Below are 72,089 nucleotides of genomic sequence, written 5' to 3' on the forward strand. Positions count from 1 at the left end.
GATAGTGCTTTTCTCAAGTCACACTGTCAGTCAGGGTCAAAGGTCATTTGGTCTCAGTTTCATTGGCCATGTGTCGTGCTCTGCAGACACTTTAATATTCTACTAGCTGGAGTTGTACTAGTGACATCATTGTGTTGATGTCAACCAATGCAACAAAGTTTTTCTCGTGTTCGCAGCACCATTTTCTTCAGATGTTCAACAAACAAATGATCAATACACTTTATTAATATACCGCCCCTAGGAAACACAATAACAAATGTTCTGACAAATGTTCATGCACGGCATTCTTAAGTGAACCTGCAGAAAACGGCCTTTTGAATTAATATTCCAAATTAATCAATAATAATAATAATAATCCATTTTATCAATTTGTTTACCCTTAGAAGTGAACATACCTCATAATGTTACATCAGGATGTTAAACTAAGCTTTAGCCAAATCGATCATTATTACTGTTTCAGATCTAACTGGAGGTTGAACACACAAAACCTTTTTTTTGTTTACATCATGCAAACCACTAACATATTTTCCAATTTCAGCATCAGCCTTGTTACTCTCAAATTACATCCTAAATAGGAATATTAGGAATGAAACAAATATTTAATCTTCAGAAATGTTCTTAACAAATAGAGAGTAATGCCATCTTTCTATCTAGTGAATACCCAACATATTTAAAAAATGTCAGATATACAAAAATAAGCCTAAATACTCTTTTACTATCAAAGTCTAAAGCTAGACCTAAGCTGAACAGTTTTGGTAATGGACAATTTAATCTAGAAACAAAACAAAACTGGACTTGTGTTCTTATGTGTTCTTCAAAATACATTAGTAAATACCTTGTGAAGTATTCACAATATAACTAATCCTCTCTAGGATATGAAATCCATTCATCTTTAACCAGATACTATTTCCCTATTTATTTTTAGTTCATGATAATAATGGTATAACGTCCACACGTTTACCCATAGCTAGTCACTATGTCAAGATCTATCATGTGTGACATAATAATCAGATGTCTTGTTTGCCAAACAAGGATATTAAACCTTAACCCTTTCAGCATTCCAGACCATCATTAAACAATCAGCCTCCCTTCCTAAACACTAAGCATATCGTTCTACACCACCTTCTGATAAACTCTTGCACAGTTATGCTGTAAAATCATTGCATGATTTCTTCAGAGTCTGAACAGACTGAGACCAGCCTGTCTCAAGATCTTGTCATATTGAGAACAGTCAATTATTCATTGTCCTCTTCAGCTGTAGTCAGTGGCAGGGCCCCCAAAAAGCTAGAACCGGCCCTGGTCAGCGGGCTCCAAGGAAACTCTCTCTGGCATTGGGATGTCCTGAGGGGGAAGGGACCTCTGGATCAATGTGATACAATCAGCAGACACACGTTGTCCTCTGTACCGCAGAAATCCCCAAAAACTGCAGTACCTCTTCACACCACGGTTGCCTTGACAACGAGGCACAAGCAAACTGTCAAAACCTCATTTGAGATGTGTTCTTTGCACAGTTCTTCTGTTTGCAATGAGCAACTTTTCACCAACACACTGATTCAGAGTACAACCCAAAGGTGGCGCACAACTATCCAATGCTGCTGTAATCACAGCAAATCAGCTACTAGAGAAAAACTCAATGTAAATCTCTCCCCCAGCGGGTTACAAAATAAAACAGCTGAGTGTCTATATGCTCAGGAATGCTGAAACATGTGAATGTTAAACCCATTAATGGTAACAGTCTTCCTATTCTTCATTACTTCAGTTCTAAGTTAATAGGCAAAACAAAAAACTTTTCTTCACCACTATAGATTCATCTTTAATCTTCTTGCTTATTCTATTCTTTTCAAATTGTTTATCTAAGTTGTGTGTTACAAGCATGGTTAGATTTGTAACAGAATACAAAACTAACTGTATCCAGCACTATATATTTAAAACAAGTAATCTGACTACAGTTAATGAATATATTTTGGAACACTTAAAGGAATTATTACAAAATGTAATCTTCATTATTACTAAAGCTGAAACCTAAATAAATCATCACGGAACATTTTTCTGTCCTTATTACTTAATTGTTTCAATAAAAACTAAAAGCATTGTGAAAACTCCCATTTTTGAGAATATCTCTCAACACTTTTATTCCATCTAAGCATGAATGTTTTTGACAAACTCGTCCTATTCATCCCAAACGGTCTTTAATGGTATCTATTGTGAACTTTTCTTAATATTAATTATAAATGCAACGTATGTTCTCTTTAGAACAAAGACAGGATAGTTGCAGCTGAAACTGTTTAATAGCAATGTTCTGTTAACCTAGATAAGCCTGGTGTTCTTATATCTAGTAAATATATTCTTATTTCATGTTACTCACAAAACAATATGACCTTTTCCCGAATATTAGTAACTCTATATAACCTGTACTCTCTCTATACTTCTTCAAACCATCTGACTTTTCTCTCTCTCTTGGCAGCTGCCGGCCCAAGCTTCTCTCATCAAAACCTCTTTTGTTCTCCAACTGTGTGAGATGGCTTTTAGCCTCGTGCAGCACCTCTGTCATGCTTAAACATTAACAGATTCCCTTTGACAAACTTACAAAAACCTTCTTTTTACTTTCTACTCCTTCTTCATAAACTAAAAAACACCATTGTGTTGGATCGTTTACGTTTTCAGTTTCCTATCTACTTTAAACAACCATCAACTGAGAGTAACTGTATATGATAAAAACAACTCCTAAATAACATTACAATATATATTTCTTCCAATGAGTTCGTTATTTCATGTCTAACAAATTCTCCTCTTTCCATGTCGTATTCTAGATGGAAAAATCCACCTATTATATGTAATTTGAATAAAACCTTAACTTTAATGTACTTCATATACTCAGTAAACCTCTTTTTACTTTCCCCTAAGGTTACTGTATGTAATATAATTTTCCTTGAAGTATAATTAAGTACAATCCTTACTACAATCCTTATGAAATTCACAACGCAATGCAACGGTATCAATCAGTTCTCAAAGACTATGTTTAAATAGCAGCAAATCATTGTTTCTTATTTATTTCAATATATCTACCACTTCAAATCACACATTGATCTGTTAATTTTCAATGTATTTCACTCCAACTTCAGGCATTAGAGAAAAAAGCAAGCAGAGACACCTTCCAGGCTGCTGCTGCTGCTCTCGAGAGGAAAAAAGGTGGGGGGAACTCTCACAGACAAATACTGACACCCCCTTCTCTCTCCCCCGCTGTAGCTCTCAGCCTCTATAGGAAAAGGGGGGCTTCTTTCAACAATTAGCACTTCTGCTATCCTTTTATTCAATTGTTCTGCTTGAACCCACTGTTCTCGTAAGCTCTTAACTCACGCTCCTCTCGTTAAAATTCTCCCTTCATTATGACTTCGTATCTATTCATCTGACTTAGGCTGTTTCTGTTACCAGTAAATATTCACAGACTTCATATCTATTGATCTGACTTACTGTCCTTGTTACCAGTAAATATTCACAGAAAAAATTCCCCGTACAGTCTATTCAGCTTTTATTGTCCGATGTTTATTCCAACAAGTTTAGCAAGCCTCTCAGCGCGCTTCAACACCGTCTTTCAACGATGTGACGCTGACATGGAGCCGAAACTCAGGCCCACAGAACTCTTTATCGTGACGTTTGGCTTTATAGATTCAACCCCACAGAACAAAGGATTAATGAGATCCGGTCACTTCAAAATTGCTTTTTGAAGGTTGCGTTTCTCTCCTTTGGATGTACTTATAACTCAACTTCGATTCCTATGAACCTAAGAATTGTTATTCTGATTCGTCCCCGGATGCCGTCTGAAAACGGTCACTGGACGTCCCCCAACGAGTCTTCAGCCGTCTCCTTTCTGAAAAAAGTACGGGGCCTTTCACCTTCGTCTTACATACCTCGTTGATTCACTTTTATGTTATATAACTTTCCTACCTATCTAAAATATGTATCTGTACTGTTACTATAAAAACACTGTAAACTTCGTCTGACAACCCTAAAATTTGGAATATGGTCAAATCACAGGTTTCGAATTAAATCGTGTCTGCTCACCTGGTAGCCTATTGTACCGAGCTCTGTTTTTAGTTGTCAGAAGAGGCCGAGATGTTTAGCCCTGGACTATTCCGTCCGCTTGCTGCTGCTGGTCACTTCCCCGAAAACACCCCACTCAGACACGTCGGGTCACCATTTGGTGGATGTTTAAAACCAACCTCGTCTCCGCGTGTCGTTTGATAAGCTGGGTAAATTCGTAAAAAGGAAGGGATTAAGAAACACCAGAATGCAAGTTAAACAATAATGTTGTTTTAATGATAAAAAGTAACAATACAAATACAAATACAAATACAAATACAAACACAAAGGAAGTACTTCCTGCTCTTCCTCCAATCTCACGGATCTGGTCAGTTTGAAGAAAAGAAGAGCCTGGTCTAAAGAAAACATAGGCTTATATCCAAAACCCCAGGAGGAGCTATGCGGCTGCCCCCCCCCCCCCCCCCCCCCCCCGAGGGGTCCTCCACTTAGAAAAGACAGCCAATCAGCGCGAGCCAGAGGCGACCTTTACATTCGAGATAACAAACCCCTCCTTGCAAGTTTCACATACTTTTGGCATTTTATAAAGATAGTTTTAAGATATAGTTTTTTATAGTTGGATTATACAAATAACACATGTGAGTTACCTTAACCTCAAACAATAATAACAAGAGGAAAACATCAGCTCTGATCTCAAGCAGTAAAAAGTACCGCACACTCATTTAGCCTGCAGCTCTTCCAGACACTTGAGCTATTGTTCTTTAAGAATATTCCCTGCAGAATCTTTATTTAAAATAAAAGGTTTCACATTGCATATTTCCAGCTTCCTTTACACATACTGTTATTATTAATACAAAGTAATCAACCACACACATATATTTAAAACAAGTAGATTTCCCTGATCATTCGACATGCTGCTTCCATTTCCCATAGAGTAATAAAACATGTTTAAGCTAATTTCTCCACACTGTTTGTAGCCCTCCAGTACCCACATATGAAAGAATAAAAGCAGAGGAATCAAATAAAACACCAATACAGGAATAGTTGATAAATGATTATACAGGACATCTGATCACAGTAAGAAATACACACACATATTCTCTAGGAAGTGACCCTTGTTATAGGTCCGAATGTCCTGTCCCCTGAAAGTCATGAGTTTTGGTTGATTAACAGAAGTTTAATTGTTCTTGTGGCTTAATGGCTTCCCTGAACTTCCCTTCACCCCAAAGTCAGCTTACTAGGAATGAATACATTTTATTGATAAGCTCAAAAGGACGTTTATCTTGGTTACTGCTGGGTGACCCAAGTCTCCAGGCCTGCAGGATGTGTAGGAGATAAACATTAATTCTACAAGACTTTAACTACATTATCTGAAAATGTATCTGGGACTTCCCCTGTTAATTGCAAGGACTATTGATAATTAACAGAGAGACCCTAGGGGCCTCTTCTTGGTATCTGCTAGGCAGAAGTCACTCAATGCAGAAATCACAAGTTTAACACATATTCTATATAAGGTGACATTAAAATGAATATACCAGATTGAACTTTCCTGCCATAACACGTTACTTTAATACTTCAAATAACTCAAATAATACTTCAGTCCCTGGAGGCACACAACTTTTTTACAAGTGACTTTGTTGGAGTTGTGCTCCATCATAAACTACCTTCATCAGATACCTACCTGTTCCGATGTGATGTAAAGCCATCCTGGAGGGTGACAGAGAAGACGTGGGTAGCAGTTAAGGGAGAGGGTACCATCGTCGCTGCCCACTGCAACTGCATGGCGGGGTACGTTTGTGAAAGCGTTCATTTGTTTGTTTGTGTGTGCGTGCGATGGTGCCATAAATACGTCCAAATATATCAAAATGTTCCAAAATAAATGTCACCAGACAGGGCAGTATTATGTAAAATCTTAGGCCCAATATCTTTAGTGATTAGACGCTAATGGATATTTTTTTCCTTCCTTTTCATTCTTGGTGAAAGTTGTTCCCATGTGGCTGCTATTCTTTTTAAATTAGAGGCTTGTGTCCGTGTTGCACTCAAGGACTCAAGCGGACATCACTTGTCTTTTCTCACTCGTGGCAACTTTATTAAGAACCAAAAACTCAGTCACAGTTCCCTCAACCACCGAGGAAAAAAACGCTCTTCCTCACCTTCTCGCCCTCAGGCGGAGCCTTGTGGCGAAAACAGGCAACTACATGCACCAACCAACCCTGCTTTAACCGTAAACATAACATGCAAACATTCATACATAGTTGGCACAAAGACACTAGACAAATAAACATAACACATCGTGAACTATATCGTCACACTCTCCCCCACTTACAAAATGTCTTCTCGACATTTTCCTTTACACCTACTAATCTTAAACAACTACATGGGTAGTAAGACAAGGGAATGGGCCATTTTGAATAAAACACTTCTTAATGAGACACACAAGCTGCTGTTCACTGCAGTCGTGAATACTACTGATTTGATCAGTTCTTCTTTTTTTAAAACCCAAACATTTGCATCTTTAATACATATTACAAAACCATGAGTCCATACTGTTGAAAGGGTCATCATTTTCCTTTCTAAATCAATTCTGGAACCCAATCCGCACAACACAAATTTCGGCCAACAATCACATTAATACAAGGCACTTTAGGTATACTTGTAAAGAGGCAAGGAGTGTAATTTACTTTTTTTTTTAAATGTATTTCCAAGTCCATTACCAGGGCCGCCAGTAGCCATTTAAAGCTATCTCTTTGGTGGAAATGGTTCTCTCTGCGAAACTAGGCTGGCCAAGTTTGTCGTAAGTCAGAGTCTGTGGTTGCTTTCTTTGTCGTCTTGGATACATTGTCCTCTGCTCCGAGTCTTCCACTGTTTCCTCCTCTGAGCTCTCTGTAGCTGTTGTCACAACATCCTCCTCACCTTCGTCAGATGTCACTGTGTGGACCTGCTCCTCTTGTTCCTCCTCCCTGCTTTGCAGTGGCTCCCTCGTTCCCAAGATCATCTTTCCCTCTTGAGGATGGAACTTCTGAGCAGAGGGGTTAGGCGCAGGCATCCTTTGGTGTTCCGCTGAAGGCCAGGTGAATGTTACATCATTAAAGTCATCATCTGATTCCTCATCAACATTTGTTTGTTGTGTGTACTTGGTCACAGATGTGTGTCTGTTTGTGTAATTGTTTCTTTTCTTTGTTTGAGTTGGGATGGTAGCCTGATATCTGTCATCTGTGGCTGGGAGGAAATCACATGGTAAAAGTAGATTCCTGTGGAGGATCCTTGTCCTGCCTCCACCACTTTCAGGCACTACCTCAAACACTGGACTGATGTCACCTTTCTGACTTTTGACAAGATAAATGTTGTCTTCCCAGTAGGAGCGGATTTTACCTGGTCCTCCTCTCTCACCCACATTTCTCACCAGGACACGACTGCCAACCTGCAGTGTGGGGCCATACACTTTCTTGTCATACTGTTTTTTTCCCCTATCAGCTGACTTGGAAGCATTTCTGGAGGCGATGTCATAAGCCTCAGTCATCCTCTTTCGCCACTTCTCCACATAGTCCTGGTAGGAGCCTGTGCAGTCCTGATTTTCAATTCCAAACAGCAGGTCAACAGGCAGTCGGGGTGGCCTACCAAACAGGAGAAAGAATGGAGAATAGCCGGTGGCTTCATTAGCTGTGCAGTTGTAGGCATGTACAACTGTAGTGAGGTGATTTTTCCAGTCATGTTTCTGTTCTTCAGTAAGAGTTCACAGCATTGACAGCAACGTCCTGTTAAATCTCTCTGTCTGTCCATTTCCTTGGGGATGATAAGGAATAGTGTGAGACCCCCGAATGCCTGACAGTGTTTTCAGGTGGTGAAGCAGCTTGTTCTCAAATTCCCTCCCCAAATCATGATGCAGTCTTTCTGGGAAACCAAACTTGAGACAGAAATCATTAAACAGTTTGTCTGCAACAGTCTTGGCTGATTTGTTGGTAGTTGCATATGCTTGTGCGAACCGAGTGTAATGGTCCATTATGATAAGTACATATTCATAACCCCCCCTACATTCTTCCAAATGTAGAAAATCAACAGAGACCAGCTGGAATGGGTGAGTGGTTTTGATACTCATCATAGGTGCGAGTGGGTGTCTGTTAGGTTTTCTCTTCTTTAGACACTCACACACGTTTGTCACAAAATGTTCTATGTCTCTTTGCATTTTGGGCTAAAAGAAACGTTCTCTTATCAAGTTTACTGTCCTTTCTGTTCCCAATTGTCCTATTTCGTTGTGGAGCTCCTTCAGAACAAGTGGACGATATACATCTGGTAGCAAAAGCTGACTTTTTGTGTGAGTTTTGCGGTGCATAGTTCCATCTTCTCTGATCTCAAGCCTACTCCACTCTCTGACTAGAGCTTTAAATTCTGGGCCCTCGTGTTTCAGTTGTTGTACAGTGGGTCGCTTGGTGGGATGCTTTTCAGTCCATGTAACTGGTGATGATGAGGTCAACTGCCCGTGTTTTGTTTTCTTTACTTTTCCCTTTTTAGCCACATTGTGGTTTTGTGGTGAAGCAGGAACAGGGGATTGGGCTGCCAACAGTTCATACAGGGGCTTTGCTATGACAGAAAAGTTTTGTATGTATGTCCTGTAGCAGGACAGGAAGCCTAAAATCTGTCTCACTTCTCCCACTGTGTTACGGCGTCTTTCCTTCAGGGCCTGCACTGGAGCCAGCTCTGCCGGGTCCATGCTATGCCCCTCTTTTGACACTATCCTGCCCAAGATCCTAACTTTGGATTTAAAAAGTTCACATTTTTTTGGTGTGAGCTTCACTCCATGTTGCTGATATCGGCGAAGGACTGTTCTTACATGCTCAACGTGGTCAATGAAGGACTTGCTGTCGACTAAATTGTCATCAAGGTAAGGCAAGCAAATATCATCACGCAAACCCCACAAACACTCCTCCATACTTCTTTGAAATTCAGCTGGAGCTGAACTCAGGCCAAAGGGGATCCGCACCCACTGATACAGGCCCCATGGTGTGATGAAGGCAGTGAGAGGCTGACTTTCTTCATCTACAAAGCCTTGGTGGTACGCCTTGCCTTGGTCAAGTACAGAAAACCATGAACTCCCAGTAAGACTGTCCAACATATCTTGTATGCGAGGAATAGGATGTCTATCTGGCACTGACTTCCTATTTAGCTCACGGTAGTCTACACACAGTCTCAGTTCCCCTGATTTTTTTCTTACACACACTATAGGTGACGAATAGGGTGACCTTGATTTAGTGATCCAGCCCTTATTAATCAAGTCCTGTAAATATTCCTTTACCTCCTGATGTAATGGCTTGGGAACACAGATATAAGTCTTCTGGACAGGTGTCTGGTCATTTAAGGTGATGTGCATACGCAGAGAGGGTATGGAGCCTACATAATTTTCATCCCTAGCAAATGCTTTACACTCCTCCCTTAACACTTCTCTTGCTAAGGTTTGCTGGTCACTAGTCAAATGATCTAAAGTCACTGGGGGATCCCAGGTTTCATCACAGTCAGTAGTGGGGCAGCTTGTACCTGAGCAGTCTGTGTTTTGCTGTGCATTTCTGTCGGGACCTGGTTGTGTCTGTCCTTGTGCCGTTGGTTCTGTAGCTGCTGGGTACACAGCCTTCACACTCTCAATGTGTCCGAGGCTAACTCGGGGGCCTAATGTGACACTGTGTGCTGTAGTGTTAATAACTGAAACAGGGACAGTGGCAGAGTTACCTCTTCTCATAGTGAACAGCACTTCTTGGATGTGCAATCCCTCAGATAAGCTGGTGTTCATAATTGGGCTGAACAACATGACAGTGTCCTTTTCAGTCTGCAGGCGTGTGCGACATTTCACTGTGGTAACTTCACCTGGGAGTAACACAACTTTATCCTTGCCTGTTTTTACTATGGCCTCCTCAGAAGTAGCTTGATGAGTGTTTATTAGCTGGATAAAAGTGTGTGCAGCATAAGAGTCAATTTCAAAAGCACCGCTCACAACTGCTGTAGTGCTGTCACTTCCTGCTGTGCCCTTCTGTTGATTTAATTGTTCATTGATCACTTCCTCTATTACATTAAAGCCAACTATAGGGTCTTCTGCCACATTTTGATCACTGGAAACTAGAACTGGCACTAGCAGACTTGCACTAGAAGTCTCTAACCCGCTCAGTTGGAACTCTACTGGTATCCATCCCATAAATGGGATTTCTGTTCTATTTGCAGCAAGTCCATTTAGTGGTTCTGGCCCTAAGAGTTCAGCTATAGGTCTGATAGTGCTGTGTGGAAGGTGTTCAGCTCGCCATTGTTCATTTATTACTGTTGCCTGAGCACCCGTATCCCACAATTCTGTCACCGGTACGTTATCAAAAGTACATTTTACCATTTTCCATTTGCCAATAAGTTTAATAAGTCTTTTATCTTCTTTAGCTGAGAGGTAATTAACTTTGCATGTGTCTGGAAAGTTGTTCTTATGTCTCTTGGTTTCTGCTAAGTGTTCTGCAACTAAACTTACTGCTTTACACAGAGGTTTGTGTTCTGGCCAATGATGCTTCTGACAGGACCTGGAGCAATAAACTGGACTTGAACAACCTGCACATGTCACAAGTCTCCTGGTCAAGGGCGCCGGAAGCGGGGGGGCCAAGGGGCCCCCTACTTTTCAGCCGTGCCCCACATTTTCGCAGCAGCAGATGCCGCGTACAAATCCCTTTTCAATAATTCCCCTCTACTCTAAAGTCGCATCTAAAAAGCGATCTGATCTAGCTGTGTATATTTTGTTATTTTTGATTGTTATATTCACTCTCACTAGCTACAGGCATGTTTGAAGCTTGTAAAGGGAAGATGACAGCTCTCGCTCGCCACTCTGCTGTTCCTCAGTGCCGCTCCCCCTCCCTCCCGCTGAAATTATGAATGTAAGGTACAGTAATCATAGATAACACGGCAGGATCCGTTACAGTTTGTTTTTATCTGATTTCAAATAGGCCTAAGCAAATTCTTGGCTTTCAGAATATTAAACTTGTTTCGGCCAATTCAGATGATGAATAGGCCTACACATTTGAAGCTTGTAACGGCATAATTACAAGCGGAGAACGGAGTAATTTAACGTGACTGCAGGCATAACAACAGCCGGTGTTTCTCGTGAGTGTTTTCCCCGGGAAACAAACACAATACACACAAACGCAAAAATACACAAACACACACGTGTCGCGGCGCGGAACACTGTACAAATCCCGTTTCAATAATTCCCCTCTACTCTAAAGTCGCATCTAAAACGCGATCAGATCTAGCTGTGTATATTTTGTTATTTGTTATTGTTATATATATTCAATCTCAGTGGCTACACGCATTTTTTAAGCTTGTAAAGGGAAGACCACAGCTCGCCTCTCACTGGCCACTCTGATCTTCCACAGCGCCACTCCCCCTCCCTCCCGCTGAAATTATGAATGTAAGGCATAGTAATCATAGATAACACGGCAGGGTCCGTTACAGTTTGTTTTCATCTGATTTCAAATAAACAAAGTCTTTGCTTTCAGAATATTAAACTTGTTTCAGCAAATTCAGATGATAAATACAGGTGTGATGGGCCGTGGGAAGTAGGGGTGCTGAGGGTGCTGCAGCACCCCCTGGTGGAGGACAGGGGATCTGCACTTCCACAAGATATAATACAAATATAATACAAAAAAAAAAAGAATTTTCAGCATTGATGTAACAACATTCATAATTAAGTAAAGATAACACCCTTTTCACCCCGGTTACATTTTCCATTTGCCCTGTACGATGGGCGCTGTAAGTGATGAAAGTGGGAGATGTTGGCTTATCAGGCGCCCGCAGCTCACAGCCAGCGTGTGAGAGAGAGAGAGAGATAGATAGATAGAGAGAGGGGTGCACCGGTACCGGTGGGGATTGTTGTTAGCTTCTGCTGCGCTAACGGATATAAGAAGCTGTTTCTACAATAATGTGGAGGGAGAGCTCTCCTCTCAGACTGAGAGGCTCAGTGAGGTAAAGGACTCTGAGTGTTTAGATAGTTCACTTTAGTCTAAGTTGTCTCAGTGGGTCTCAAACGTTTTGATCACAATTTATGTAAACACATATTTCCAAGGCACACCTTTATAATTATTAGGATAAATAAAAACAGGTTTGAATTTTGAAATCATTCCAATGTATAGGCTACTGTACAGTAAACCAGACATATTGTTTACAACTGGAGAGATTTAAAAATATGCATAAATAAATAAATGTTAAGTGGTAAAATAAGATAGAAATGAACCACAAAAATAAAACAAGTTAGCCTACATTTATTTGTTATTGGCTATGGTAGGTTATTGGTTATGTTCACATACTTATTTGATTATTAAAATGCAAACCGATCTTTTTCATATGGGTGTTTTAGAGTTGTATCCCCTAGATCAGTCTCTAGTAATTGTGTGCTCAAAGTGCACCAGATTGAAGCACTTTACTTTAAAATGTCGAAAAACATCTTCTCGGGGGAGCATACCCCCGGACTCCCCAAGAGGATGTGAAGTCCACCCCCCAATTAAAACATGTTCATGCAATACTGAATACATTTGAAGCCTTTTTATATAAGCTGTCCACCATGTCAATACGTTTCTCTGTTTGTAGTGTATTGGTCTTTTGTAGAGGTTTTTCATTGCCAACTAAAATCTTGCCTAGGGCAGCAAATTGGTCAAAACCGGCCCTGGTGTCATCCCCACAGCACCCCCCATTTGAAACATGTTCCCACGGCTATTGGTGTGAAGCTTGTAACGGCATAACAAGTGGAGAACGGAGTAAGTTAATGTCACAACAGGAACAAGAGCCGGTGTTTCCCGTGAGTGCAGTAATCCAAACGAAAATATCTTCCCTCCGTAATCAATCAGGCCTTTTTCTCAAAATGATGACTCTGCAATAGTCATTATATAATGTGACATATTTTGCTTAATATTTGGAGTAGCCTACAAAAAAAAATCCCGATATCATTAGAAAGCTAGGAATCCAAATCTGTCTTCGGGTCAATGCGAGTGATTTCGATGGAGCAGGTCACTTTGCATTAGCAGAGCTCTCAAGTCTCACGCATTTGGCGTGAGACACACGCATTTCACTCCATTCACACGCTGACACGCCACACCTTGTATTTCTCATGCAGAGATTTCTTTCCAGGGTACCGGCCACCAAACTAGGGTTGTGTGAGACGCGTGCACCCCACTAGCCCCCCCCCCCCGTAGACATTCGCGATACAGAGGGCTTCATACTCCACTAGCACCCCCCCCCCCCCGTTGACATTCGCGCGATACAGAGGGCTTCATACTCCACTAGCACCGGGGCCCCCCCCCCGTTGACCTTCACGGTACAGAGGGCTTCATGGGAACTTTGAGGGGAGCCAGAAGTTGGAGTACCAAACACCGCTGCCAAAATCTCACTCTGAACTGTGTTCAAAACTTGAGAGCCCTGCATTAGGTAAAATAAAGCAGGCAGACATAACAGGAAGAATATGTACATTTTAACCCAATCAAATAGGACATTGTCACACCATTCAAATGTATCCATGTAAATTACAACCAATAAAAAAGCTTAGATTTGTTTATTTGTTTTTACTTTATTTGTTACGTTGTTCTGTGTGTCAGCCGTTAACCTAGATAGAAAGAATATATAGACTACACTTGCAAACATGTCAGAAGAACCAGCGCAGAAGAAAACTAAATACAGTCAATCTAAACTTAAATTTAACAACTGGAAGGTCACATCCCTGACATCCACATCTCCGGAGCCTGGACCTTCTTCAAACAGCGAAGCCAGATGAACCCAAAAGCAGTAGCTCTGCGGCCGCAGAAACTGTCAAAACCGACGCCGCCGCCCCCACCGCCGACTGCGGTCAACTCAGCCGTCTCTCGCGTTTGCTTGGTCAAATGAGCAGTTCTTCATCTTTGAGTGCGCGATTTATAGCGCCTTTACGGTAATTGACGAGAAGTGGCACTAACGCAAGAGAATGCAGGTTTTTTTCTGCTACCAACAATAAAATTGGTACTTTTGGACTCAGTACTTTTTAGACTACTACCACAAATACAATCAAGTACTTTTACTGTGTACCTTTTGAGTAATCCCCTGTCAAACTCCCATGCAGAGTACAATAATGCATGTTTTCTGCCATCTTTGATGAGAGATAAAATCATTTTTTGCCATAAGTTCTCAGTGAGAGATGTACTGTTGGACAGAGTGCTACTACGACTACTACCACAATTACAATCAAATACTTTGATCTTGTACTTTTTGAGTAATCCCCTGTCAAACTCCCCTGCAGAGTACAATAATGCATGTTTTCTGCCATCTTTGATGAGAGATAAAATCATTTTTTGCCATAAGTTTTCAGTGAAAGATGGACTGTTGGACTCAGTACTATTTGAACTACCACCACAAGTACAATCAAGTACTTTTATCGTGTACTTTTTGAGTAATACCCTGTCAAACTCCCATGCAGAGTACAATAATGCATGTTTTCTGCCATCTTTGATGAGAGATAAAATTATTGTTTGCCATAAGTTCTCAGTGAAAGTGTTACTGCTGGATAGAGTGCTACTAGGACTACTACCACAAGTACAATCAAATACTTTTATCGTGTACTTTTTGAGTAATACCCTGTCAAACTCCCCTGCAGAGTACAATAATGCATGTTTTCTGCCATCTTTGATGAGAGATAAAATCATTTTTTGCCATAAGTTCTCAGTGAAAGATGTACTGTTGGACTCAGTACTATTTGAACTACAACCACAAGTACAATCAAGTACTTTTATCTTGTACTGTTTGAGTAATACCCTGTCAAACTCCCCTCCAGAGTACAATAATGCATGTTTTCTGCCATCTTTGATGAGAGATAAAATCATTTTTTGCCATAAGTTCTCAGTGAAAGATGTACTGTTGGACTCAGTATTATTTGAACTACCACCACCAGTACAATCAAGTACTTTTATCGTGTACTTTTGGAGTAATACCCTGTCAAACTCCCCTCCAAAGTACAATAATGCATGTTTTCTGCCATCTTTGATGAGAGATACAATTATTGTTTGCCATAAGTTCTCAGTGAAAGTGGTACTGCTGGAAAGAGTGCTACTAGGACTACTACCACAAGTACAATCAAATACTTTTATCGTGTACTTTTTGAGTAATACCCTGTCAAACTCCCCTCCAGAGTACAATAATGCATGTTTTCTGCCATCTTTGATGAGAGATAAAATCATTTTTTGCCATAAGTTCTCAGTGAAAGATGGACTGTTGGACTCAGTATTATTTGAACTACCACCACAAGTACAATCAAGTACTTTTATCGTGTACTTTTTGAGTAATCCCCTGTCAAACTCCCCTCCAAAGTACAATAATGCATGTTTTCTGCCATTTTTGATGAGAGATAAAATCATTTTTTGCCATAAGTTCTCAGTGACAGTGGTACTGCTGGAAAGAGTGCTACTAGGAGGACTACCACCACAAGTACAATCAAGTACTGTTATCGTGTGCTTTTTGAGTAATCCCCTGTTAAACTCCCCTGCAGAGTACAATAATGCATGTTTTCTCCCATCTTTGATCAGAGATACAATCATTTTTTGCCATAAGTTCTCAGTGAGAGATGTACTGTTGGACAGAGTGCTACTAGGACTACTACCACAAGTACAATCAAATACTTTTATCGTGTACTTTTTGAGTAATCCCCCGTCAAAATCCCCTGCAGAGTACAATAATGCATGTTTTCTGCCATCTTTGATGAGAGATAAAATCATTTTTTGCCATAAGTTCTCAGTGAAAGTGGTACTGCTGGATAGAGTGCTACTAGGACTACTACCACAAGTATAATCAAGTACTTTTATCGTGTACTTTTTGAGTAATCCCCTGTCAAACTCCCCTGCAGAGTACAATAATGCATGTTTTCTGCCATCTTTGATGAGAGATCAAATCATTTTTTGCCATAAGTTCTCAGTGAAAGATGTACTGTTGGACTCAGTACTATTTGAACTACCATCACAAGTCTAATCAAGTACTTTTATGGTGTACTTTTTGAGTAATACCCTGTCAAACTCCCATGCAGAGTACATTACAATAGATTACAAGTATTAGGGTCATGCAGAGTGAGATGAGATCGCTGTCCCTTTAAGAGAGAGATAAAGTCATTGTGTGGCTTGTGCATGTGTGTTTCTGGATGGTAGAGCGACAGTGAGGGAACGTGTGTATATTTCTGGAAGTGAAACGAGGAAGCAGAAAAACAGAGGTCTGTGATTTATTTTGTGAAACAGAAGAACAGCTAAATAAATGCAACGGCCTCCCAAGAAGAGCTCGCCTCTCTCCAGTCATTTAAGCTAAAGTGGGTTATTGAACCTGAAGCTTGTTGCTTCTGCCCTCCTCGACTACGGTCTGGGAGCCGACAGGAAAGTTCAACACACAGATGGCCAGTCCGCCCCTTTGTAGCATATTATTTCGATGAGAGATGAGCAGATCGCCACTGGGCTTTCAACTAAAGACACAGCCACGCAAAAACTGCGGCATTTTTACGGCTCCTTATGGGTAGGCCTACTGCAATTTGTGAAGTGCTTTCCTCCGTGGTGAAACGATCAGCACTGCACCACGGAGGAAAGCGGCAGAAAGTCACCTGGGCGCCTCATAACAAACAAAATTCCCAAAGTTGTCCTGAAATTACTTATTAAATAAACAAAACGAAAAATATAGCCTACTTATGCAAACAACAAGGAAATCGTTTTTATTTTTTTATTATAATTACTTACTGTGAAATATATTATGTTTTTGTCATTATTACAACAAATGCACACTTGCAACTGACAATACTGGCAATGATTTTATATTTATTAGACTATTGAAAAAAAGATCATGCTCCAAATAAGTGGGGGTACGGCGTACCCCCGCGTCCAACGCCCACTACACCACTGCAAACGACATATCAAATCACATCTACAGATCAATACGAAGCGAATGAAAGTGTGTGTGTGTGTGTGTGTGTGTGTGTGTATTTTAGCGTTTTTTTCCCGGGGAAACACCAGCTGTTGATATGCCTGCTGTGACGTTACGTTACTCCGTTTTCCGCTTGTAATTATGCCGCTACAAGCTTCAAAGTTGTATTTATCATCTGAATTTGCCGAAACAAGTATAATATTCTGAAAGCCAAGACTTTGTTTATTTGGAATCAGATGAAAACAAACTGTAACGGACCCTGCCGTGTTATCTAGGATAATTACTATACGCTTACATTCATATTTCAGCGGAGGGAGGGGGAGTGGCGCTGCGGAAGAGCAGATTGGCGAGTGAGAGCTGTCATCTTCCCTTTACAAGCTTCACAAATGTATTTATCGTGGGACTTTGGAAATAAAAGTTAGCCGTTGCGACTTCCGACTGATTTCGATAGAGCGGATCACATATAAATAAATAAATAATAATAATAATAATAAATGAATGGTTTAGAAAGCTTCTATGCAAGCTTATATGTTTGCCCCGCCCCCTCCATTGTGTAAACGACCAATGTCCTTGCGGTAACAGAGCGCGTAAATACACCTGTCAATCTCATCTGTAATGGAGGCACTTCGAGGGTACATATATATGTATTTCAACAGAAAAGTTGTTATATACACATCATTGTGTTCGAAAATAAAACACAAATGTTTATATGAATTGTTTATTACACATCTTTCGAAAAAAAGAGACATTAATCCTATCCTGTTTATTAAAATTGCGTGGTTGCTTTATATATACAGTCTATGTGTGGTTGGTGCAATTTTTCGAATTTCACTTTGTTTTGAAAAGTTGGCGTGATACCTTCTACACACTAGTTTCCCTACTATTTGTCAGCAACACCTGTAGACAGAATGTACAGTTTCAGGTTACAGAGTATTGTTTTCCATTATATCACGTTGGATAAATTCATGAGGACACCAATAGCCTCCATTTTTAAAAGATATTTGCGCTCTTCTCCACCCAACACACTGCAAACTCACATTTTAACAGATGACACGTTTGTAAACAAAAACCCTGCTGGGGGGGTCCGGGGATGATACATTTTCTTTTCAAATTGTATTAACATGTCCAAATTTAAGAATCCCCATAACGAGTGTCAACGGATATGTGTTTTTTCAAGATGTATTATTTTTGAAAATCAAACAATGTTCTTGTTTATTACAGTTAAAAAAGTCTAAACTGAATATAAGATTTTAACTTGTTATGTCTTTTGAGAGTCTTTGTTTTCTCAACGTTTGGGAAGTTTTTCTTATTTGTCACACAATTTCAATTTCATATTTTTTTACAAAGAAATGACAGAACTTTGACATTTCAATTACAGCCAAGAAAAAAATCAATTACAAAAGAAGTCCTTTTGGCTGTCACTGAGAAGCTTCGAGCCACAACCAAAACAAAAGAAAATGATGAAGGTGACGAGGAAGCCACTTTCTGGGGCGAGGTGTGTCAGGAGCTTGGAAATCCCGATTCCAAGACCAATAGGACACGGCTTCATCATGCCTATAATCATCATAAAAAGGTAATGAAATATTTATATTTCCATGATTCTTATTTCTGCTTTGCTTTTACCTTCATCATCAGTCATTCATTTGCTCCTTGTCATGTGCAGATGAGTGACAAGACACAGATGGTGACCGCAGCACCTGCCAGCCAATCAAGAGACAGTGACCACACGGCCTGCCCCATCGACAGCTACCCCATCGTCGAATTACTCAAAAAGTACACGATAAAAGTATTTGATTGTACTTGTGGTAGTAGTCCTAGTAGCACTCTATCCAGCAGTACCACTTTCACTGAGAACTTATGGCAAAAAATGATTTTATCTCTCATCAAAGATGGCAGAAAACATGCATTATTGTACTCTGCAGGGGAGTTTGACAGGGTATTACTCAAAAAGTAGACGATAAAAGTACTTGATTGTACTTGTGGTGGTAGTCCTAGTAGCACTCTATCCAGCAGTACCACTTCCACTGAGAACTTATGGCAAAAAATGATTTTATCTCTCATCAAAGATGGCAGAAAACATGCACTCTGCATGGGAGTTTGACAGGGTATTACTCAAAAAGTACACAATAAAAGTACTTGATTGTACTTGTGCTGGTAGTCCTAGTAGCACTCTATCCAGCAGTACCACTTTCACTGAGAACTTATGGCAAAAAATGATTTTATCTCTCATCAAAGATGGCAGAAAACATGCATTATTGTACTCTGCATGGGAGTTTGACAGGGTATTACTCAAAAAGTACACGATAAAAGTACTTGACTGTACCTGTGGTGGTAGTCCAAGTAGTACTGAGTCCAACAGTACATCTTTCACTGAGAACTTCATAAGCTACTACCGTCAGCGTCGCTTCTCAGCGATTACCGTAAAGACGCTATTAATCGCGCACTCAAAAATGAAGCCCTGCTCATTTGACCATGCAAATGCGAGAGAAGGCTGAGTTGACCGCAGTCACCGCCGCCATTGTTGAACCGAAATAGGCTGGTTCCGAATGCATGGAGGTTTGTTGTCGGGACATTGAGGCGGGTAAAGCTGTAACTATCGGAAAAAAGGAGACCACTAGTAGATTATTTGGGCAAAGAGAAGGTACTTCAACGCAGAATGGTACAAAAGCAGAGAGTGGTTAATTCTTTGCAAAACCACTAAAGTGATACATTGCGATGTTAACAACCTCATGATAACCTCATATTTTTTTTTAACTTAGGATCAAACCTGTAGTCTAGAAAAAGGTAAATGTGTGCATTTTATTATAAAGTTGTGTATATTTACAGACTGTTGCAAAAACTAAGAAGCTTATAAACATCAGGTTTAAAACTAAAAGAGCTTTACAAAAAAGTAACACAATTAAAGATGTTTGGAGTTTTATTTGAGTTATTCATTTAAATTTTTTGCCAAAGAGATGCTGATTTCAAACCGTTGCTAGGCCTACATATTACGGTATTTCCTGTTTCTGCCGGAGAGAGAGGAGTTTGTAGGGGTAGGGTGTAAGGCGTGGTTTGGGATTGGGCCATACACACACACTTCTTTTGGCCCCCCCACTTCTAAAATGAATACGGCGCGCCTGCTCCTGGTTGCATCCTCCTCCTGTAGACAATTGTTGCAGCGGTGGGACCCTGACGGCTGTTGCTGGATTACTGCTGGTCCCCTGCAGCAACCCTCCGAAGTTTCCCTGCGCCTGGTGTGGAGCTCTGCATCTTCTGGATATGTGTCCCATCTGTCCACACTTGAAGCAGTGGCTACAGTTGACTTCCTCTCCTTTGTCCTGGCAGTCCTTGCACGCTCTTCTCCGGATGCTGTTGTTCCCTGTAGCTTGCCTGTAGTTCTGTGGCCTGCCAGTGCTCATGGAAGCTAACACCATACATTTCATTTCAGCAATCTCAGTTTGAAGCTCTCTTACCAGAGTGTGCATCACAAGCTCTTGTGGAGGTTGGGCTGTCTTTGTCTTCTCCTTGTGGGTGCCTTTAGCATCCTCCTGCAGTGTTTTCTGCATGGAGGGGTCAGGTGACTTGTCCAACTTATTGTTAGTTGTCTGTAGTTCAGTCATTCTGGGTGTTTTGGTGTTGTTACGTTTGAGCTTATTTATTCTTTCTGCCTCAAGGTTTCCTGCTTCATTTACTCTTTCAATCAGAGTTTCATCGGTCACCTCCATGTCATCAAGGTATGGCTTAATCTGGTATTTGATGTTGTCACTGAGCAGCCCTGTACCAACTGTATACCGTAGAAACTTCTTCTTGCCAGGTCTGCACTGTAGTGCTCCTCCGAGTCTCTGTCCTTGGATGTAAACAGCAGTCTATCTTTTAGTTCAATAGCTCTGAACAAAAACTCTTGTGCTGATTCTTTCGGCTCCTGGGACATGCTGATCAATTTTTGGTACAGATCTGAAGTGTCATCTTCGTTGTAATGCCCCTTTAATATGATCTTTAGCTGAGGCAGAGTCAATTCAGTCTTTATTTCTAGCGTGTCACGCAGCTTTAAGCCAGGGCTAATGGCCCTGATCACAGCCTCGATTGCTTCCGACTCACCATGACCCTTGCGAAGCCCGCTCTCTATCTGGTGTATTGGGTTGGTATATGACAGTTTTTCACGCTGCCCTCCTTCACCGATTTGGCCGCAGATGCGGAACTCTCGCCTGATGGTTACCTCTGGCACCTTAGCTGTGAATAGTGGCCTGCTAGTGCTGCTGCTGACGCCATCTGATATGTTTAGTTTTTCACCCAGCATCTTTATTTCGTCTTCCAAACTCTTTCGGGACTGCTGCAGCTCCATATATTTATCTCTCATCTCAGTGTCATGGCGGCGCTCGCACCCTTTTCTGTCTCAGTCTTCTGTCAGGCCCTCCATGAAAACTAGCAGCTCTTGGATTATTTTGTTTTCTTCTATTTTAAATAATGTTCGTCTGTTTTTATCAGCAAAAGTATCTTTTTCATCATCTTCTATACAATGAAGATATACACAGACCTCCAACATCCGGTCCCGGTTTTGCTGACTCAGAGCTATGGTGGCGCGATCTAGGAGAATCTCCAAATCCATATTTTCCTCACGGTACAGTGTTATCTTTCTTTTCCTGGTTCGTCTAAGGATAAAAGCCCTCTTTTAATCCGTTTAGAGCTAATCTCCTGGCTGGCTCGCCAATATATGTTGCACTCAAGGACTCAAGCGGACATCACTTGTCTTTTCTCACTCGTGGCAACTTTATTAAGAACCAAAAACTCCGTCACAGTTCCCTCAACCACCGAGGAAGAAACGCTCTTCCTCACCTTCACGCCCTCAGGCGGAGCCTTTTGGCGAAAAATAGGCAACTACATGCAGCAACAAACCCTGCTTTAACAGTAAACATAACATGCAAACATTCATACATAGTTGGCACAACTATATCGTCACATCCGCATGGGGATCAACAAAGTGCCATGCACAAGCCAGGCCTGCATGGTATGAAATATATTGTATTGTATGGCCCTGATTTACTTTAGTAAGATAAGCAAATTGTGTTTGTCAAGACTTGTGACTTTGATACTAATCAGATAATAATTGTTGATATTGTGATGTTGATCAAATTGTTCTTGTGTTCTTTTCAAAGGGGGTGTACTCATTTATGATAAGCACTGTATATTTTTCTGCTAAGTAGGCAGAACACAGTCCAGTCGAAAGCAGCACAGGGAGTGACCCATCAGGCAACACAAGTGGCAGCAGAACATCAGGCAACAGAGGCAGAGCGTCAGGCATCAGAGGCAGGGTGACAGGCATCAGAGGCAGGGTGACAGGCATCAGAGGCAGGGTGACAGGGTGTGCAGCAGCAGAGCAGCACTGAGATAAGTTCAGGGACCTGTGGAAAGACAAACAACCGGTGGTTTTGATTAGAAAGATCCATTATGTCTCAACTGAAACCTGTTAAATGGCACAATTGGAACAATAATGACTTCTTTGATGTATAAAAAAGTTGCATAAAATATTGTTCTCTGATGCTCATTATTAAATTACTGCACATTGATTTTGTTCTTACTCTCAGATTCTGTAACGGTTGTACATGACACTGCCAGACAAGTTCATTAGTGCTGCACAGACATGCACAATCCTATCAATCATGGCCTCTTCTCTCTTCTGTCTTTCATCCTGCAGTCTTTTCACCAGGCGCAGAGGAAGTGGGCCATCCAGAATGTGGTACCGGCTCTTCAGGGCACCAATTACTCTCTCTGCAGACCACATATCACATATTTGTTGTTAAAATGCTGTTTATCTACATTGTTATGTTTGAGTTTCACAGGAGTAGCACAGTTGACCGTTATATCATATCGTCAGTGCATTGTGTCCTATAATTAGTGTTTCTTTTTCATGTTAAAGTGAAGAAAGATCCCTGTTAACTTCCTGTTATCCTGTTCTCTTGATATTGCACTAAATGTGAACAACAGTTCAATGTATTTAAATATAGAATAACATGTTTTAAGATAAAATGTTATCTTAAGACACCCTACAAAGTAGGGATTACACATGTACTCGTTGATGTTATTAATTGAAATAACGTCTCAGCACTTGTTAACCCGGATCTGTACTGTTACAGTCATTAATTTAGTTAGGGAAATGTGAACCATGTCAGCGGCAAGTAGCAACAGTGATTTGCTGATTCAGCACACTCTGAATACCAAAAACATTAAAATGTACATACTGTATGAATCTGACTGCTGACTCTATACTTACCAATGTGAATTCTGATGTTCGAAGTCACACGAGAATTTGCAATGTCTTTGGCTGACAGTTGTTTTCGGCCCCTCGTGAAAGACGGTGTGATGAGCTGTGCACCCAGAACAGCAAAGTCATCCTTCAAAGTGAAGTCCCTGTCCGCTAAAATCTGAAATAAACATAACAAATACTTAAAAACACTACTTTACTTCAACAGCAACTCAAAAATGGTAACTATGGGTAAATAATAAATTCACAAATAAGACTTAAATTAGAAAAAAAAAAACAGTTCAATTGTTACCTGATCTCCTGCACGGTGAAACTTCTGAGATAAGAAGTCTGAGTTCCTTACAATATGCACATTTGAAACCCTCCCTCCCCAGCCTTTGGAGAGATATGTGATTGAGCCAGATGGGTGACATGCAATGAAATACTTCACTGTTGTCCATTTTTTGTATTTTGAGTAGGTGATAGCTCTGTGAGAAGAGACAGTCGTAAGTAATACTTATCTATAAATTGTGTACATATACACAGACAGCCAGGTAAGTATTACAAAAACCCGACACTTTATGCATGCTATCAAAAAGAAAAATATCTCACCTTGTTTTCAGCTTCTTTGAGTGTTCAATTCTGATCTCAAAGCAGTCGATAATTTTAGGGTACTGGAAGAGAACCTCTGCTGGTACTGTGCTTCTGATACACTCTCTATCAGGCCATTTAATCAAAAAAGAAATGTTGCCGTACATCAAATCCAACCATCGGGAGAATACATCCAGGAAAGTGCTATGTGCCAGGTCAAATATTCCACACATCATATCGGTTGAGGGGTTCTGCTGCAGTTTCACCAGAGTAATAAAGAGCTGGTCTTGTGTTGACATCTTGGAGGTTTTCTGTGACTTAACAAACTGTACCAGGTACTGATGAAGAGTGTCAAATACTGTCCATGACAGGCCTGTCATGACTTTACATTTAGTGTCATTTTCTCTCACAGTGTTTACCGACATTTTCAACGTCTCCAATTCTCTGATGGCTTCAGCTCGCTCCTTCATGGCCTCATCTCATTCTCTTCTTAAATTATACAATTCTTCATAAAGTTTATTTCTCTCTAACTCCTGAAGAGGTATGGGAACTTCTGATGTTGGGGATTCTGGTGCCGGGGCTTCTGGTGCTGGGCCCTCTGATGTTGGGGATTCTGGTTGGGCAGACTGAACACCCTCACGCTTCCTCCTTCTCTCCAGCCTCTGAAGTACTGACCTGGGAGACTTTGTCTTTTTATGTGGGAACAGCGAGGGTGTGTAGTCTGGGTGGGCTATGTCCTCGTTTTTTAAGCCTAGGGCAAGACAGTTCACGAATGAAATGAGAAGGGGATAGAAGGGGGTGAAATACATTTTAACTGCAGAAAGCTCGGAAGCTACCACCAGTGTTGTTAGCATAGCTGTGTTTTTTTATACTCAAGCAAGATAGCCTGCATAACGTAGTAGTTAGTTAACTTCTCTTAAAACTAGTAATTGAAAATTCATGTTAACTACGAAACAATTTAACACTGTTATTGTGTGAATAACGTTGTCATACCTGTAATGAAGTGCTGACTACAGACGTACACATGTTTGGATTTTGGATCCCACAGGTGGCCAAACTCATCCTCCCGGCGGATCGCTTGAAGCCACCGGGTTCTTCTCCTAGGCTCTGTGATTTGGATTTTTAAGCTTGTCAGTTGTACAAAAGGGCACACAGCAGCTCCTGGGCATTGTGGAAGCCAGTTTGTTTTCCCCCTCAGCGCGAACCGGATGTGACGTTTTGTGGGCGTTCCCTCGCTTGCCGACTGTATCTATTGAATAGCTGAAGGTCATGTGATCATTTTAAAGTTGGAACGAAGTCTCAAGCTGAAAGTATGTGGAAGGCAGAGATGGAGTACTCGACTCCTGGAGTCGGACTCGAGTGCCGATTTTCGGGACTCGTGACTCGACTCGGACTCAGACTTGAACTCGTGAATTCTCGCAAACGATGACTTGGACTCGGACTCATGAATTCTCGCGTAGGATGACTTGGACTCGGACTCGTGAATTTTTCCCCCCACGATGACTCGGACTCAACTTGTACATTGACGCTCCGACTTGGACTCGGACTCGAGCAAGTTGTCTCTGGAGTCTCATGTCCTCTATCTTGGCATGTGCACCTGTGAGGCGAGCTCATGTACTGGGCCCCGCTATTCCAGTCTAGAGATGTCTAGAGACACACCCCGCATCGTGCTGTATGCTTTCACACATTCTGCTTCCACATTGGAAAAGAGCAGCGCAAAATGCTCGTTATGTGGAAACAATATTGAAGAGAATATTCCGTAACACATTACTCCAAGGATCGAGTTCAGAAATATAGGCTGTCTTGAACACTATCATCAGAGTAACGTGATCTAATCAATAAATAAAGATTCAGCCGATAACAAGAAAGCACATGGCTACTTAACATGCAGAATGAAGTCATTTTGCATGCTAAGCAGCCATGTGCTTTCTGGGGCTCAATCTTTATTGGTAAACCGATTTAACCGGTAAAAGTTCCTTCAAAATAAGAGTCCCGATCTTATTACTATCAAAATAAAAGTGCAGAAAGGAAAACTTTACCATAGGATTGGCATACAAATGTAGTCACTTCTCTAAAAGGTAACTCATTTTAAATATAGTTAGATATATTAAAGCTCATTTACAATAATAATTAAAACTGCGGTCGCACATGTGCGCGCAGCGATGAGCAGGCCCTCGCGTCCGTGCGCCTGTCGGGGAGGGCAGCCGGTCGTCCCGGCGTCAAGCAGATGCGCGTGAGTCCTGGGAAATGAGCCGTTTCTCATTTCTATAATTTTCGCGTCCCAGACTCCCAGGTCCTCCGGCAGCGACCCGGAAACGGATGTCGGCGCGCCGTCTCGAAGGAAAACAAATTTCTCTAAAGGGTCGTCGAGGATCGATCATCGAGGAGGCTGTCTGGAGGAGCCGTAACCGAGGATACACTGATTTAGAGGAGAAAGGAGAGAGGAGTCTCTCTGGAGGAGCTATGACCGAGGGTACACAGATGTAGAGAGAGGAGAGAGGAGTGTCTCTGGAGGAGCTATGACCGAGGGTACACTGATGTATTCTCCGGAGATGATTTCAGCCAACAGTGATGTTTAAAAGAGGTGTGACGCACGGCTGGACTTATGTCAACCAAGCACAGCTCTGCAAACTGTTCCCGTTGTGATTATAAGTTATTTGAGATGATCAAATGCGCATCAGACTTTCTGCCCTTTACCGTTTGTTTAATCACTAATCACATCTCCCCTGGATGTTAGGCTATTTTGTTTTTAATACAACTGCTTTCATTGTGAGGCAATGTTTACAGTGAGAACAGCTGCTGAGATCAGTGCAGAAAGCAGAACAGTGTGTATAATATATCGCTCAATAATATATGTGATAGGCCTACATTTCACACTTTATTTGTAGGCTTTAGGAGATATCTACAAATAAACCGTAGATATTTTTCATGAAACCATATAGTGCTTCACATAATAAAATATACAAGGGCTGTACCCTGATATTTAGTATATGCTTTAGGAGCTCTTTGTGTTAGTTGTAAAATGTGTAGGTGTGGTGGTGGTGTGTGTGTGTGTGTGTGTGTGTGTGTGTGTGTGTGTGTGTGTGTGTGTGTGTGTGTGTGTGTGTGTGTGTGTGTCTTTGAGAGTTTATGTGGCAGGCAGACAGGCAGGTGTCAGTAGGTTATCTGACATATAAATGGTCAAAAATTGTACATTCTCCGTTAGCCTACGAGCTCCCCGTTTGAGCAAAGGACTATTCCATCTCGATATAGTATGACATTGGATATGCGCTTAACTTGTCCTGGATTGGAATTTTTCCGATCATTACCCTAGGAGGAGTTTGCAGCAATGTCCTTAAAATGCATGAAAAACTCACATTTTTCAAAATGGCCGACTTTCTCGGGGGCGGGGCTAATGGAAGGTGATTTGAAATATGTCCGCAATCATAAGAGCAATGTATATACAGCATTTCGTGAATATTGGAAAAACTATATGCGAGTAGTTTGGAGTAATTTGCGACATGTAAATCGTCAAAAATGGTGTATTCGCTGTTAGCTTACGACCTCCACGATTGAGCTATCAAACAGTTTCTTCTCAATTTAGCATCATATTGGATAGGGGCTGAACTTGTGCTGGATTGGAATTTTTCCGATCATTCCCCTAGGAGCAGTTCGCAAGAATGTGCTTAAAATGCATGAAAAACACACATTTTTAGAAATGGCCAACTTCCTGGGGGGCGGGGCTAATAAAAGCTATCTACAAATATGTCCGCAACTCCATGAGGAATGTCTGTGCCAAAATTCGTGAAGTTCTGAGAAACTATATGTGACTACCACACAATAGGGGGCGCTAGTGAGCAGTTTTTTTGAAAAATTACGTTTTTTTTTTACATTCTCTAAAAAGTTGTGGGCTTTGATGTGTCTCCCAAGTTTTGCATTCCGAGGCACATTTTGGCACATCGTCATAAAAAAAAAAGTACAGGCCACGCCCACATTTGTCATTCGTTGTTACACTTTAAATATAAGTTCATACTCATCCCAAGAGTATGTCTAAAAATAAAAAATAAATGTTCGTCCATCATTTCACAAGTTATACATTTGTCATGTTTTTGGCGCCCCCTATTGTCCAAAATGAAAATGACTATTCCCCAATGCAAACTGAACCTTACCACCAAAATGTGTTTTTTTGGTACATTGTTGATGAGTTATGAGCTATTTCTATCTAAGCCCCGCCTTTTTGCGAACACGTTTAGAGTAATGACGGCCACATTTATCAACTGAACATGCTCATTTCCTACGATGATGTCTCTGACCCTCCAGCGATGCTGTATGAGTTTGGTGTTGACTTTTTTATTTATTTTATTTTACTGAATATTTAACTGTTTTTGAAATTATGCTAATTAAAAAAAAAAAAAGTAGGCGGAGCTTAGGGGTTCAAGGAGATTATATGTAGAGCAGGTCCACCCGAATAAGTGTGCAAAATTTGAGGTCATTCGGAGTTACAGTTACAGCAACTTTGTATATCTTTCCAAAAATGGAAATGGCCATAGGTGGCGCTAGAGAGCATGTTGGACAATTTGAACACATTGAGTCCAGAATATTGTAGTTTTCAACGATTCTGGAATCCGTGCAAAATTATACAACTTTTGAAGCATCCGAAAGATCTCAAAAACAGGAAACGTCAGCAGAAAAATAAGAAGAATTCCTCCAATAACAATAGGTTCCTCGCACTTCGTGCTAGGACGCCGTTGGGTCCTAGCGCTCCGTGCTCGGGCCCTAATAATATTAATTTTAGTCATAAGCTTTATATTTGTATAGCACCTATTAAAATAATTGTAGCCAAACTCGCTTCACAGCAGTTCAATAGACAGATTAGTATAACATGACAGGATAAAAGCAATGTAGAGGAGCCATTTCAACACATATATCCACGAAGATTAATACATGAAGACTTGTCCCTTGACGTGACGTCTCCCCCCGAGCGAACGCTGCCGCTGCTCTCTGGAACTACTGAGTATTACTCCAATACTGTCGTTTTTTTTTGTCACTATTTTTACTGTCATCTCAGCCATTTGAACAGTAGCCTATCCTCCCTACAATATCAGTGACTTTATCCCTTGTTTTAACTTGCAATCGTGTGTGTTTTGGACTACCGATTTACCGGCTTCCTACCTCGCTAGCTCCATTACCTCGCCTAGCCGCCGCTGCTATCATACTCCCGGGACCTGTGTCTGTTAGCTTCACCACCCAGGCAACGATGTGGATCAACAGACAGCTGGTATGGAGTATCCTCGCATGGATTATATCCTTCATAGTCCATCCAGTAACACCAATACTTCAATACTCAGCAGTCGAATTTTTCCAACTGCAATTCCACCTGTCAGAGCCCCCACCGGCATTGCATCACCTAGGTATCGCTCACCATGCTCGCCGGAAATACATCCACCGCGGATCCCATCGGAGCTTCAACTTCGATGACACAAAACCAATTCGATCCTTCTGTTCCTCAAATCCCCGTCCCGCAAGAAGATCCACCGGACGGTCTATTGACCACAGCTCGCTAGCAAACCTGGCCAGGTGTGCTAGTGCTGGCGTCAAACCTGACAGAAACGATCTCACCATCGGCTACTCAACATCCGCTCGCTCAACAACAAGGGACTTTTACTTCATGATCTACTGAAAGATCGTAAGTTTGATTTTCTATGTCTGACTGACACATGGCAACAGCCCAATTACTTTTCGCAGCTTAATCAAACTATCCCATCTGGATTTGTTTACACCAGCAAATCCCGTCTCTCTGGCAGGGGCGGCGGTCTCGCGATACTTTACAACGAGAAGTGGAAAGTATCTGCACTGACAGTTCCTGTGAATACTTCCTTTGAGTCCATTGCTCTGCAAATCAATGGGCCAATTCCAACAATTTTTGCCACTGTCTATCGTCCACCCAAGGCCAATAAGGACTTTTTAAATGAACTCTCTGCTTTTTTTACTTCCATATCTTCTCTCTCCCCTAATATAATAGTGCTGGGTGATTTTAATATTCACATGGACAATGTCAACAATAATCTCACAAAGGACTTTACATCATGCCTGGACAGTTTTGGATTACAGCAATATATTGACTTTCCCACACACTCAAAAGGACATATACTTGATCTGATCTGCTGCTCTGGTGTAACTCCTCTGAACTGCTCTGCATTCGATTTGCCCATTTCTGACCACAAGTTTGTAACCTTCAATGTCAAGTTAACACTACCCAAAGCAAATATTTCACGATTCATCTCATTCCGTAACGTTAAGAATATCAACACGCCTGCTTTTTCTATTGGAATTAACAACCTCCCCTGCAAAGACTACCTATCCACCACCGATGAGCTGGTCTCCCATTACAATTATGGACTCCATAACCTTTTAAACATACATGAACCTCTGAAAACCCGGTCTGTCTCTTTCACCCGCTCTGCCCCCTGGTATACACCCGAGTTACGCCAGCTTAAAGCTAAAGGTCGTCGTCTTGAACACCTATATACTAAAACCGGGCTTGTAGTTCATAAGGACATGTACAACAGCCACATACTCGCCTATAAGGATGCTCTTTCCTCCGCTAAATCAGCATACTATGCCAACTTAATTAGGTTAGCTGAAGGAAACACCAGAAACCTGTTCTCTACAGTCAACAGCATTCTGCAACAACCTCTTCACCTGTATTCAACTTCTCAATGTAACACCTTCATGACCTTTTTCGATGCTAAAATCAAAGATATTCACCAGCAACTGACCTCCTCTAGCTATACATCACTTCACTCAACTCCGTATGCTCCCCTCTCCTCCCCACTATCCAGCTACGAACTTCCCACTGTCGCTGAAATATCAAATCTCATTCGTAAATCGAAATCATCCACCTGCCAGCTTGACCCCCTTCCCACCCACCTAGTTAAAGCATGTCTACCTTCTCTCTCCGCTTTAATTACCGACATAATTCACTCCCCCCTTACCTCTAGTCTTGTCCCCTCATTCCTCAAAACAGGTGCAATAACCCCTATTCTCAAGAAACTAGGTGCGGACCCCAACAACTTCATTAATTTCCGCCCAATCTCTAATTTACCATTTCTCTCCAAGATACTCGAAAAAACTGTTGCAGCCCAAGTCCACACTCATCTGAACAACAATAATCTTTTTGAAGACTTTCAGTCTGGTTTCCGCTCCTCACACAGTACAGAGACGGCCATGGTTAAAATCACAAACGATCTCCTGGTAGCAGCTGACTCTGGGCTCTTATCCATACTCATCCTCCTTGACCTGACTGCAGCCTTTGACACAATCTCACACCACATCCTCCTTGACAGATTGTCTTCCATTGGTATCACTGGCACATCCCACACCTGGTTTAGATCTTTCCTCTCCGGCCGTACTCACTTTGTCCAACTCAAACACCTCAAATCACAGTCCCATCCAGTCTTCACTGGTGTTCCTCAGGGTTCTGTCTTGGGCCCCCTCCTATTTATCATCTACCTTCTACCTCTCGGCCATATCTTCAGAAAATGCGCAATCCAATTTCCCTGCTACGCGGATGACACCCAGCTCTATTTCTCCACCAAACCCACTTCCACTCTCCCCCCCACTGCCCTTTCCGACTGCTTACTGGAAATCAAATCCTGGTTCTCATCCAACTTTTTAAAACTAAACAGTGATAAACTGAGTTTCTCTTAGTTGGCTCCAAGTCCACTCTGGCCAAAACTGACAAATTTTTCCTCACTATTGACAATTCCACAGTCCCACACTCCCCCCAAGTTAAGATTCTGGGTGTCATCCTTGACAGCAACTTATCATTTGAAGCTCACATCAACAACATCACTCGATCTGCCTACTTCCACCTCCGCAATATTAACCGCCTCCGCCCATCACTTACACCCAACAGCACCGCCATCCTTATCCACGCCTTCGTTACATCCCGTATTGATTATTGCAACTCCATCCTCTCTGTTCTTCCTCACAAATCCCTGCGTAAGCTTCAACTAGTCCAAGACTCAGCCGCCCGTATCATTACCAGAACTCCTTCCATTAATCAAATCACTCCGGTTCTCCAACAACTCCATTGGCTGCCCGTTAAATACCGCATAGATTTTAAAGTGTTGCTCCTCACCTTCAAGGCCCTTCACACTCTTACACCTCCATATCTCTCTGAACTCCTTCACACCTACACTCCCTCTCGTGCCCTCCGATCCTCCTCTGCCTTCCTACTCACTGTACCTTCTGCCCGCCTGACCACCATGGGGTCAAGAGCCTTCAGTCACTCTGCACCCCGTCTCTGGAACTCTCTCCCACAAGACATCCGCAATATGGACTCACTATCAACCTTCAAATCCAGCCTGAAAACACACCTTTTTAAACTAGCATATTCAATATCTTAATAATTTTTCTAAACTGATTGTTGTTTTGAAGTATTTGTATTTAAGTCTTGTATTACTGTCTGGTCTTCTTTATTGCTTGTTTTTAATTATGCACTGTAAGATGTCCTTGAGAGCTTTGAAAGGCGCCCAAAAATAAAATGTATTATTATTATTATTATTATTATTATTACTTGTGACTCGGACTTGATTTGGACTCTTCTTAGGTGACTCAGACTTTGACTCGGACATAGGTAATGATGGCTCGGACTCGACTACGACTCTCCCTTGGTGACTCGGACTCGAAGAGTGATGACTCGAGAGTGACTTGGACTCGTGAATTGGTGACTTGACTACAACACTGGTGGAAGGAGAAGCTTGTGACCTGCTCTATCTAAATCAGTCGCATTGACCCGAAGACACATTTTGCAGGGCTGCCAACACTCACGCATTGAGCGTGAGAGTCACGCAATTAACCCATATCTCACGCACTCACGCCACACATGCCTTTCCTCACGCTAAGTTTTCGTCCAAAACCGAGCGGTCTACGAAGTGAGACGGTGTTCTGGCTTAGTTCAGTAAAGTTGGAACGATATAGATTCAGATTTCACGGATCAATAACTCATGAACAAAACATTATTCAGACACAAATGACGTCTCCTAAGTACCGTGGTAAGGAGGACAACGAACTACAATCACATTTTGATCAAAAAAAGCCAATACGCGCCGTCCTCCGAGCTGGGCACATTACATTGGTCTCTATCCGCAGCCGGAGAAGAAACGAGTGCTCAGGGACCGTCTGCAAAGTGCAACTCCGAAAAAAGAGAATACAATAATATTCAATCACTATTATACAGCTTATTACTACCACACTCACTACACACATCAATAGTCTCCTGTGTGTCATACTACAGCAAGGAGTTTGGAAGAATATGCGTTTGACTAATTTGGGGGAATATTTATAGGCTAATGTAAAATCTTCAATAAATATGGCATCATCTTGAATAACTTTATTATACAGTATATTTCTAAAAATTCACTAATTGCATTGTTGTTGTTGTTGTTGTTAGCATCTGGTTAGCTAGCTGCACTAACGGATATTAGAAGCTGTTTCTAAAACAAGGAGAGAGCTCTCTGTCCTGTCAGACTGAGAGATAACTAGAGCTCAGTGAGGTAAGGGACTCTTGTTTAGATAGTTAACTTTGGTCTAGTTATCTCAGTGGGTCTCAAACGTTTTGGTCACCATTTACGAGAATAAATGAAAAACAGTTATGAAATGACAGTAAAACAAGTTCAAAAGGTGAGTGATTTGAAAAAATATCCATAAAGAAAAAGAAAATCTGTTTACAGTTCTGTTGCATATGGGTGTTTAGAGATGTATCCATAAATTCATTTTGCTCTCAAAATGCACCAGGTTGATGAATTTAACTTCAATATTTAAAAAATAAATCTTCCAGGGGGAGCATGCCCCCGGACCCCCCTAGAGGAGGTGAGGACCCCCCCCACTTATAAAATAGCACTTGATTGTAAGAGTCACGGGTACACTGTGTATGTGCGTATTCCACTGTAGCGTCCGGTACATTAATGGGAAACCCTAGTTTGTACATGTTCAATACATTTGGAACACTGTACACATGAGCGTTTATTTTATATTAAGCAAAATATGTCACATTATCATACCTGCCAACCCTACCGATTTGGGCGGTAGTCTACCGCTTTTTACATGTTTCTACCGCCTACCGACTTAGCTGGCTCTCCCTACTGATTTTCAATCTTCCCAAACTATAACAAATAAAAATGACACTAAATAGACACTGGACTCGACTTTTGGCGGACACCGTTTGCAGCGTGTCTGTGATCGCGTCATACAAACAGTCGTCTGTGTTTCTGAAAGAGAAACAACGTGCAGACCGGGGGTAACGCTGCCTTTCCTCTGCACCCCCGGGGCTGATGGGTAATCACTCCCAAATGAGTGAGGGAACAGAGACGAGGCATTTGAGTCCTGCAGGATTTCCCCGTTAGTATCAGTGCCAAAACACATGTTGGCGACTGAAAAACATCCAGTGTTTGGACATTTCCTGAAGCATCCTTCACGTACAGTGTCTCAACTGAAAGAGGACCACAAACACACAAAATATAATACCATTTTGAGATTTGGGGATATTTATCTCCCATTCTTTCAATTTTTCTGACTTTTTCAAAACCAAACATGTCGTTAATGTCTCTGTTTAGTGAAGGCAAGGCAAGGCAATTTTATTTATATAGCACCTTTCAACACAAGACAATTCAAAGTGCTTTACAAAAAATGAAAGACATTAAGAAAATGGCATTTAAAATCAGTCATTAAAAATAAAATAAAATAAAATAAACATTAAAAGAAAATATACATGGATAAAAGTTACAGTGCAGTTTAAGATGTGAATAGTTCAATTAAAAGCAGCGACAAAAAGAAAAGTCTTAAGCGTGGATTTAAAAGTAGTATGAACTACAACAATCTGAAAGCCTGTACATTATTTATATCACACTTTATCAGGAGACAAATGCAGGAAATTACTTTTTTAATGCAGTATTTTCTGATTTATGGCGCAACACAAAGATATTTCGCTCTGTACAAACCTTTGAATATGTCAACAACATGAAACAAGAATATGAACCTGGCTTTTTCAAAAAAATGCATAAAATGATGCAATATATGTTAAATACATGGTTTATACATGTAATTACTGGGTTCCATTTCTTCTGGTTACCTAATTTGGACGTGCACATTTGCCGCGCGCAAACCTACCTCTTTTGGATTTGGAAAGGTTGGCATGTATGCATTATATAATGACTGTCACCGAGTCATCATTTTGAGAAAAAGGCTTTCAAAGTTTCCTCTTCTCTGGAATCCATCGATCTAATTGATTATTAGCGGAGCAAATGATCAAAATACTACGGAGGGAAGATATTTTCGTTTGGATTACTGGTCTGGGGTAAGCTCGCGAGTGTGTGTGTGTATACGTGTGTATGTGTTTGTGTGTTTGTGTCTTTTTGACTTTGTGTCCCGGGGAAAACCCTGACGAGAAACACCGGCTGCAGTTAAGCCTGCTGTGACGTTACATTACTCCGTTCTCCGCTTGTAATTATGCCGTTACAAACTTCAAAGTTGTATTTATCATCTGAATTTACCGAAACAAGTTTAATATTCTGAAAGGCAAGACTTTGTTTAATTGAAATCAGATGAAAACAAACTGTAACGGACAGAGGCGCGGGAAGGTATTTTGAGTGAGGGTGCTGAGGTGCTGGACTCCAGTGAACACTATTACGGGCACTATAGAGCCCGCACAAAAGCACTCCAGTCCCCACACGCAAACACACAGTACACCCCGGACCCTGCCGTTATTTCTGATTACTCTACGCTTACATTCATAATGTCAGTCGGAGGGAGGGGGGGCGGCGCAGCGGGAGAGCAGATTGCCTGTCATCTTCCCTTTACAAGCTTAAATAATGTATTTATCGTGTGAGTTTGGAAATAAAAGTTGCATATTCTGAAAGCCAAGACTTTGTTTGTTTAAAATCAAACAAAACACCCGAACTCCGTTTTTTACGCAAATTCACGTTTATTTTTAAATGAGCCGTTGCGACTTCCAACTAATTTCAATAGAGCGGGTCACATTTTGGCGTAAGGTGTAGGAAAAGAGGATTTGAAGAGTCTGCATTTTGCTGTGGCACTGGCACAGCATTCACACTAATTAAGATGTATGCGCCACATCCATACCATGAGCGCATTGCTCCTAAAAAGTGTTTTGGCACTAACTGTAGGCGGTTTCTGGCGCAGCGGTTAGAGCGTTGGTCATCAGTTCAAGGGGCGTTAGTGAACTCCAGTTCTAATCCCGCCTCAGCCGCCACTGCGTCAGTCCGTTGTGTCCTGGAGCAAGACACTTTACCCGCATTTGCTCCTGTGGATATTGTGTGTAATCTGTAATGTGTAATTGTAAAGCGCTTTGAGCACCTGTAAAAAAAAAAAAAGCTTTATTATTATATATAAATGGACGTAGGGTCCGTGACGTCACCCATAGGAGTCTGCGCAGAGTTGCCGAGTAGGCGGAGTCGGCCACTAACGGCTCGACAGTGACGTCAGAGTTCAACTCCCGCCTTCTCCAGCCTGCTCCAAATAAGGGCAAAGAGGCGGAGCCGAGGCGGGACCTCCTGCCACCGAGCTGAAAGTTCCAGAGCTAGCTGAAGCTGCCAAGTTAAGCTAACATGCTCCCCATCTGCACACTGCCGTGGCATTTTACGTTTCTAAGGTAAGCGGACATGAAACTATTCAGCAAAACTATAAATAATAACCTAGGTTATTGAGTTTTTAGCATAATACTTCAGAATCTTAAAATCCCTTAACGTTTGTATGCAATTGTGCTAAATTCAACACTGGAATCAAGCAAATATGAATATGTTTGCATGACATTAGTTATTTATATTTTGATATCACTTAATTATACGTTTAATACATTTAGGTCAAGTTAAGGTACATGTGATGGTAGCTAGTTAATCCTTAAAACTAAGTACCAGTTCTAGATCCTTGACTTTAGACAAGCAATTCAAAAGAAAACATGTATTTAAAGACCAATCTTTATTTGAATGTGCCTCTTAACCTGATACATTAGTTATACAGTAATAGTATTGACAATCTAAAAAGATTGAGCAACTCAACAGTCAACTTTATGTTTCTTATTGTCTAAAGCATTTGTTATTTTCATTTCCCCCCAGTGTGGACGGATTGAGACAGCGTGGTGTCCAGAAAGCTGCAGAGACTTCAGGGAGAAACCTCAGTGTGATGGACGTCCTGTCTGTTGGTTTGGAGAGGACTGAGGGTCTTTCCTCTGCGAGGAGGACCAGGCCTGATGGAGGAGCCCATGCTGGGCAAAGCTGATACCAAATGCACAGGCCTAGTCTGTCACTTTATTTGACTAAATGTATTTAATTTCTTACTAGTTTTACACCTTCTGTCCATATGTGCTTTTTATTTAAAACATGTTTGATTAAGTTTTGGTTCACATTTCAATAAATTTCATTCTGACCTTTGGCTGACAGACCAAACATTAAATCTACTGGGAGACACGGGTGCCGTCCAAACATGAGGTAGTGGGGTGAGAAGCCTGTTGCCTCATGCCTGGTGCAGTTGTATGCATGTACCACCAGCGATAAGTGGTCTTTCCAGTTGCTCTTTTCTTTTTCTCCCAGGGTCCTCAACATTTGGAGCAGTGTTCTATTGAACCTCTCAGCTGGGTTTCCTTGGGGGTGGTATGGGGTTGTCCTCGAATGAGCAACTCCAGCCAGACGCCTCAGGGTCTTGAACAGGTCATTTTCGAACTCTCTGCCGTGGTCGTGGTGTAACCTGGCCGGGTAGCCGAATCTTGGAATTAAGTCATTATAGATTTTTTCAGCAGCTGTTCTGCCAGATTTATTTTTTGTTGCATAGACTTGAGCAAATCTGGTAAAATGGTCAATAACTACTGTTAGAGCTACACAGTCTTTTGCATATAGTAATTGTAGTTTGTCATTTAATTTGTTTATTATGATTTTGCTCACATTAGAAGTATATATTTGTGGTAATATTCTGTTAAGTTAATAATAATTTGTTTAGTTAATTTCTTTGCTTTATATGTTAGTCTTTATTTGGGTTAATTTATTTAGTGTGATTTTTGGTTTAGACACCTGGGGGTAGTGGTGAGCACAGGTAAGGGTGTATATAGGCAGGAAGTGGCAGACCACCTGTTTTTGCACCTGGGTAATGGGCACATGGTTTTTTACCAGCACGAGAGAGGATTGTTTGTACAAGGAGAAAGAATTGTTTGTGACCGAGAAAACAATAAAACCAGCCTCAACGACAGAACCCATGCCTGGAAATTGGTTGACTTTCTACACTGCGTACATTACCTGCCCAGGGTGCCAGAAGTGATCCGTTTGAAGGTTTTAACTTATTTTGAGTTTAAGTTTAGGACAAATGGCCACTACATCAAGTAAAAAACCCGCTCATGGATTAAAGAAAGAAGAACTTTCCTTGGAATACGATCCTGCGGACCTGCTATTGGAGTGGGCTTTCCGATGGGAAAGGAACTTGGATTGTTTTAATCATTTTTCATGGAGCATCTGCTATTGGAGTGGGCTTTCCGATGGGAAAGGAACTTGGATTGTTTTAATCATTTTTCATGGAGCATCTGCTGTTGAGAGACAAAGACCTGGTCCAGATCTAAGAAATCTCCACATGGTATGTACACTGTTTTAAAACGCCATATAGGAAGATGGTGAAAATCAGTATTTTATGAAAAGACTCAGTTATAAACTTGGACTGCTTTAATTCGCTGTGCGCTTTGTTGGATTATTGACGCAAGAGACGGCCTTCATTCATGAGAAGATAAAGCCTTGTGTAGGCCCAGCTTGTGACTTATGTGGATGAAAAAGAACTGTTCGTTTTAAACCAAGTTGTTTTCGATAGTGTTGCCACCTTTTGCTCGACTTATTGCCTGATTGCGGGACCGCAGTGTTATCCGCAAGTGTATAAGATGAGTGACGAGTCAGCGGCATCCGATGAGGAAAGGCCAGCATCAAGACGGTCAATTAAACTGACCGCAAAAGGAATATGCTTTTACATGCAAAATTGTCAAGAGAAACGCACTGCAAAAACTAAGCAGGCTAAAAAGCTAATGGATAAAATACGTCCTCTACTAGAATTAAACGACAATGCCGATGCAGTAAACGCTCAGCTCGCTTTGTTCATTAAGTGTTACGAAGATGCATGCAGTTTGCACGAAGTGTTTATGGAAATGCCTCTACCAGAAGATGATCAAACACTTCAGGCAAAAACTACGAACTTTGAGAAAAAGATGAAATGATGTCGTGAATTTATTGAAGAGGTAAAGCAGTGGCTGTCTAAAATCGGTCGTCCATATTCGAAGCCAATTGAACCTCAACCTTCCGACGTAGAATGTGTTGATGAAATAAGACCTGAGGATAGTATTTCTAACATCTCAAGTGTAAAAGGAAGTTCTGTAAAATCACGTGCAACTGGTGTATCAAAGACGTCTGCAACATCCACAGCGCGCATTAAGGCGGAGGCCGAAAAAGCAGTTCTTCTCAAACGCTCTGAAGGTTTAAAAAAGATGCATCACATTGAAGCACAAGAGGAAAGTCTCCGCAGGGAAGAGGAAAGTCTCCGCAGGGAAGAGAAAAGGCTCCGTAGGGAAAAGGAGCAAAATGGCGCTTGAAACTGATTTAGCGGCAACTAATGCAAAGATTCAAGTTTTAGAAAGGAACTCTTCACGGTGTGGGTCGGCTCGATCTGATGGAATGAACTCCTATTTGGAGAGAAGCAAAGCTTAAAGGTCCATCAGTTTAAATCCCCAAGCCAACACTTTTGTCCCACATGAAAATCATGTCCGAGCCCCCCTTGATCCTGCACTAGTTGTAAGGCAAAAAGAAAGATCTGCATATGCTGCACAAATGGATGAAAGGCCTGCTAAGCCAGAAGCTCCATATCTAGAAAGACAGACTGCTGGTAACAATCAGAATGACATGATGAGCATTATGCACAAACAAAACGAAATCACTGCATTGTTGGTTCAGCAAAATATGTACTCTGCTCTCCCTACAAGAAATCTCCCTGTTTTTGATGGAGACCCTATTCAATATGACTCCTTCATTAGAGCTTTCGAAAATGCAGTAGAGAAGAAAACCAACAATCAGAGCGACTGTTTGCACTTCCTGGAGCAGTACACTAGGGGGCAGCCTAAAGACCTTGTGCATAGTTGTCAGCATCTACCTCCAGATCAAGGCTATCAAAGAGCCAAAAGTCTTCTCGCACAGCACTTTGGAGATGAACATAAAGTTGCATATGCTTATATGGAGAAAATATTTAACTGGACCCCTATTAAAAGTGAAGATGTCAAAGGATTACAATCATTCGCTCTGTTTCTCCGAGGATGTACAAATCTAACAGAACAAGTGAGGTATATGAGGGAACTGGACTTACCATCTAACATGAGAAGCATCATTTTAAAACTTCCTTACAAACTGAGAGAAAAATGGAGGAATGTTGCATGTGATCTGAAGGAAAGAAGGGGGGAGAGGGCTACATTCATCGATCTCGTAAATTGTATTGAGAAACAAGTGAAAGTTGCCTCAGATCCAGTTTTTGGAAACATCCAAGACTCTCAACATAATATCCCCAAAGTCATCAAAAGCAGCCAGCCAGGAGACAGAAGGAAGGGAAGCAGCTACGCTACAAATGTCACTCCTATGAGGGAAGACGCTATGGCACGGCCTGCAGGATATACTAATAAAATCACCTCCACTCATTGCTGTCTGTTCTGCCTGCAGAGGAGCCACACACTGGATCAGTGCTGGCAGTTTAAGGCCAAAGTACAGCGGGAAAAGATCAGCTTCATCAAGGACAAGGGCATTTGTTTCGGTTGCCTGAAGGTAGGCCATACAAGCAAAGACTGCAGGAGTCGATTGGATTGTTATGTATGTCACCAGAAACACCCTGGAGTCCTCCACATTGAAAGACCGGATAAAGGCACATCCGAAAAACAAGCCAAACCTTCTCTGAGTCCTCCAAATGAGCCAAATGTAACCTCTCAGATGTGTGGCCACATTGGGGCCGGTGTGGAAGATGATTCCACCTTTTCAATTGTTGCAGTAAAGGTCAGAAGTAAACTGACAAACAAGACCATGCATACATATGCTTTCTTGGATCCGGGCAGTTCCGGCACATTTTGTACTGAAGCCATGGCAAAAAGACTGGATTTGCGGGGTAAGAAGACAAGCATCCTGTTAAAAACAATGGGACAACGAAAAGTTGTGGATACTCACGTTTTGTCGGGTCTTGAAGTGTCTGGTATGGGTGCTGAAGATTTTATAGAGCTTCCTGATGTTTTAACTCAAAGAACTATGCCTGTGTCTACTCTTAACATTCCACGACAAGCAGATCTTGATCCATGGCTGTATTTGAAGGATGTAAAACTCTATGACATTCATGCAAGTGTTGACCTGCTTATTGGAACTGACGCCCCGAAGGTCTTGGAGCCGTGGGAGGTGATAAACAGCCAGAATGAAGAGCCTTATGCTGTCAGAACCAGAGTTGGCTGGGTCCTTAATGGTCCTCTTCATGGTGGAGGCTGCAGAAGTAAGAGTGGCTATTCTTCCGTATCAGCAAACCATATCTCTGTTGAACACCTGCAAGAAATGCTTGTACAACAATATAACCATGAATTCAATGAGAGGTCGTCAGAAGAGCAGTTGGAAATGTCCAGAGAAGACATTAAGTTCATGGATATTGTTAGTAGCACAGCAAAACTAATTGGAGGCCATTATTGCATTGACCTGCCATTCAGAAAAGAAAATGTAACTCTGCCAGATAATCGTTATGTTACAGAACAGTGCTTGGGTAGCCTGAAAAGAAAGTTTGATAGGAACAGTCTGTTTAAGGAAGAATATACTACGTTCCTAAGTGAAATGATAACACAGCAACATGCTGAACCAGTGCCTCTTGACCAGCTGACACAGAACAATGGGAACGTTTGGTACATCCCTCACCATGGGGTGTATCATCCTCAGAAGGGCAAACTCAGAGTTGTGTTTGACTGTGCAGCCTCATACAAAGGAACATCACTCAACAGCCAGCTTTTGCAAGGCCCTGATCTTACTAACAGCCTCATTGGAGTTCTTGTCCGATTTAGGCAGGAGCCTATTGCAATTGTGGCCGACATCCAATCCATGTTTCATCAGGTTCATGTCTCAGATAAGCACACCAACTTTCTCCGCTTCCTTTGGTGGCCAAATGGTGACACCGCACAGGCACCACAGGAATACCGCATGAAGGTGCATTTATTTGGAGCTGCATCATCGCCAGGCTGTGCCAACTATGCCTTGAGGAGGACTGCAGAGGACAACGCAGAACACTTCCCTCCAGAGGTTGTGAGTACAGTGAAAACCAACTTTTATGTCGATGACTGCCTCCGTTCAGTGGCCTCAGAAGAGGAAGCTAGGAAAATGATTCATGATTTAACTGCACTCTTGCACAAAGGAGGATTCACTCTGTCAAAGTGGGCCAGTAACAGTCGTGCAGTGCTACGCTCTGTCAGCGAAGACCAAAGAGCAAAGGACATGATGGACCTGGATTTGGATACAGATCAACTTCCTGTTGAGCGTACATTAGGACTACAGTGGCACGTTGAAACGGACCAATTTGGATTTAAGGCCTCTTTACAAGAGCGACTGCAGACGAGAAGAGGAATTCTTTCAGTGGTCAGCTCCCTCTACGACCCATTAGGCTTCCTTGCTCCATTCAGCATGATGGCTAAGATGTTACTGCAAGAATTGTGCAGAAAAAATCTTGGATGGGATGAAGCTATTCCCCATGTTCTCTCCAAGCAATGGGCTGGCTGGTTGGAAGATCTCCACAAGGTGGCGGAGTTCAAGATTGATCGCTGTGTCAAGCCTAAAGACTTTAGCAACCCTGTCACTGTTCGGCTTCATCACTTCTCTGATGCCAGTGAGGTCGGGTATGGAACTGTATCGTATTTAAGACTGGAAAAGGACAATAAAGTGCATGTTGCTTTTACTCTGGGGAAGGCCAGAGTTGCTCCACTGAAGCAAATGACAATTCCTCGTTTGGAGCTCACAGCTGCAGTGCTCGCTGTTAGAGTAGACTGCATGCTACGAAAGGAATTGCAGATTAAGCTGGAGAAATCTGTTTTTTGGACCGACAGCACAACAGTCCTGAAATACAATGAAAGCCGGCGATTCCATACTTTTGTGGCCAATCGAATTGCAGTCATCAGAGAGGCAACTGATGTTGACCAGTGGAGGTATGTAGGGACTAAGGAGAACCCTGCAGATGAGGCGTCAAGAGGAATGAGGGCAGAGGACCTCCTGAATGGAAGGAGATGGATGATGGGACCTGATTTCCTCTACAAGTCCGAGGATGAATGGCCTAAATTGGACGTAGATGTTCAGATGATCCCTGGTGCTGACCCTGAGATGAAAAGGGACTTGACTGTGAATGCTGTTGTTAAAGACACAGACAATGCTATGAGCCACCTGATTCATCACTTTTCATCTGGGAAGAGACTGCAAGTAGCTGTTGCTTGGCTTCTTAAGTTCAAGGAGACTCTTGTGTTATTGGGACATAAGAGAAAGGAGCTTTGTGCTTCTGCTGAACTCAGTCAACAACAGGTTAAAAGCCAAATGAAGAGCTTTAAGTCTACACTTAAAGGACAGAGTCTGATACCTCAAGATGTGACCAGAGCAGAGCTGACAATCATCCAGTATGTGCAACATCAACGGTTCAAGGAGGAAATCACCTGGCTGCAGAGTGGTGTGAAAACCATATCCAAAGACAGTCCCCTGTACAGATTGGACCCAGTGATGGAAGTTGAGATCCTCAGAGTTGGCGGTCGGCTTAGCAAGTCCTCGCTGCCAGTTGAATCTAAACGTCCTGCTATTCTGTCCAAAGACCTGCATGTATCCACATTGATTCTGCGCCACATTCATCAGCAGCTAGGTCATGCTGGAAGAAACTACATATTGTCCAGATTAATGCGGAAGTATTGGATTATAAATGCAAACTCTGCTGCCAGAAAAGTCATATCAGATTGTGTAGTTTGCCGACGCCAAAGAGGAAGACTCCTTGAACAAAAAATGTCTGACTTACCTGTCGAGAGAGTGTTGCCTGATGAAGCTCCCTTCACTCATGTTGGCGTTGATTATTTTGGGCCCATTGAAGTTAAAAGAGGCAGGGGTCTTCTCAAAAGATATGGAGTGCTCTTCACATGTATGACCAGCCGCGCTGTACACTTGGAAGTAGCACACACGCTGGATACGGACTCCTGTATAAATTCAGTGAGAAGATTCATCTGCAGACGAGGCCCAGTCTCCACTCTCAGGTCTGACAATGGAACCAACTTTATTGGAGCTAGCCGTGAGCTCAAGGAGAATATGATTGCTCTGAATCATGACAAAATCCAAGGAGCCCTTCTTCAGGACGGCATAGAATGGAGATTCAACACCCCATCAGCTTCACATCAAGGTGGTGTTTGGGAGCGCCTGATTCGCTCAGTGAAGAATGTGCTTAACTCAGTCCTTAAACAGCAAACCTTGGACGATGAAGGACTCCAAACAATGTTTTGTGAAGTTGAGGCAATATTGAATGATAGACCTATCACAAAGGCCTCAGGTGATGCGAATGACTTGGAAGCCCTTACTCCGAATCATGTTCTGTTGTTGAAAAACAAACCAGTTATGCCACCAGGACTGTTTGACAGAAATGATTTGTATGTTAGGAGAAGATGGAAGCAGATACAGTACATGGCGCAACTCTTCTGGAAGAGGTGGGTTTCTGAGTACCTGCCATTGATGCAACAGAGACAAAAATGGACAGCACTAAGAAGAAACCTCATACCTGGAGATGTTGTTCTTGTGGCAGACGCTACAGCCCCAAGAGGATCTTGGATGATGGGGAGAGTTTTAGAAGTCAGAGCAGATGTGAATGGCCATGTGCGCTCTGTGCGTCTCCAAACAAAGACCAGTATCCTGGAGAGGCCTGTGACGAAGCTGTGCCTGCTGCTGGAGGCAACACTGTGACCGCATGGACTCTCTATCTTTCTCTTTGCCTCTCTCTCTGTCTCTTTCCATCAATAACACCTTTCCTTCATAGGTTTGCCAGAGAAGACATCAGTGCCTGAGAATGCATGTTTAGTGTGTAGCTCCATGTTTTTTAAGTCTAGTAATTGTGATAAATGCCCAATTAGGGGCCGGAGTGTTAGAGCTACACAGTCTTTTGCATATTGTAATTGTAGTTTGTCATTTAATTTGTTTATTATGATTTTGCTCACATTAGAAGTATATATTTGTGGTAATATTCTGTTAAGTTAATAATAATTTGTTTAGTTAATTTCTTTGCTTTATATGTTAGTCTTTATTTGGGTTAATTTATTTAGTGTGATTTTTGGTTTAGATACCTGGGGGTAGTGGTGAGCACAGGTAAGGGTGTATATAGGCAGGAAGTGGCAGACCACCTGTTTTTGCACCTGGGTAATGGCCACATGGTTTTTTACCAGCACGAGAGAGGATTGTTTGTACAAGGAGAAAGAATTGTTTGTGACCGAGAAAACAATAAAACCAGCCTCAACGACAGAACCCATGCCTGGAAATTGGTTGACTTTCTACACTGCGTACATTACCTGCGCAGGGTGCCAGAAGTGATCCGTTTGAAGGTTTTAACTTATTTTGAGTTTAAGTTTAGGACAAACGGCCACTACAACTACTAAAATGTACTCGTAGCCCCCTTTGCTAGTTACCAGGTGCATATAGTCTATAGACACAAGCTCAAGTGGTGCAGATGAAGTGATGCTGCCCATTGGTGCTCTGACGTGTGTTACAGGTTTCTTTTGTTTGATACAGGGGCACTTTCTGGTTAGATAGGTTTCAATGTCCTTTTTCATGAAAGGCCAGTAGAAATGGTCTCGAGCCAGGTGGATGACCCTTTCAGCCCCAACATGTCCCATGTCGTCATGGAGATGCTTTAGTACCAGGGGGTGGTATTGTGATGGTAAGACGAGCTGCTGCCGCTGACTGGCTGTCCGGTACAACAGTTGATTTTCCATGTGCAGTTTTCCCCACTCGTGCATGAGCTTTCTGAGTGTACCACTGGCTCTCTTCCTGTCCTCATTGGTCAATACTGTCTTGGCCTCTTTAAGTTTGATAAGTTCACCGATTGCATGGTCCTTCCTTTGGGCATTGACGAGCTCACTGTGGTCAATGGTAAGGGGTGACACATTCACAGGTGACTTTGAGCATGAAGCCAGGTCCAATGCAGCAACATAAGCAACATCCTGCCTCTTTGCAGACTCACAACCATCCCATGTGGTTTGGATGGTTTCTCTTGTGAGTTCCTCAGTACACTCTCTGACGTAGGTGTCAATGTCAAGAGGGACACGAGAGAGCGTGTCTGCGTCTATGTTCACTCTTCCTGGCCTGTATTTGACATCAAACCTAAAGTCTGCTAGCAGACCTACCCATCGGTGGCCCACAGCATTCAGCTTGGCCGTACTCATCGTGTATGTGAGGGGATTATTGTCGGTGTATACTGTGAAATGGGGTGCATAGAACAGGTAATCCCTACATTTCACACATATCGCCCACTTAAGGGCAAGAAACTCCAGTTTCCCTGAGTGCATGTTGTAATTCTTCTCAGCGGGAGACAGAGTTCTTGAACCATAGGCGATGACTCTCAATTTTCCATCCTGTCGTTGATACAACACAGCGCCGAGTCCCTGCTGAGAGGCGTCAGTGTGAAGCACAAATGGCAGTTTGAAATCTGGATAGGCCAACACAGGTGGGTGTGAAAGCGTGTCAATCAGCTGTTCAAGGATCCTTTGGTGATCATCAGTCCACAGGACAGGTGTCCTTGAGGGCAGCTGAGCTCCTTTTCCAACCTTATGTTTCCCCTGTGTCACGGTAGAGTTTCCTTTCATTTTTAACAGATCATAAACTGGTTTTGCAATGCTTGAGAAGTTTTGAATATAGGCTCTATAGTAGCTTAAGAAACCCAGTAACTTCCGCACTTCTCCAACTGTGCTTGGCCTCTGCTCTTTCAGGGACATGATGGCATCAATGTCTTTTGGGTCAATCCTGACACCGTCTGCAGAGACCATCCTCCCAACATACCTGACCTCTTTCTGGAACAGCTCACACTTTGTTGGTCGAAGCTTGACACCATGGGACTGCAAGGCTCTCAGGACTTGACGTACTCCCTCAACATGGCTTGTGAAGGAGTCGGAGTAGCAGAGGATGTCATCGAGGTAAGGGATACAGCAGTTGTCACGCAGAGAGTCCAACATTTCCTCCATGCTGCGCTGAAAAGCAGCAGGGGCGTTGGAGAGTCCAAAAGGTATCCTCACCCACTCATACAGCCCCCAAGGGGTGATGAACGCCGTCATGTGTCTGGATCCTTCAGCAATGTAGCCCTGGTGGTAGGCCTTGCCTTGGTCTAAAATGCTGAACCAGCTTTGGCCTTTTAGGGTGTCGATGAGTTCCTGGATACGAGGCAATGGGTGACGGTCTGGTACTGTTTTCTGGTTTAACATTCTATAATCGATGCATAACCTTAGGGACCCATCCTTTTTCCTGATGCAGACAACAGGAGCTGAGTACGGAGATTTGGACTTAACTATCCACCCTTTTACAAGCAGGTCCTGGATGTACTCTTTAACCTCTTTATAAAGGGGCTTGGGCACTGCACTGTATGTGCGCTGAACTGGGATGTTGTCCTTTAAGTTGATGGACATTTGCAGGCTGGGAATGCAGCCTATGTCCCCATCATCTTTAGCAAAGGCTGCCGATTCCTGTTCCACCTATATCTGTTGCTCATCACTCAGGTGGCTGACATCCACAGGTGGGTGCCACAGTGCAGAAGTGGGTTTGTCACTGTTAGAGTGTGGTGATGTGGAAGAACTGGCTATATTTGCCTGGCCTTGATTGTCCTTGCTTCTTGGGTTGTCTGTCTCTATCACTCTATCAATGGTTTCGATGTTGCCTAGAACAGTACAGCTGGGCAGAGTCACAGCACTTCTGGAATGGTTTGACACAGGCACCTTTACGAAAGGTCTCTCTGTCTGTTGGATCGCCATTAGTCCTTCTCCAACACTCAGCTGTGCCAGTGGTGTAGCTTCGGGATTGGGTTCGAAAAGCACAAGTGAGTCAGATTCACTAATATCTACTGGTACCCTGCACTTAATATAAGCTACCTGGCCAGGATAAATAGTGACTTCTTTCCTGCCTATCTTTACTGCAGCATTCTGTTGTTCCTGTTTTTGCTCAGTCTTTATGTAACTCACCATAGCTTCTGCCATAGCACTGTCAATCCCCAAAGCACCAGTAAGCAAGTTTATAAGGATAGATATAACTTTGGGTCTACTTTCATGACTCCTAAAGAGTTCCTGGATGACATTAAAACCAACTATTGGTCTGTCTATTTTTATTCGTCTCACTAGGAAAGGCACTCGAATAGATAAGTCTGGATCATCGTTTCCCTGCAGGTTTACTACCACTTCAATCCATCCTTCATAAGGTACTGCATCTCCTGTAACAGCCGTCACGTAGAGATCATCCTCCATGAGTTCACTGAGGGGTCTAATATCTTGTCCAGGTAAGTATCTATCTTTCCAAGCACTGTTTATTATGCTCACATTGGCCCCAGAGTCTAAAAGAGCGGTTATGGCGTAACCGTTCATGCTACATCTCAATAGCGACTTTCGGCCAATTAGCGGAGCTATCTTTTTGATTGGGTGTTGTTCGTTATTTTTCTGCGTGTTGATAGGTGTATGACCAGTGCTTTGTCTTGCTGCTGCAACCTCCTGGGGGTGGGACTTGTCCTTTGGGTCATTCAGTGGTCGTCCCGTTGCCCTGACCGGTGCCCGTTTCCCGCCTTTTCAAGCAGCCTACAGCACGATGACCCTCCTCCCCACAGAAAAAGCAGTGGCTACAGTTTGGTTGAGCCTGAGCTATGCATTGTGGGCACCATTACGGTCTCCTGGCCTTCTTCTCTGGTCTGGTTTTGTCAGAGCAACACTGGTGGGTGGTTTGATGTCGCGCCTCAGGCACCTGGGTCGTTGTTGATAGCTGTTTCAGTGTTTCCATTGCCTGTGTTAAAGCCTCAACCTGAGCACTCAATCTCTGAATGACATTATCCTTACTTTTGATTTTAGTCTCTCCCACACTGCTGAGTATCTCTTCAGGTTCAGCGAGTATGCTGTGTGCTTGAGTTAACTTGCGGTTGGAACTGCGTCCCAGTCTGCGCTTTCATTCACTTTCTTCCATCGTAGTCTTGATAACCTGCCTTAACAGAGCTTCATCAGAAACAGTGGGGTCAGCAAGCAGTGGTTTCAGCTCCCGTCTGACATCCTCATGTCTCTCTTCCATGCCTTGATAGACTGCATTCAAAAACACACCCTGCAGTGTAGATGCATCATACTTAATAAGTGCATTTGCCTGCCTGAAGGTGAACATTCTTTTTTGTTTCAGTCCTATCATGCGGTATAGGAATTGCTGTGGAGCTTCATTTTCATGCTGTCTAGCACACATCAATTCCTGGAAGAGCTCTGTGCTGCTCTTCTCGCCAAAGTGGGACTGCAGGAAACTCTTCAGCTCGGTGACTGTAAGATCTTCCTTGTTTGTCAGCATGTCTTTAAAGTTTCCACCCTTTACTATGCGTAACACCGCTCTAATGATCTCGTCGTCAGTGCAATGGACAATTACAAAGTGTGAAACACTTTAACAAAGCTTGAGACAAATGTACATTTTATAAAACAAAATTACATTAGCAAAAACACTTTTACCAAGGATAAAACAATTTAACATTAACAAAAACAAATTAACAAAATGCAAAACACTTTAGCATTTCCCGAAACACTTTAACATCTCCCGAAACACATTAACATTTCCCGAAACACATTTACAAACCAGAATCAAACCGGAAGTGACGTGACGTGACGTGACCATAGGACGTGACGTGATTGGCTCAAATTTAAATTTGTTTTGGCGGAAAGACCGAAGGTGCGAGTGTGTTTCATATACAGTCTATGGTGTGTTTACGTTCGGTAAACATGTTTTGTCCGTTTTGTGGAAACAACCTGGAACAAGTGACACGGTTTTGCCTTTCGTGTGGAGGATCTCTGGAGTGTTTAAAGGACACGGACCAGACAGAAGGACCAGATATCTTGCATCATTGCGTGCAATATTTTAATGAAGGTCACTCGTATGCTGTAATCGTGGACATTTTGTCTACCTTTCACGGTGTAAAAATCAGTTTGCGGACTCTTAAAAGCAAACTGAATCAAGCCGGGTTTTACCGCAGAAAGGGTTATTCCTCTCAAATCGCTGTAATTAATGCCATCAGGTTTGAACTTCGTAGACCTGGACAATTGTTTGGATACCGAACGATGTGGCAGGTACTAAAACAAAAGTACAGTCTTCGAGTGAAGAAAGATGATGTTATGAATTTGCTCTGGGAGCTTAACCATCGAGGCTGCGATAGGAGATCTCGCAGAAGGTTTATAAGGAGAACCTACCACTCAATGGGACCAAACTATATGTGGCATGCTGACGGTTATGACAAACTTAAGCCATTCGGTGTGGCCCTTTCAGGATGCATAGATGGATTTTCACGTAAAGTACTATGGCTTGAATGTGGTCCAACAAACAATAACCCAAGAGTTATCGCTCAATATTTCCTCAAATGTGTGCGAAACCTCGGTGTCATCCCCATGAGGCTGCGGACTGATTGTGGCACGGAGAACGGAATTATGGCTGCAATTCAGTGTACCCTACGTCACCATCACCATGACTACTACTCTGGAGCGTCCAGCCACATGTATGGCACATCCATGACTAATCAGCGCATTGAGTCCTGGTGGTCCATATTAAGAAAGGTAAGTGTTTATCATTATTTTCTATTACTTGCCAACCCTGTCAGACAAACAACATTTGCTTAGCTAAAGTGTATCAGTTTTTATTATAATAGATATAATATATAGCCTGTAGTCTATGACCCAGACTATACAAGGCCTTTCTTTAGAACTTCTTTTTGGCAGAAATAAAGTTAGAAACTGTGAACATCTAAGCGTGGGTTTTGGATTGAACAGCGGCCCCTGAGGGGACCTAGGCCCTATAGAGAGGCGAAGTCCCTCCCCTTCCGGGAGCCTCCATGGGACCCCGGAAGCGGAAAATTATACATTGAAGTCAATGGAGAGAGAAAAGTTATCTTTTGATCCCGTTTGAATTGTGCCACAAATGACACATATGATGTTTGTCAATCTTAAACAATAATTTCCATGCAAAAAAAGTCACAGTTTGTCGTAAAAATGCTGAAATATAAGACTATGAATAATACGCAACTAGAAAGACTACAAATCCCAAATGCATTCTGGGTCGCGTAAGTGATGTCATAGGCGATAATGCTCCAAGACTGGTTGTGACTCGCAAAGCAAAGAGGAAGAAGAAGACTGATTTATTCCCTCCAATAAATATAAGAGATTGCTCCAATAAATTCACTTTTACAAGATGCCTGTGTGCTTTGTACGAGGTTGTAATCACAAAAGAGATCATACCACTTGCTCGTTCTATCGCTTCCCGTCTGATGAAAGGACCAGGAGTCGTTGGACCAAACATATCAGGTAATATACATGTTTTGCATGGAACATATTCAAGTTAGCTACCTAGCTAGTAGCGAGCATGTTAGTTAGCATTATATTACATTACTTAGCCTTGTCATTTGTATTAGCCTTAACATGAAGTAAACCAAAATGTTAAACAGTAAGAGTAGTCATGATGGTAAGTATTTTGTGAAACATTTGAAGAGTAGCCTATCGCCCCCTCCACCAGGTGCTAAGGGGGCGGGAGGTAGGCTAACGCCACATTAGTATCAGCGATCTTTTCTACTAAATGCTATCTGCACAAATGGTTAACATTGACCATTAAAAGATCAGGCAGTTCAGGGAGAGTCGAAGGAAGGAAGGCAGGCAGGGAGCTTTGCATGACATTCTTCTGGACGTGTTTCATTGTGATGATAGTGAGAGTGAGTCAATCTGTTTGTTGGAAAGACAGTAGTTGAGTGATTACTGAGAGAAAATTATTAAAAGAGATAATTATTCAGTGTTGTTACTTTAAAGTGTTGTTACTGACCTTTTTCTCTTTTATTTTCTTTACCTCACCTGTAACTGCTGAGACCCTGAGGAACATGCACACTGGTCTGACCTGCTCTGGCAACCTGATTTCCACTGTACGTAATAGTATTTGGTTATGGTATATTATTTATATACATCAAAGGCACAATGCACCCGTCAGAGACACATGTATTGAGTGGGATATTTTGCATTGGTCATGTGAAATCATCTTTACATACTAGAAAACTGTAGGAGCGGCAACTTGTTTTGAAATTGAATTTTTAATATCCGATAATAAAGTTGATCTGTTTTCTTTATTCTTCTCTCTTCCCAGCTCCATCCATCACCATTCTCTGTTCCTGCAGGTCCTGCTTGCTAATCAATATTCATATTTTTTTTACACAATTACAAATAAAGTCAATGTATTGTATGACATGAAGTTGTGCTTCATTCTGAGTCAATAATAAATTCATTCTGCCTTCAGCTGCAAAATTATTGTGGACTGCACTGACATCCATGTAGCTGCCCCCCAGTAAGATGAACCAAGCAAAGTTGACACTCAACATACAGCTGTACTCTTAAGTTTACATGAAGAATTTGTGAAATATTGGTCATAACAGGTTTAAATGATTATTAGTAATTAATTATATAATTTTCTCATCGTAGATGAGCAGACAGGGAGCAGATGAGAAAAGCAGAATATTCAGCTGCCATTTTCCACATGGAAAAGAGAAAGGGTCAAGTGTATTTGAGTGGACAAAAGAGAAATCCCAAATACGAAAAATAAAATTATACAATTTACAGATATGTATACAAATAAATATATATCCTATATACACCATCATGTATAATTATGGTGTATGATGTAGAAGGAAGTGTGGTAGATAACAAGTAAATATACAGATCCATGTTACAGCAAAAGATGGAATAACTAAGAAGCACGCAGTATAATAATAATTACAAGCAACAATTAAATAACTGCTCAGCATCTCCACCACAATCCCAATCTGCTGTGTCCTGTTTTCCTCCCCTCTGCATAACACCCCATCACACATACGAAACACAACGCAGAGTCCGAGGGTGTTAAGAGTATGTTTATTTAAATGTCCTCCTCTCTACTGGCCAACACAGGGAGCATATGCTGGGTGTAGAATTGTTCCAGGAGGAGGAGATTTCCACGCCATGCAGGGTCTTTGGGGATGGGGATGATGATCCCCTCCTTCGTGGTCCACAGTAGCAGAGACTCCGGTCTGTGATGTGCAGCTGTTATATAATATACAATACATTTTTTTGAAAAACATTTGATCAAAAAATAAGGATTTGGTCAGGATCTAGAGTCAGTGTGTAGTTTATTAATTAATCAATGCTCTCTACATTAGGAAAACACATACCAGTGTACCAGAGGGAGTCACACACAGCTGTGCCTAGATAACCAAACAAATTGACAACAGGGATGCAAACTCATCAGGTATGCAAAAGGTGACAAGGATCCGAGCCCCCTGACCCCACAGAATATCGGCTTTAAAATGAGGAATAACAAGAGGATTTTAGCAGTCAGAACAACTAAAGCAGCAGTGTTATTATTAACAGAAACGCCATAGAGTCACATCTAATAGAAATATATAAAAAGCATTTATTTTAATTGTGTAGCAGTCAGTTTATAATTTTGGCAGCACTGTTGAGCATTTTGAAAATGTATTTTCATGCCTCTGTGCAAGGCTTAGTCTTTCTATCTTTATAGCCACTGGTGTAAAGTAACTAAGTTCATAAACTCAACAAGTACTATACTTGGGCACAATTTTGAGATACTTGTACTTTACTTAAGTATTTCAATGTTTTGCTACTTTGTACTTCTACTCCACTACAGTTCAGAGGTAAATGGTGTACTTTTACTCCACTACATGTATGTAATACCTTTAGTTACTTTACAGATGTGGATGAATGATGTGAAATATAATCAAGTGTTAAATCAGACTTTAGTTCCACCTGGAGTAAATCCAAAAGCTACCCTGCCTGCAGTATACAAAGTCATTCAAACTAGCTGCACCTTTACCAGCTTTGATAACACTTTAATGATCAGTCATTATAAAACATATCATATTATTCTGAAATGGACCAATCTGCAAAATGACTACTTTTACTGTCGCTACTTTCACTATATTTTGATAATAATACTTTTCTACTTTTACTTGAGGAACATTTGGAATGCAGGACTTTTACTGTAACAGAGTATTCCTACACTCTGGTACTTCTACTTTTACTCAAGTACAAGAACTGAGTACTTCTACTTTTAATCAATTACAAGATATATACTTATACCCCCTCTGTTTATAGCCTATGAAAAAAACGATTAGAAAACGAAGGCTAAAGCTAACATTAGCAGATAGTGACAATGTATGCTAGTTAGCTAGCTCACCGATAATATTGCGACGGGAAAAAAAAACTTTTCAGTGCACATCACGCTCTGCCGCTCCGACAGGGAGCTCTACTGTGACCACCTGAACGGCCCGTTCTAACAGCTGTTCACCAGCGGTCCAGTCTGTGCCACAGGGACTCCGGACGCACAGTTAATATTAACGAACGCACTACGTAGGTAATGTAGCTGCTGAAGCTAGACCATCATCGCCGAGCAGCAGAGGCTTATTATACATCATGAGCAGAGCCGACAGGCAGGAAGACTCGAGCACACAGCTTGCGCTTCATTATAATATATAAAAAAAAGCTCGCGGCCGCACATTAATCCGGGTCCCAGACCCCCTCCCATACCCCAAAAATATTTTTATTGCAGATCTACAGGAATCACAAAAACGACCTATTTTGGATTCAAAACGGAGAATTTCGCCGAAAGGTGACAAGTTTGCATCCCTGGACAAGATAACCAAAATCCTTGAATCTACACACAGCAAATAAACTCAAATGACACAACGAGATGTAAAAAGGAGATCACACATATAGTCAGTGTTGGGCAAGTTACTTCCAAAATGTAATATATTACATATTACTTATTACTCTCTTTAGAAAGTAATAAGTTACATTACAATATTACTGTCTCTGAAATGTAATGAGTTACACTACTTTAGTTTCACCAAAATAACCGCAAAAGAATAGCTAGGTATTTTAAATGCTAAAATGTAGTTTAGTGCAGCTCATTATGCATCCAGTGAAGGGCAATGTGGTATAGCATAACAACTGTGTAGACCCTTAAGGCTACTAACAACTTGTATTACACGGCTTATTTGAATACTCCATTCTGATTGTAAATTCTTAACATGTGACACGTTGTTAATACAGCAGTACAAACCGCTGTCAAGGACTATAATGAAGGTTAACATATTGTAAATCAAGGCAAATATTATTTAAACCATGCTCATGGTTTGAAATGGCAAACATTGAAAGGCAAAAGTATTATTAAAACCATGTAGCCTACTACATCATCACCTTGGTCCCATCATATACGCTGGGAAGAGAATATTTACTGTGCTTGAAAACTGGTATCACATCATCATGTGAGGTTGACTTTGTGACCTGGAGAACATTTCAGCTGCAACATCAGCTCGTTGATAATAAGCTTAGGATATGAGATATTTTTGTAGCGATTCGTGGTGAAGGCATCTGTGCTATTGTATGCATTATTTTTGACCCAACATTTCTACAGGCATGTCAGAATATGGTATTATTTTCACATTAATATTCTAGCCATTGTCTATTTTTATACCAAAAGCTGCAAAATGACCGCCTTACCCCACTGTACAGGTGGGTAGTTGTTTAAATATACCTGGCACCTGCGGGCCGCAGAGGGGCGGCGTAGTTTCGGGCGACGAAGACTGCTGCTCCGGGGCTGGCGAGTCAGGCGGGAGTAAGCTAGTGTCCACAATGGAGGGTAACGTGATGTCCGCATCTGACCTGTTGCTACTGTCTGCAGTAGATGCAGTGTTGCTGGCGTTTAATGATGGTTGCTTTAACCATTTTCGTATAAATGATTATCCACAGATCAGATGTGTGTCACTGCTGTGGAAGCACTTTGGAAATGATGCACGCGCAACGGAGCAGGTCACGCGCACCTGACACAATTTGTTGTTTGTATTTTTCGCTACGTTCTCTTTTTTGAATGGTTGCATAACGTTCAACTTCCCCGAAGATCTCGACGCGAAGCCTGAAGGGTAAACACCAGGTTTACTAATCTACCCGCACAATTTGTCCGGTGTCGGAATTTCTCGCTATGTTAGTACATTCTTAAAAAACAAAACACCATTTAATTTCGGGTTAAAATCTGTTGTAACTGCGTTACTGAGCATTGTAACGGGTAATATATTACCCACATTTCATTAGTAATGCGTTACATTACTTCGTTACAGCAAAAAGTAATATATTACTGTAACTCCGTTACTTTTGTAACGCGTTACACCCAACACTGCATATAGTCGATATAGAACTGGCCGCTTCAATCTGAAGAGCAACTAAAACAAAACACGGGAGTGTATCTTGTTCTTGTGAACACTAATGTTATCCACAGCATACACAGACACCACAATGTTCTTAAGGAGAAAACTAGTTGCTAAAACAAAACACGTTAGTGTACCTTGTTAGCTAGCTGACATTAACCTTAAACATTGCACTCATATTACTCACTGAAACCTTGTAAAGCCGGTCCCGCATGCTGGCTCTTACAGAACCGCTCCCTTTCGTGTATGTACAGCTCTCAACATGCCCAGACTTGTAGTGATTTTCACCTCGTTTTATACTTTTTCGCCTCATTCTGAAAGAAACAGGTGAAATTTACTAACGTGACAGCCATCTTTGTGATGGTGACGCGTATTGTGCGAGACCAGAGACCTGTAGTTCACTGAGCGGTTTCACACAAAAAAAAAATTGTAACTTCACAGTTTTAGGACACATTTTTATTTTTTTGACTTGTAAAATGTTCTTTTAATTTGACAAACATCATATGTGTCATTCGTGGCACAATTCAAACGGGATCGAAAGATGACTTTTCTCTCTCCATTGACGTCAATGTATAATTTTCCGCTTCCGGGGTCCCATGGGTCAGAAGTAGATGGGCGGGACTTCGCCTCTCTATAGGTTGTGAAGCAAATAAATTATGAAATAGACACTCAATGATTTGTTGTTGATTTTACTGGTAACCTTTTAATGTAATTTGTAGAATTGTTCTATATTGCTTAATAATTCACTTGAAAATATATCAATTTCTATAGGTCTCAGTTCTGGATGGAGCTATTTGCATACCTCCGAGATGCTGGATACTTCAACGGGAGTCACGAGCATCAGTGCCTTCTGAGATTCTGCTTCGTTGATGTTATTCAGAAGGACTTGGATGAGTGTGTGAGACTGTGGAACAGTCACAGGATTCGCCCTTCCAGAACAGCATCATGTCCAGGAGGAGTGCCCAATGAACTGTACTACTTGCCACACAGGTAATACATTGGTGATGGATTGATACTTCTTTGTGTTTTTATCTTAAATGTAAATAAATACTATGTCTTCTATTTAAAATAGATTTGGCTCCAGGGACTGTGGATTTGAGATTGAACAGGCAGAATTGGATACTGTTCCTGAGACAAGCCTGTCAATAGCTCCATGTGGGGACCAAAACATGCAGGAGTACTTGGACTTTGCTATGGAGCGCAATGACCTACAGTAGCCAGAGAACTGGGAGACTGCATCAGAACTGTACATGAAGCTGAAAGAATATGCTCAGTTATAAAGTAATCGAAAAGGTATTCAGAAGTACAGTAGCACTGTTTCACCACTCCAAATCAGATTTCAGGGCTCAACAATGCTTGGTTTCATGGTTTGTCAGACTGCATTTACTCTTTCCCCTGTGATGTATCCAAATGATTATGGTACCTGTTCATCCGAAGACTGGTCCTATTTAGAAAAAAGATATTCCCATACATTTTTAAATAAAAACAGCATTTTGAAATGAACATTGTTTCCAGCCAATCACCATATTTGTTTCAATGTCATTTATACAGCACCAAATCACAGCATAGTCATAACATAAATATCTTAATCATTATAAAATATAACTGGAATAACAACAAACAACGCTCCAATTAGCAAGCACAAACAAGGTTATGTTGTGTGCGTAATTGTGTGCAGAAAGAACATTTCTGTATAAGTCTTATTTCAACCATGTGGACTCACTGGAAACCTGAGAATGAATGACTGATTTACAACAAAGAAGCTATGGGTGACAATGTGGAATATGTATAGCAAAGTTCAGAGTATTTATAAAAATTGTATAGGTATAGAACAATACTTTGATTTTGTCCCAAACTGAATGGACAACATGAGCTGTGAGAGAAAAAAAAACACGTTCACATCTAACAACAACTATATGAACAACCTTTATAGAGTGTTTACTCTATGAACAACCTTCATCGAGTCTGTACTCTATGGGTCATCCAGTCACATGACTTAAAAACAGCCAAATCCTGGAGAATTTTGCATTCCAAAGTCCATTTGGGACTTAAACACATTGTATGCGTCAAGGAGTGGTAGTTTTAATGGGTTGGAACATGTGTTTGCCATTGGGAATGGAGAGTCATCAAGGAACTCTATTCCTGGCGATGGTTCAAATCCAGATGGGGGAAGTGAAGTCAGCCCAGTCGCAAACATCAAAACATCTTCCAAAGACACAGCAGTCTGGCTTTCTGCAAAGAAGACATGTTCAGATACATTTTGGCAATGTGTTTCCTGAAATAGTTATAAAAACAGCGATTTACAAACCTTCACAATCGAGGAGATAGTCTGCCCAGTAGCCCAAAGTTTGACTTTCCCTAAGCCTCCTGTTACTCCCTGGTGGACTGAGGTCAGGCTTGAAGAGTCGCTCAAGTTCCAGAGCAGTAAGTCGCTTTTCAGAGTGGCACAGGACCGGGGCCAGCAGAGTAGGGTGCTGCTGTAGTGCGTTTAAAAACTGAAGGGCTGAAAGACCCTCCTTGAATCTGAAGAGTGAACAAAAAAAATGTTTCATCACAAAGTCACATTTAAATAACCTAATACCTAAAACAAGGGGGGGTGGCATGAGCACTTAAAGATTGGCACAAGACAGGCAGGGAAAGGAGAGACGGACGTCCCATATCAGTTATACTACACAGGCACACATTTTGACACTGACTAATTGCTAACAGATAAACATAGAATAAACCAAAGAGGGGGACCATGAGGCATTTTAAACAAAAAATTCTTACATACATTTAAAAAAAATCACATGAATACAAATATGATCTTACCTCTCAATTACAGAGGAGTTTCGGCCAATAATGTACCACTGGAGGTAGTCTGACACAATATCTATCTTTCCTTCAACAGAAGCCACATGTCTCAGACAACCTGCTGTGTGTAACATTGTGCTGTGTCTCATGGTCATTTCTCGCAAGGCATCCACTGAGGCAGCATTCTCAATCTGAAGATTATAAAATGGATATAAACAATCCAGTCAATAACTGCAAGTACTGTATATTCTTGCCATTTTTGTTCCATTGCAAGATTTATATATTACTATTACTACTATCCTTGTGCAATATATACCTGGCTGCTAAATCCTCTATTAGAGGATGTGTTTTTTGTAAATTGTGTTTGTGTATCTTTACTAGTTTTTTATCATTCTTCTTAGGTAACATTAAGCTGTCTTTGGCTCTATTCTGCTCCAACAATGTAAATGTCCCCTCTGTGGGACTAATAAGGGTACTCTGATTCTGATCACAAAACAAAAAATGAAGCCAATTCGGTGTATGTGATAAAGGTAAAGTAAAGATGTCTCAAAACACTGCAGGAACTACATAATAATCCACCCTACCACACTGTTGCTGTATGCAATTCTCACCTCTTGTAAAGCTTTCCCTACTTCTTCATCAGTTATTAAATCAACTGTTGCTTTGAATGAAGGCTGGCCTGCAAGATAATGTACAAGATCTTCTGACAGGAAATGTGGCCCTGGACCTCCATGCACAACTGACACGGCAATCATCTTTCCTGCCAAGTGGTATTCATCCTCCCTAACAGCTGTGAATAAATGTATTCATATTGCAAAATTAAAACATTATTTACTATATACTTTAATGCACTGTAATGAAACTCAACGTTTTGGAAAAATTGCTCAAGCAACAAATCATATGTCATATGATATATATGGTTAATGATCATTAACAATTGTATTACCTCTCTGAAGAACCAGCACCTTACCGTGGTAGAGAGGTTTGTGTGCCCTGATGAACCTGGGGGCTGTGTTGTCTGGAACCTTGTGTTCCTGGTAGGGTCTCCCATGGCAAATTGGTCTCAGGCAAGGGGCCAGACTAAGATTGGTTCAAAAGACGACACACGAAGTGAGGATACCCGGCCCGGAGGAAGCCCGGGGTCCCCTTCTGGAGCCAGGCCCAGAAGGAGGACTCGTCGGCGAGCGTCTGGTGGCCGGGCTTGCCACGGAGCCCGGCCGGGCACAGCCCGAAAAGGCAACGTGGGCAACACCTCCGCTTCTCCGTCCCGCGGGCCCACCACCTACGGGAAACAGCAATGGGGTCGGGTGCGCTGCCAGAAGGGTGGCAGTGAAGGCAGAGGGTCTCGACGGACCAGACCCGGGCGACAGAAGCTGGCTTTGGGGACGTGGAACGTCACCTCTCTGGGGGGGAAGGAGTCGGAGCTTGTGCGGGAGGTGGAGCGTTACCAGTTGGATCTGGTTGGGCTCACCTCTACGCACAGCGTCGGCTCTGGAACCTTACTTCTGGATAGGGGTTGGACTCTATTCTTCTCCGGAGTTGCTCAAGGTGTGAGGCGCCGGGCGGGTGTGGGGATACTCACAAGTCCCCGGTTGGGTGCTTCGTTGTTGGAGTCTACCCCAGTGGACGAGAGGGTTGCCTCCCTACGCCTGCGGGTTATGGGGGGGAAAACTCTGACTGTTGTGTGTGCTTATGCACCCAACAGCAGTTCAGAGTATACGGCCTTCTTGGAGACCCTGGAAAGAGTCCTGTATGGGGCTCCTGAAGGGGACTCTTTAATCTTGCTGGGAGACTTCAACGCACATGTGGGCAATGATGGAGACACTTGGAGGGGAGTGATTGGGAGGAACGGCCCCCCTGATCTGAACCGGAGTGGTGGTTTGTTACTGGACTTCTGTGCTAGTCATGGATTGGCCATAACAAACACCATGTTCGAACATAAGGATGCTCATAAGTGTACGTGGTACCAGAGCACCCTAGGCAGAAGGTCCATGATCGATTTGGTTATCGTATCATCGGACCTGAGGCCGTATGTTTTGGACACTCGGGTAAAGAGAGGGGCGGAGTTGTCAACTGATCACCATCTGGTGGTGAGTTGGGTCGAGTGGCGGGGGAAGCCTTTGGATAGACCTGGTAAGCCCAAACGTGTAGTTCGGGTGAACTGGGAACGTCTGGAGGAGGCCCAAGTTCAGGAGGCCTTCAACTCACACCTCCGGCGGAGCTTTTCGGGCATTCCTGTGGAGGTTGGGGACATTGAACCAGAGTGGTCGGTGTTCAAAGCCTCTATTGCCGAAGCCGCGGCGGGGAGCTGTGGTCTCAAGGTCCTAGGTGCCTCAAGGGGCGGTAACCCTCGAACCTCCTGGTGGACACCGGTGGTCAGGGAAGCCGTCCGACTGAAGAAGGAGGCCTTCAGGGATTTGTTATCCCGGGGGACTCCCGAGGCAGTTGCAAGGTACCGACAGGCCCGAAGGGCAGCAGCCTCAGCCGTGGCCGAGGCAAAGCAGCGGGTGTGGGAGAAGTTCGGAGAAGACATGGAAAAAGACTTTCGGGCGGCACCAAAGTTGTTCTGGAAAACTGTCCGACACCTCAGGAGGGGGAAGCAGGGAACCATCCAAGCTGTGTACAGTAAGGATGGGACGTTGTTGACCTCAACTGATGGAGTGTTAGGGCGTTGGAAGGAGCACTTTGAGGAACTCCTGAACCCGACAACTCCGCCCTCTATGTTAGAGGCAGAGCTGGAGTATGAAGGGGGATCGACACCAATCTCCCGGGGGGAGGTCACTGAGGTCGTCAAACAACTTCACAGTGGCAAAGCCCCGGGGGTGGATGAGATCCGCCCAGAAATGCTGAAGGCTCTGGGTGTTGAGGGACTGTCATGGTTGACACGTCTCATCAACGTTGCGTGGAAGTCGGAAACAGTACCGAAGGAGTGGCAGACCGGAGTGGTGGTTCCCCTTTTCAAAAAGGGGGATCAGAGGGTGTGTGCCAATTACCGAGGCATCACACTACTCAGCCTCCCCGGGAAAGTTTACTCTAAGGTACTCGAAAGGAGGGTCAGGCCGATTGTCGAACCTCAGATTGAGGAGGAACAATGCGGATTCCGTCCTGGTCGTGGAACGACGGATCAGCTTTTTACTCTCGCAAGGATCCTGGAGGGTGCCTGGGAGTATGCTTATCCAGTCTACATGTGTTTTGTAGACTTGGAGAAGGCATATGACCGGGTTCCAAGGGAGTCACTGTGGGAGGTGCTGCGGGAGTATGGGGTGAGGGGGTCTCTACTCAGGGCCATCCAATCTCTGTACTCCCAAAGCGAGAGCTGTGTCCGGGTCCTCGGCAGTAAGTCGGACCCATTTCAGGTGAGGGTTGGCCTCCGCCAGGGCTGCGCTTTGTCACCAATCCTGTTTGTAATATACATGGATCGGATTTCGAGGCGTAGTCGTGGGGGAGGGGGTCTGCAGTTCGGTGGACTAAGGATTGCACCACTGCTTTTTGCAGATGATGTGGTTCTGATGGCTTCATCGGTCTGCGACCTTCAGCACTCACTGGATCGGTTCGCAACCGAGTGTGAAGCGGCTGGGATGAGGATCAGCACCTCCAAATCTGAGGCCATGGTTCTCAGCAGGAAACCGATGGACTGTCCACTCCAAGTAGGGAATGAGTCCTTACCCCAAGTGAAGGAGTTCAAGTATCTCGGGGTCTTGTTCTCGAGTGAGGGAACAATGGAGCGTGAGATGGGTCGGAGAATCGGAGCAGCGGGAGCGGTACTGCAGTCTCTTTACCGCACCGTTGTGACGAAAAGGGAGCTGAGCCAAAAGGCAAAGCTCTCTGTCTACCGGGCCATTTTCGTTCCTACCCTCACCTATGGTCATGAAGGATGGGTCATGACCGAAAGAACGAGATCGCGGGTACAAGCGGCCGAGATGGGTTTTCTCCGCAGGGTGGCTGGTGTCTCCCTTAGGGATAAGGTGAGAAGTTCGGTCATCCGGGAGGGACTCGGAGTTGAACCGCTCCTCCTTCGCGTCGAAAGGAGCCAGTTGAGGTGGTTCGGGCACCTAGTTAGGATGCCACCTGGGCGCCTCCCTAGGGAGGTGTTCCAGGCACGTCCAGCTGGGAAGAGACCAAGGGGTAGACCTAGAACCAGATGGAGGGATTATATCTCTTCTCTGGCCTGGGAGCGCCTTGGGATCCCCCAGTCAGAGCTGGTTGATGTGGCCAGGGAAAAGAAAGTTTGGGGCTCTCTGCTGGAACTGCTACCTCCGCGACCCGACCACGGATAAGCGGGAGAAGATGGATGGATGGATGAACAATTGTATTAGTACACTTCTAACCGTATGCATACCATTTGCATTGTAGACCAAGAAGCGGCGTCCGTCTGGCCCATCAAAAATGGGCCGGTCTTTCAGATTCTTCATCAGTAGAGATAACAACTCTCTCCTGGGACCACCTGAGTCAATTCCTTCTTCGAAAACACCAGCATCATCAGTGAATTTTACCAGCATGTCACAGTTTTCTGAATACGATGTACGCTTGAAACCTCTGACTGCTCCATCCCAAACATTAGCCCTTGAAATGTTGAACCGGCTGACTCTTCCATGATCAATAGGCTGTGAGAGGTTAGCAATAATGGCAGGTAATGTAATGTTCATCTCCTCCCTGTAAAGGAAAAAAAGTGACCTTATTAGTGGATATTCCAGAGTGCACAAACAGTTTTTAAAAAAAAATGTTGTACCAGAAATATTGTACAGAGAAAAAAAATGTAATGCCACTGTAATAGCTGTCCGTTTACATTTCAGTGTCCAATAAACTCGTCATGTTGACTGCAACCAGCTCTTCGTCCTCTTCTTCAACACATGGTGCATACAGGTCTGTGTATGTACTGTTAGGAAGTGATCATTCCCATGTTAAAACATCTTACAAACAAAAATGTCTTTCTCGTGTAAGTGAGTTACTAACATTTGTACTTACCTGTAGCAAGTAGTCTTGTCTGTATTTGTTTTGGGTGGACCCATATCCTCAGTATCAGATATTACTATCTGAAATACAAATACAAATGTCTGTAACAAAACAACACTGAACATTAGAAACATCAGGCTTCCATGATCTGCCTCAATACCTGTCCAGGCTGAGTTGTGGATGAATGTCCAAGTGCCTTCCTGAAACATGATAAAATTGATAAAATTATTAACTTGATACAGGGTATAGTTGAGTTTTAAGTAACATTTAGAGGTAGGAGGAACCATAAGATTTATAAATAACAGATTATTTTTGTTTGAAATTAGATTAAACATGACATGTTTGGTATTTTTGTATCCATGTTCACCAGAGAAAATGCTGTGGCCTATTCTTATCATCCACTTAAAGATAAATTACTTATTTTGTAAAAATAAGTACAAACTTACCCTTCATTTTCCGGTTTGTGTTTTGGAGTACTTTTGTTTCGTGGTTCAAATTCAAATACCTGAGAGTAAAAGCTAAAACTGGTGAGTTAGGTGTATGCTGCTTACTGGGTTGGCTAGAGTGAGGTTGCGGTGTATCTGAACTAGGTGTGGTGACACTGTGTAGAAGTTTGTTTTGCACCTCCTCTAAGCCCCTTAACAGTTTCTGTATGTCTGTGTCATGAATGCCAGTCTCAGTTGGATTGTCTAATGGCTCAAGTTGTTGATTAGCGTTAACAGTAGCTAATAACATCATGGGTGACTTAACAGATGTATCAATTTCACCCTCTTTTGAACACACTATACCACTGCTACGGTTTGCTATAATCAAATCAACAGTATCTTGTAGACACAACAACATTGACATTCCCTCATCTTCTAGGTTTAGTAGAGTCATACTGTTCATATTTGCAGCAATATACTCAACACAGCCCTCCTCGTCGTCCCTGTTAAGCTCTGATGAGTCAAGTCCTTCCACTGGATCGAGGTGTGTGGCAACTTCATAGCTGTTAGCTGATGAAGTCCTTTCTTGATGGACCAGCTTAGTCTCTTCCTCTCGTTGTTAGCCATCCTGTGTGTTGTGGGCAACTGTGGCAAACAGTTCTGCACTCCTAGGCGTAGATCCCCTTTAATCTGGTCTCTCTACCTCTTGAGTCGTTAACTGGAAGCACCTCCACTCCGGCAACACGTCGTCAGTCCGGTCCTTTAGGTCCAATATCACTGGATCAGCATATGGTGGTCTCAAATGATGCTAATCCCGGACGAGCCCCCAAGAATCTGTAACAGGCCCCGCTATGCAGGGCGCGATGACAGATAGTATTCCTGCAAAACAGGAGAAATGAACAACAAAATCCTTAGCTGCTCGTTTGGCGGGTCTTGCCAGAATTTATTATTCATTTGGCACACACACAATTGTTAATGTCCATAACCATTTGACACAACACACACAATTGTTATTGCCCTTTTCTGTCTTCAATATAAACACTTGTCCATATATATATATATTCATGTCTTCAATATATTTGAAATAAACACCATGACTTAAAATAAGAATTTCTCTCTTCAGATATTGATGTTGTAATCAAACCCTTTTAAATACCTTCCCAGGTAAAGCATCAGAATCTAATCTGTGCTAGCATTAACATCCCACAAGCATTTATGTATTAACTCTGACCATAGAACACATACAGATAATACAAAACACACACACAAAATACTTAGGATATAAACCCAGAAAATATGTAAGTACAAAATGTACAGGAGCTGTAAACAATTACATGTACTTGCATTCACTTTGATCAAAGAGCTTATGTTACATTAAAATAGCGACCGCCATTACACACACACGCGCACACAGCAACCACGACAGTCTCCTACGCAGATTTGAAGACGATAAACAACGTCCAAACACCACTTCAAAAACTAGGACATCGTGAAACAACACTACCGTGGATATTTATAACACTTGTGACAATATGTATACAAAACTGACCTGCAAAACAGGAGAAATGATGAACAACAAAATCCTTAGCTGCTCGTTTGGCGGGTCTTGCCAAAATGGCAAGCCAACGGCAGCACCGTCTCCACATTAGTCCGTTTACGGCAGGCGCAAATCACAACAAACCCCTTTACGGCAGTGTTACCCTGCCATCTACTGCCCCCTGCTGTCCATTGTTAAACAGGTTTCTAAAATGATATTAAATATAAACATAACATTGTGATCACACACTTTGTATGGGTCACACATGACATGATCTTTGAGCTGAAATCATCATAAATAGACTAAATCTGAATTCATGAATACAGACCGGACAGTTTTTATAGACAAATAAACGTTTTACTTTTGCAAATTTAAAGTGCAAACATGAAAAATAACAATACAAAGTGGCCAGAGTAGCGAACTGTCTTCTTGCACACATCACAGTTCACTAAGGTTTAATTGCCAGTTGTGAAATTGCTCCACACAACGCTGCTCTTTCTCTCAGCCATCAAGCGCGTGTGTGTGTTGCACTCGCGAGTCGCCGGCTACTGCTGCTGCTGCCCTGCCGGCTGCTGCTGCTGCTGCTGCCCTGCCGGCTGCTGCTGCTGCTGCCCTGTCGGCTGCTGCTGCTGCTGCCCTGTCGGCTGCTGCTGCTGCTGCCCTGCCGGCTGCTGACAGTCAACTTGATAATCAGCGTTCAGGCAGGGAGCGTGCTGCGCGTGCTTGAACCTCGAGGAGAGGAGGACAGCAGTGGAGAAAGAAGAAAAGAGCATATACTTGTGTTCGTCTGCACATAGTTTTTTGAAGAAATTGACGAGTAGAGGAGACGGGGAAAAAAGTATAAAAGTATCGATCCTATTGGCTCTAGTATCGATATTTTGAAACGTAACGTAATATCGGAAGTATCGATATTTTGGGATCGATCCGCCCACCCCTAGTATTGGCGTCCCGGCTCTTCCACAGAGTTTGCCGCTTGGCACTGACACCAATCAATAAATCGTAATTTAAATAAATATAGGCTAAGTTTAGCATTCTTAATGTAGGTAGACAGAACCTCCCTACACGCAGATCACGCAGACTGCGTGGGCCCTCACCTCACGGGGGTGGCCTCAACCATAGATATATGGCTCATGGGAGATTTTCCAGCGTAGCTCACTGGCCGCCATCTTGCTACTGTCAACAGCTACTCTGGTACGCGCTATGGTAGCTGTTGTAAGGTGAGTGATCTGCACAAAAATACTCTTAAATCGCTGAAATCTTGACTGATTTACAAACGGTTTGGTTTATTATAAACATTATTAGCATGGCTATGATACAGGATGCTTGGACATGTTGAAATTGCAGCTTTTCGTTGTGTATGTGCCGTGGTTGTATTTATTAGCTGGCTAATAACAAGAGGCTGTGAGTGAGACCTAGTATTACAAAGTTGACCCAGCAACTTTACACCAGTGGGAGAGGCAGAACTGCTCTTTCTTTTCAACATAACTTAAGTTACACATGATTTCTTCCAAGTGGTTTGGCTTGTTAAAAATATCTTACATTTTAGATATATTATGATACAGGAAATTGTTGGCTTTGTGTTTGCAGAAGTACCTGACTATGCCTGACTTTTGTGCAGCCTATGGATGCTCTAATCACCGCAGTCTGCAAACAAGAACCCGTGGAATCACCTTCCACGTGTAAGATATGACAATATTATGACTATAATTAGGATAATCATTAATTACTTAGTGGATGTATGTACATTACAAGTCCTGCTACACAGGATCAGTGGGGCTATGTGAGATAATAGTATTGCAAGATTGATGTTGACCCAGCCTCATTAGAATATGTTGCTACCATCTCTTTACACAATTATTTAATGTTTCTTTTGGACACCTTTTTTATAACTCTTAGTCTCTTATTCTTAAAGTATACATTACATACATACATACATACATACATACATACATACATACATACATACATACATACATACATACATACATACATACAATTACCTGAAAAATATGATAATTTCGGTGTGTATTTTTGTCCTTACCCTTAATGTTAAAGGAAAGAAGGGAGGACAATGTTGACAATAATTTATATATCTGGCTAGCTTTTTCATGTTTTTAAGGTTTCCCAAAACCGGAGAGAGGAGGAAGCAGTGGGAAGTTGCAGTGGGAAGTTGCCCTAAGAAGGGACGGTTTTGTTTCCTGTGGCAGGACACTGCTCTGCAGTGATCACTTCAGTTGTGAGGACTTTGACAGGACGGGGCAGACTGTCCGGCTTAAAGATGGTGTATAGTATTCAATTTCCCAGCTCATCTTCAAAGGGTATGTGTATCATTGGCCAACAAGAATTCAAGGTGTATAAGATTTATATATAAATAAGTGATTAAATGTCTCACTTTAGTTTTCCTTTCTGCAAGTTTAGGAATAAATAATGTGTTGTGTATTACAGCACATTTTAAACACTCAAAATGTCTTTAATTATGTTTATTTTAGCCGGAAGCAACAAGAAGCACAACCACTTCAAGAAGAGCGGAAGATGAACCTCAGCCTAATGTTGTGAGTATTCTGAATGTGGCCAAGACCAGAGAGATGGTCATTGATTTCAGAAGGGTGAGGACGTCTCCTCTACACCTGTGCATTCTGGGAGAGGATGTGGCTGTTGTGGAGGACTACAAATACCTGGGAGTGCACTTAGACAATACTGAACTGGTATTCATGCATGTGGAATGTCACTAACAAATGAGAGCATCATATGGCTTGTCATATTAAATCCTTTATCTCGATGGTACCCAGGAAGGTCTATGATGGTGTTACTAGGAGAGCCCAATATAATTTAAGGTGGTACTCTGTGTAAAAAGTTTGAGAACCACTGGCCATCTCACTTGCTCTATGTCACTCATACACTTGAATAAACATGTGCAAACACTTTCATAACACCCAAGGACACCTTACAGGGCATAGGGGCAATATAGGGAACAATTAAAACAGTGGATTTAGTGAGATGTCAGCCGGGGTAAGACAAGACAAACAACAATAAATGGACTACAAATGACACAAAATGACACAGGGTACAGTTTATATTATTCTTGGGCTTTTTTCGACTACAAGAACTCAGCGCACCGTGCTGTGAGGTGGTAACGTATTTCAAAGGTTCTGGATTTGTTTACAAATCTAGAAACTAAATACAAAACTAGGAAATTATGAAGATCTGATGTAAAAAATAATTGTGATAAATGAGACAGAACTAGCCTGTCTGTGAGCTCATTTTATGTTGGTTTGGTTCTTCTGATAAAGGTGTGAATATCTAAATAATATACCACCATATCCAATAGAGAACCGCAGTGACGCGTCATAAAACCCGGAAGTAAGTTAGCATTTTTAGCACTTCTGGTTCCTTCGTCAAAAAGCAATGCATTTTTTCCATAGGGTTTTGGAAAATAGCTCGAAATAAGGTCTGTGATTGACACAAATTTAAGAGATAAATCACGTTTGTTCTACGACATCAAATACATCGCATGAAACGTGCTTGTTCTATTGTTTCCCGGCCAATGTTTTCCAAAGGAGAGTCTGGATTCGTGCCATGAGGTAAGCTGACGTTACATTTTTGTCCATGTCACGGTGAAATGTGAATGATGGGTAGTGACTGTGTCGCCGTTTTAGAGATGGCGCTGCTGAAAAGACCGCAACATAAGTAAAGATAATGAATACATCCTATTAAAACCTGTGTGGCTTATATGATAAGTCTAATTAGTACAAGCAGCATAACGTTTCACCATGTAACTAAAGATTGTAGTCAGGGAAATCAGTTAGACATATTGAACTAATAACAAATCACCTCTGGCTGGCAGAGAACTCTCTGCTCCATAGCTTCTCTTGGATGTAAAATCACATGTACATTTTAAATTTATATTCAATTTAATATTCCATCCCTCATATACTTTTGTATATATAATAACTTATATTTTGTTTTTCTTGTTATGCTGCTGCAACACAAACATTTCCCAAATTGGGATCAATAAAGTAATATCTTATCTTAATTAATTAAGAAATATAACTATTATAATTAGTGTAGCATCTGACACCTATTTTCAATATGGATTAATCTACCATTTATTTCTTTAGTTCAATTTTGATCTATAAAAATGTCAAAATAGTGAAAATGTTCACGAGACTTATCAAAGTGCAAGGTTATATCTTTAGATGTTTGGTTTTAGCCTATGTACTGTATGTCTTAATGCTCTTATATGTGACGGTGTGACTTCCATGAAACTAATATTTTATATCTTCCCAACAGACGAGCTGACAGGAAACCTAACACTCTAACAACCACAACATTGCAAAGGCGAGTAAATGTAAATTAAAAACGATTCACAATTTTTTAATTTTCTTCTTTCTTGCAGTGAGGTGAAGCTGAGCTGACCTTGCACTTGGTGCCAGTAAGGATGTTCCTCACGCAGGCTGAATGTTTCTCCTTCCTTACTGACACAGAAGCCCTTGATTTGCAATGCTTCACTAATTGTCATTTCCCTGGCTCCGTAGGGACACTTTACCTCCAGCACAGCGGAAGACCCTACCAGACCATCTGGAGATGCCCCCAACAATCCTGACTCATGGACCTGCATCTGGGTTGCAGTGGTGAATGCCCTGACGCCCTCACATTCATTCATAGTCCCCCACTGTACAGACAAAACACCATCAAGGGCCTGTTGTTGCCCTAGCACCCTGGTAATAAGGGAAGCAGTCACACGCTTTGACCTCAGGACAGCTCCAAAGTTGCTGGCAGTCAACCTTCCTTTCCTGAACAAATGCCAGTTTGGGTTGGTTCGCTGACCAGTGGTAACCACCTGAATTGCCCTCTGTTGCTCCTCAGACAATGCCATGCTTGCCACAATTGCCTCAGGTCCCTGAGGCCCAACAGATTTGATAATTTCAGGAACAGTAAGTGTTTCCAAGCTGTAGTGTTCCTCTTCTGGCTCGGGGGAGAGAAGCCAATAGATTCCTGAGAACCTGCCCCCGATTCTGTCCCTCAGCCAGTCACGATCTTCGGAGGTGGGCTCTCTTGTCAGCGGGTTAAATTAGTTATTGGTTGGAGGAAATAGCTCCTCCACTGAATGCATACGTTTAGCTGCCTTTGGCTTCCTCCACTGACAGGGGGTGTCAGTGCAGCTGAAATTGTGGATGGCAAAGATGGCTCATGCAGCCGCATGACTGCATTTCCATTCTCCGCGTGGGCATTCACATTTAGTGGAGAGAATTCCCTCTTCTCCTGTAGATACCTGCGGTGGGGGGATTTTTTTTATTATTTAAAATATATTTACATTTGTAATGCCTTCCCAATCATCCCTTTAATTGTTTATAGCCTACTGTATGTTTATTTCATGGATATTTTTGTGTTTTCTGGTGTGTAATATTTGTAATAAAGATTTCATGTGACACATAAAATGGATTTGTTGATGGGAATTAATGTGAATAAATTAACTCTAGGTTAACGGCACTCTTTTTACCACTACTCACCGACACTATAAACCTTGTCCCTCATGCTAGCCCTGACAACACCGGTAAGCACACCTTCATCTAGGCTGCACTGTTTTACGTGTCCTGACTTGTAGTGGACTTGTAGACTTATTTCGAGCTATTTTCCAAAATCCTATGGAGAATTTGCATTGGTTTTTGACGAAGGAACCGGAAGAAGTTTACTTCCGGGTTTAAGGACGTGTCACTTCGGCTCTCTATTGTCATTAGTTGTGTCCCTGTTCCTCAAGCTAAGGCATTGCTAAATTAACAACTCTTGGCTTACAGAGTGGTAACATGAGACCGATTTTTATATATAAAATATAAATATATTTTAATTTTATAATTTATTTTAAATATTAACAATATAATAAAATAAATGGAAATATATACACCGGCAAATATTTAATATAAATACCTTGTGTGTGTGTGTGTATAGCTATTGCTTTATCTGCTTAATGTTATTTTCATAAAAAAGTCCATCATTATAAGTATGCAGTATCATAACTACATCTTTGATGTTTATAAAAAACCAAACCGTTTGAAAATTGGTTGAAAATTGAGCAAGCTATGATTAGTTAAATAGTAAACCATAA

At 42.1% G+C, this 72,089-nt stretch overlaps 2 protein-coding genes and 3 long non-coding RNA genes across 11 annotated transcripts; 3 read left to right on the forward strand and 2 right to left on the reverse strand.

Moving 5' to 3' along the window:
• Positions 1 to 6,152: 6,152 nt before the first annotated feature.
• On the reverse strand, positions 6,153 to 32,278 carry LOC307045657 (uncharacterized protein). 6 transcript variants are annotated; one of them, XR_013809967.1, is made up of 8 exons: positions 29,169 to 32,255; positions 24,761 to 24,874; positions 23,789 to 24,518; positions 23,490 to 23,664; positions 23,207 to 23,357; positions 22,515 to 22,704; positions 21,037 to 22,337; positions 6,159 to 7,652 (listed from the first exon to the last, which is right to left on the reverse strand). XR_013809967.1 is itself a non-coding variant. In XM_079691459.1 (7 exons), the coding sequence occupies exons 3-6, from the start codon at positions 24,235 to 24,237 to the stop codon at positions 22,517 to 22,519; spliced, it is 963 nt and encodes a 320-aa protein (XP_079547585.1). In that variant the 5' UTR covers positions 24,238 to 24,518; positions 24,761 to 24,874; positions 29,169 to 32,255; the 3' UTR covers positions 19,978 to 22,337; positions 22,515 to 22,516. The 6 variants fall into 6 exon arrangements, 3 of the variants coding, with proteins under 3 accessions (XP_079547584.1, XP_079547586.1, XP_079547585.1); XR_013809968.1 differs by having other exon boundaries at positions 28,919 to 32,255; XM_079691459.1 differs by lacking the exon at positions 6,159 to 7,652 and having other exon boundaries at positions 19,978 to 22,337.
• Positions 32,279 to 50,220: 17,942 nt separating this feature from the next.
• Positions 50,221 to 57,677, forward strand: LOC307042468. Its single transcript, XR_013809127.1, has 3 exons — positions 50,221 to 50,603; positions 57,050 to 57,268; positions 57,351 to 57,677. It is a non-coding gene; the product is annotated as an uncharacterized lncRNA (long non-coding RNA).
• A 128-nt stretch (positions 57,678 to 57,805) lies between these two features.
• On the reverse strand, positions 57,806 to 66,108 carry LOC307042454 (G2/M phase-specific E3 ubiquitin-protein ligase-like). 2 transcript variants are annotated; one of them, XM_079686326.1, is made up of 10 exons: positions 65,999 to 66,108; positions 64,934 to 65,328; positions 64,185 to 64,224; positions 64,037 to 64,104; positions 63,858 to 63,947; positions 63,411 to 63,724; positions 59,683 to 59,861; positions 59,090 to 59,262; positions 58,587 to 58,801; positions 57,806 to 58,510 (listed from the first exon to the last, which is right to left on the reverse strand). In XM_079686326.1, the coding sequence occupies exons 2-10, from the start codon at positions 65,074 to 65,076 to the stop codon at positions 58,275 to 58,277; spliced, it is 1,458 nt and encodes a 485-aa protein (XP_079542452.1). In that variant the 5' UTR covers positions 65,077 to 65,328; positions 65,999 to 66,108; the 3' UTR covers positions 57,806 to 58,274. The 2 variants fall into 2 exon arrangements, with proteins under 2 accessions (XP_079542452.1, XP_079542453.1); XM_079686327.1 differs by lacking the exon at positions 65,999 to 66,108 and having other exon boundaries at positions 64,471 to 65,069.
• A 1,073-nt stretch (positions 66,109 to 67,181) lies between these two features.
• LOC307039015 lies at positions 67,182 to 68,243 on the forward strand. The gene is made up of 3 exons (XR_013808107.1): positions 67,182 to 67,203; positions 67,574 to 67,665; positions 68,088 to 68,243. It is a non-coding gene; the product is annotated as an uncharacterized lncRNA (long non-coding RNA).
• A 73-nt stretch (positions 68,244 to 68,316) lies between these two features.
• Positions 68,317 to 71,424, forward strand: LOC307039012. Its single transcript, XR_013808106.1, has 2 exons — positions 68,317 to 70,324; positions 70,522 to 71,424. It is a non-coding gene; the product is annotated as an uncharacterized lncRNA (long non-coding RNA).
• The last annotated feature ends 665 nt before the right edge of the window (positions 71,425 to 72,089 follow it).

This window comes from Notothenia rossii (assembly GCF_949606895.1).
Source record: "Notothenia rossii genome assembly, chromosome: 1".
Taxonomy (NCBI): domain Eukaryota; kingdom Metazoa; phylum Chordata; class Actinopteri; order Perciformes; family Nototheniidae; genus Notothenia; species Notothenia rossii.

What these genes read in the sequence shown, in the direction of transcription:
- LOC307045657 (XM_079691458.1), bottom strand. Translation starts at nt 29,368, where the DNA reads ATGGTGAGATCGTTTCTGTCAGGTTTGACGCCAGCACTAGCACACCTG. An exon ending in ATGTATTTCCGGCGAGCATG is followed by an intron (nt 7,653 to 29,168) that starts GTGAGCGATACC and finishes CCTGTTTGGTAG; the next exon opens with GCCACCCCGACTGCCTGTTG.
- LOC307042454 (XM_079686326.1), bottom strand. Translation starts at nt 65,076, where the DNA reads ATGGCTAACAACGAGAGGAAGAGACTAAGCTGGTCCATCAAGAAAGGA. An exon ending in AGTTTATTGGACACTGAAAT is followed by an intron (nt 63,725 to 63,857) that starts GTAAACGGACAG and finishes TTTCCTTTACAG; the next exon opens with GGAGGAGATGAACATTACAT. An exon ending in TAGGGAAAGCTTTACAAGAG is followed by an intron (nt 59,263 to 59,682) that starts GTGAGAATTGCA and finishes TATAATCTTCAG; the next exon opens with ATTGAGAATGCTGCCTCAGT.